We start from the raw sequence: 72,089 nt of genomic DNA, 5'->3' as shown, positions 1-72,089 counted from the left end.
TGATGAATAGAATGGGGCTGACTCTTCTTGGGCAGGACCACTGGCAGGTGAGGCTTGAGGAAGCAGAGATGAGAAAGCACTTCAGCAAATGTCCCAAGAAGCCATAATCTGAGCTGTAAAGAGTCTCCTCACACTCTTCCTGTGGTCCCATTCTCATCTTCCCTTATTTTCTTTGGTTCATGTTTCAATCAGCAGTTTCTGTTTTCTCCTGTGGTCACTGAACTTGATGCATTCCATATTTTGTAATAGTTATTTTCTTTTCAATTCCTATATAGTGCAACTCTAAGAAGAACTGTGTACTTCAATGGGTCTAAGAGGGTGTAATTCTGTTTAGGATTGCCCTGCGAATGTTCTCTCCTGTTTATAGAGCTCAGTCAAATTCTTGCCACAATTAAAACTGATTCCGACGTGAGGTAACAGCAACTTATCCTTCCGGTCTTGCTGCTGTTCCCTATTCTGAGTTCACAGTTTACCATTTTTTTTCCTTCATGTTTTATCATAAGTGTAACACTTTGGATTTGACTCCTCTGTTGTAGTGTGGGGTCAAGGGAGAGGAGAGGCGTGAAAGAAAAGAGAGGGTTGTGAGGAGAAAAGGTAGAGGGAAGCCCTCTGGGTCTGAGGAGAGAGAACAGAGAACAAAATGACCTGAGAAGAAGGCACATATGGACACACACAGAAACACCAAGGCATGCACAAAAATTACATACACACAAATATAGCCTGAAAAGCAGCAGCAGCTCACCACAGAGAACCAGACAAGCCGGAGCAGAGAATGGCAGATATTCAGAAGGCCTGAATGCTGATGGCCTCTTTGGTTTCAATTTTGAGTTGTGTTGTGTAATGTTAAGTTCCGTGTATCTGCATCCTGCTTTGATTCCTCAAATCTCTTTGCTGAATCAAACCCTACTTTTAATTTTAAATTCAATTTAAATATGATTGGAGTAGGAAATGGGTTTGACTTTTTCTCCCTTTTTGTCTTCGGCTACTAGCCATTCGTCCTGGTAGGAAGTGAAGGCCAGTATTCTGGAGGCATTTCTACTTTCCCTTTTGTCATTCCCCCCCCCATTAACCAAATCTGAACTCATAATTTCTTCCATCAGATTAGGCTACCAGGAGAAACTGGAGTTACATAAGCAAATATAGCAAATATAGTTACCTGTTGTAGAGAAAAGAAAATGTTTCTTAACACCAACAGACTTTTGGCAGTCTAGTAGACAGAACAGCCCACAATAGGCACAAGCAAATAAGTAAAGAGATCAATAGTGAATGAATACATCTAGTGAATGAATACTGAATGAATATAAGTTAACCCAAGATTCTTCATTTAAGGAATGGGCTGTCGAGGATCTAATGAATTGGGACCCAGTTGCTGCCTTTTCCAAACATTTCTCCTTTTCCTCCTTAGCTCCATGACTTCCTCAGAGGGATTGCATTTAACGACAGCACTGGCAACAAAGTTTCATTGAACGAGAATGGGGAATTGGTAGCTGGATATGACATTATGAATTGGGTAATTTCCTCAAACCGATCCTTTCATAGGGTGAAGGTAGGGAGAATGGATGCCCAGACTGCTCCAGAATGTGCATTCACCATCAATGAGGAAATTATAACATGGCCGAGCTGGTTCAACCAGGTAGGTGTGCTAAAGTTTGTGATGTCTTTTAGCTGCAGGCGAGCACTGAGTCTCACTTCTGGGGGCAAAAGAATTCCCGCAGACACTTGTAATCTTCCAATAGTCTGATTTTGCCACTGATATGCCTCTTTCTCCAAGTCAATGTCCCATAATGGGTTAAATTTCTTAATAATTTTTGGAAAGAATTTTTGCACATGTTCTTTCTTGTCTGCCATTTTCTCGATCAGGTGCAGCCCATTTCTGTGTGCAGTGCCAGCTGCCATCCTGGCTACAGCAAGCGAGTGAAGGAGGGAGAGCAATATTGCTGCTATGACTGCATCCCATGTCCAGAAGGAAAGATCTCTGACCAGAAGGGTAAGAAGTAGAGACAAAGCGGTCAGGCTATTTAGCTGTAGTCATAGGAATATACTTTTTAAACCAAGAGCACAGGATGAATAACTGGGTTCACATGTTGAACATGTGTTGGAAGGGTGGGGGGAGGTATGGGCTGAGAGGAAGCAGCTGATCAGGATATAATCTAATGTGTCGGTATATGCATAGATACCTTGTCCTGAATGAACAATGGTGGAAAGTTAACATGAGAACTAATTCCACCTTCCCATTTTGGAGGAGAGTTGTTCACTGTGATTGCAAAACTTGGCTCGGGCCTTGAAATTGACACTTCACCACCACTGTGTGGTTGGCTGCTTAGAGCCTTAAAAAGATGAAGGGTATGTGGGTCTTAATAATCGTTCTCATGGTTGTTCCTCTAAAGCCCTTATATTTTCAGATCTTACAAATGTGGAGAACACTGTGTAGCATCCTGAACTTTAATTCTCATTACCACCTCTTTGCCACACTTCGGAAGATCAGCAGTGAACAACTCCTCCAATTTTAAGGAGGGGGGAATGTTTGTGGGGGTCAGTTACAATGTGTTTGTTTTAAATCAGATTTTGAAAGAAACCTTCCATTTTCATTTTTCAGACTCGAATGACTGCTATCAATGCCCGGATGAAAAATTTCCAAGTGAAACCCAAGATTTTTGTATTTCCAAGTACATCACCTTCTTGTCTTATGAAGAACCTTTGGGACTTAGCTTAGCCGTTTTTGCGCTTTCTCTCTCTGTGATCACAGCTGTGGTGCTGGGAACATTCATAAAGCACCACAACACTCCAATTGTCAAAGCCAACAACCGGAGCCTCACCTACGCTCTCCTGGTCTCTCTTCTGCTGTGTTTCCTTTGTACGTTGCTATTCATTGGCCAGCCAGCGATGGTGACCTGCCTGCTGCGCCAGACAGCTTTTGGCACCATCTTCTCCGTGGCTATTTCTTGCATTCTGGCCAAGACCATCACTGTGGTTCTGGCTTTCATGGCTACCAAACCAGGAAGCAGGTTAAGGAAATGGGTGGGGAAAAGACTGGCCAGCTCCATTGTTCTTTCCTGCTCCCTTGTCCAAGGAGGACTTTGTGCTGTGTGGCTGGCAACCTCTCCTCCATTCCCAGATGTTGACATGCACTTAGTAACTGAAGAAATCATCCTGGAATGTAATGAAGGATCCTTGATTCTGTTTTACTTCACATTGGGTTACATGGGTTTCCTGGCCATTGCTAGTTTCATTGTGGCTTTCCTTGCCAGGAAGCTACCTGATACTTTCAATGAAACCAAATTTATAACCTTCAGCATGTTGGTCTTTTGTTCTGTTTGGTTATCCTTTGTTCCAACCTACTTGAGCACGAAGGGAAAATACATGGTAGCTGTTGAGATCTTCTCTATCTTAACTTCCAGTGCTGGTTTGCTTAGTTTAATTTTTACCCCTAAATGCTACATAATTTGGCTGAGGCCTGAGTTAAACAACAGGGAAGGATTAATGCGAGCAAAAAGTCAAAGTGCACAACTGTAATGTCCTTTGTCCGGTAATGATGAGTTATGTTTGGTCACCTGGGAATGTTTCTGAGGGTTTTCCTCTCAGTTGGTACCCATCAAAAACCTTCACAGAAGTTCTAGTTCCATTGCTATTGAATTAGAAGTAGTTTGAATGAGTGGGTAGGGATAGGGAGCGGATGCTATTTGCTGCTGTTATCCATGCAGTCATTTTGATTGCCTTATTTTCAATGATTGGTGTATTTCAAGATTTGCATTGGCTCCCAGTCGAGTTCCGAATCATCTTCAAGGTGTGGGTATTGACCTTCAAGGCTTTACGCGGCCTGGGACCCTCGTACCTTCGGGACCGCATTACCCCATATGTCCCTACTCGGCCTCTGTGCTCAGCAGAGGCCAATTTGCTGGTGGTTCCTGGCCCCTCCATGATGTGCGTATTTTGGTTCTCCACTCAGGCCAGGTGTCCTTCTTGGTCATGGAGCCTCGCCCGGCAGGGGAACACTCTCCCTCCAACTGTCCGGGCCCTGCGGGATCTTGGTGAGTTCCACAGGGCCTGTAAGAATGAGTTGTTCCACCAGGCTTTTTGAGTGTCCAGCCGCTGAAGTGCCCCCTCCCTTTTATTCCTCCAACTTGGAGTTCCTTTGCCATCTAGGGCACCCACTTTCCTGTTTTGTTTCCCCCCCCTCTGTCTGGGAGGGTTAAATTGGGGTTTATCGCCGACGCCATATTTGTTAATTACTGCTGTGTTTTAATCTAACTTAATCTAATTTTAATGGGGTTTTGTTTGTATATGTTGTATGAGGAAATTGTGCTGTGCACCACCCAGAGCCCTCCGGGGGTAGGGCGGTATACAAAACCCATAAATAAATAAATAAACGAACGAACGAATGAACGAATGAATGAATGAATAAATAAATAAATACCATATTGACATGCTTTTACTGCCTAAAACTGTACTGGATTGCAATGAGGTTCTGTACAACCCTTGCCCCTCCTGGCAGCTTAAACCTTCAGGCTGGAAGGTGCAGGAGATCTAAATCAATATGTATTCACATGATAGAAAGAAGAATTACTCCAAGGGGAGCTGTTTTGGGAAACAGTGCTCCACTAGTCTTTCAAATGGTACCATAAGCAGTACAGGGCAAGATGGAGGCCAAAACCTAGGTCTGAACTTTGGCACCAGGGGAAGAGCTTCTCCTGGACAAGTCTTTTCCCCCATATTAGTATTTGTGGCCAGATGTGCAGAGTTTCCACAGGTGAACATAAGAACATAAGAACAAGCCAGCTGGATCAGACCAGAGTCCATCTAGTCCAGCTCTCTGCTACTCGCAGTGGCCCACCAGGTGCCTTTGGGAGCCCACATGTAGGATGTGAACGCAATGGCCTTCATGCAAAGCTGTTGTCCCTAAGCACCCTGGTCTCCGGGGTACAAAGGGCGAAACTCTGCAAATCTGGAGATCAAGAGACGGGACTGGTGATTGCGGTAGCCATGCAAATCGACACTTTCTCCTCCAGCTAAATCTGTCCAAGCCCCTTTTAAAGCTATCCAGGTTAGTGGCTATCACCACCTCCTGTGGCAGCATATTCCAAATGTTCACCCAATCACACGTTGCATGAAGAAGTGTTTCCTTTATTAGTCCTAATTCTTCCCCCCAGCATTTTCAATGAATGCCCCCTGGTTCTAGTATTGTGAGAAAGAGAGAAAAATTTCTCTCTGTCAACATTTTCTACCCCATGCATAATTTTGTAGACTTCAATCATATCCCCCCCCTCAGTCGCCTCCTCTCCAAACTAAAGAGTCCCAAACGCTTCTGCAGCCTCTCCTCATAGGGAAGGTGGCTCCAGTCCCTCAATCATCCCTTGTTGCTCCTTTCTCTCTGCACTTCTTCTTTCTATCTCCTCAATATCCTTTTTTTGAGGATGCTGCGGTTCTCAAGAAACCTGGACATACAGTACCTCCCAAGTGCAGTCGCACTCCATCATGCTTTATAGAGTAAGGGCATGACAATCTTTGCAGTTTTTGATTATCAATTCCTTTTCTAATGATCCCTCTCAGCATAGAGTTTGCCTTTTTCACAGCTGCCATGCATTGGAGTTGATGCATTCCCATGGAACTATCAACTAAGACGCCTAAATCCTTTTCCTGGTTCAGTGATCCATAGTGCACTGACCCCTGTAGCGTAGTATGTGAAGTTTGGATTTTTGCCCCTATGTGCATCACTCTTTACATTTTGCTACACATTGAACTGTGCATTTTACGCCATTTCTGGAGCCCACTCCACCTAATTTAATTCAAGGTCCGCTTTGAGCATTTCTGCAAATCCTTTGTGGTTCTCACCAACCCTCTACTATAATTTGTATCATCTGCAAACTTGGCCACCACGCTTACCCACCTCCCCTACTTCCAGGTCATTTATGCTTAAATGAGGCTTAAAGAGCAATTAGTCATCCAAAACTGGATCCTTGGGGGACACCACTACAAGACATCTCACCATTGTGAGAACTTCCCATTTACACCCACTCTTTGTTTCCTGCTTCTCAACCAGTTTTTAATCCATAGGAGGACTTCCCCTCTTATTCCCTTGGATTGCTGGAGTTTTCTCAATAGTCCTTCTGTGAGGAACTTCTTTGTTTCAAAAAAAGCCTTTTGGAAATCCAAGCAGACCAATGTCCACTGGTTCCCCTTATCCACATACAGTCTGTTTACAATTCCCTCAAAGAACTCTAGTAAGTTTGTAAGACAGGATTTGCCTCTGCAAAAGCCATGCTGACTCTTTCTCAGCAGGTCTTGCTTTTCTACATGTTTTATAATTTTATCTTTAATGATAGATTCTACTAATTTTCCAGGAACAGATGTCAAACTGACTGGCCTGTAATTTCCCGAGTCCCCCCTAGATCCTTTCTTAAAGATTGGTGTGACATGGGCCATCTTCCAGTCTTCAGGGATGGAGCCTGATTTCAGGGTAACCGCAGGACACGTTCTGGATTAAATTGGGCCACAGCCCTTTATTAATGCTGAAGCTGCGTGAGCAAGAGGAACGTGTCGTAGCAGCCGATCAGCACCCCGGCTGACCCCGGCAACAACCCCAATCCCTATTGTGGAGGACAGAGAGGTTCCCGCCCTTTGCTGCCCCCTAACTGCTGGGGTGTTGGGCTTGATTGCAAAGGCCTCCGCAGCATGCGGCATGAACCCACCCCAAGCCTCTTACGGAGGCCCCAAACCGCAGGGAGGTCCGATGCGTAAGCTCGGCCTCTCCCCAAGGATGTGCTCCTCTGCCCAAACCTCCAGACTGTTAGCAATAAACAAAAAATCCCCATCCCTAAATTAGGTAGGGTGGGTGAGTCTGTTTGCTAAAGGCGCCAAAAGAGGCCAAAGCAACCGCCTGCTGCCTAATATATAGGAAGCGTGCTCCACCCATCTGTCCACATCATGCGCATTGCATGACATTGCCGGGTGGTCAGGCTCAGCCGCTCAGCCGCCGAGGGTCATGCATGCTCCCTCCTTCGGAGCTTACCATGTGCCCTGCCCCCTGTGGCAATTACGGGCCTCATTGATTCAAGTGCCGTGATTTATTGCAACCCATCACACCTTTCCTGAAACCTCGAGAGTGCCATTTGGACAGCAATGGTCAAAGCTCGACAAAGTGCAAACATGTCCTGCAGCTCATAAAGGGCAAGAAAAAGCCAGTCAGCAAAATGCCAATTAATGTCTCTGAAGTTGCCATCGAAGAGTCTTCTGAGTTCTAATCTGACCTCACTTAATCCTATCGCACCCTTTCTGCCCCAGTCCCAGGAGCAACTCAGCCTCACTTTGAACTAGAATACCACAAAATTGTGATTTCATCAATTCCAACCTGAATCTAATCAAAAGCTGAATGCTCTCTGGCTTAAACTTATCAAGATGTTTTGCTCTCACTCTGAAACCAAAGCTCTTCTTCGTGTAGGAACACTGAGTATCACTTGAGAGTAAAAAATTTCCTATATCTAGCTTGCCCACATGACCATCCCTTTGCCCAGTGTGACTGGTCTGCCCTTGGATCACTTGCACTGTATGTCAGACATCCCTTTCTTTGGGAATTCAACACAATTGTTGGATTCTGCTTCTTTGTATCTTATCCTCTTCAAGACAGGTGGCTATCACCCACAACAACCTACTCTTTCCCAAACATATCTCCTCATTTCTATGTAAATGCTAGGAATCTCCAAATTTCCTGTGTTCTTGTGTTTTTTTTACTATTTGTGCATGTGCAATTTTGTATTATTGTACTTTTTCCTAATGAAAATGGTCAAAAGTGGAATTTTAAAAGTTGATAACTGCTCTGAGCCTCCAAGTGTCAGGGAGGGATATAAAATGAAATAAACAAATAGATGTATCTGAAGCTGCCATTGAAGAGAATGAAAACATTGATCCATCCCCCTGATTAATTTCTCTGTGTTATGCAAACATACACTTCTCCAGATTGCTTGGTGTAAGTCAAAGACCTTGACACCAGGGGGCATTCATTGAAAATGCTGGGGGGGGGGGGGGAAGAATTAGGACTAATAAAAGGAAACACTTCTTCATGCAACGTGTGATTGGTGTTTGGAATATGCTGCCACAGCAGGTGGTGATGGCCACTAACCTGGATAGCTTTAAAAGGGGCTTGGACAGATTTATGGAGGAGAAGTGGATTTATGGCTACCAATCTTGAACTTTTTGATCTGAGATTGCAAATGCCTTAACAGACCAGGTGATCGGGAGCAACAGCCGCAGAAGGCCATTGCTTTCACCTCCCAAAGGCACCTGGTGGGCCACTGCGAGTAGCAGAGAACTGGACTAGATGGACTCTGGTCTGTTCCAGCTGGCTTGTTCTTATGTTCTTATGTTCTTATGACACCAGATGCCATTAGATTCCAGTTTCCCATACTCTATTACACCACATGTCACCCTAAACATTGTTCTATTTTCTAATAATTCCTATTTAAAGGGAGGATTGCAATATTGGGGAGGAGTTGAGTATGAATTCCATTCTTTTTCTCATGTAAATCCTTTGTGTAAATGATTAAAATTGGATGAGCAGATAAAAAGAGAAAAATTGTGTGCTGAATCAATGCGGAATGCTGCATCTGTAACTTTATTTTATTTTTATTTTTATTTATTTATCAGTCTTATATACTGCCCAATCCCCGAAGGGCTCTGGGCGGTTGACAACATAAAATTTCAGATACATAATAGACTGTAAATAATTTAAATTAGATTTAAAATGCAGCAAATAATGAACAATAAACAATGCCCGCAATTCCTATTAGACCCTCCCAGGAGGGGAGAAGAGCATGGGTCACATAGATGGTAACAGGCCCAAAGTTAGGAGGGTGGAGGGGGCACACAGTCAGATGGCTCAGGACACTCCAAAGGCTCCGAGGCGGAACAAACTCCGATTCTCTACTGCAGGTCCCTATGTGAACTCACTAAGGTCCCGCAGGGCCCGGACAGCTGGAGGAAGAGTGTTCCACCAGGCAGGGGCCAGGGCTGTAAAAGTCCTGGCCCGAGTGGAGGCCAGCCGCATCATTGAGGGGCCAGGGACTACCAGCAAATTGGCCTCTGCTGAGCGCAGAGGCCTAGTAGGGACATATGGGGTAATGCGGTCCCGGAGGTATGAGGGTCCCAGGCCACGTAAGGCATTAAAGGTAAGCACCCATACATAGTTTACATGACTGTTGATAATAGGTTTGGCAGATTGGATGGAGGGTCTGAAGTATGTTTCCGAGCACATTAGACCACCCTGTACAAAATTAGAAAGGAGGAGTGTGGACAGGGGGAATAAAGATGGTTGAGAAAATAAATTGGGGCTATGAGAAGAACAAAGGAGTGAAACATTTTGTTCTGAATCCTGAACTGTGTTGTTCATTGGCATATATTAAGATACAAAACTTGTTCATTTCTTAAATGCCAAAACATTTGTTCATATACAACACTTGAAAAGGCCAGTCAAAGAATCAAAATATTCTTCAACTCTGGCTTTAGAAGGTCATATTTTTGTACTTGAGATGGGCTTTTTGTATTGTCTGGAGTTTTACTTGGCATGTGGTCTGGAATACTGCCGACAGTAGAACTTCATTTCTGAGGTTTTTTTTCTTGAGTTCAGGGGAGCATTTCCAGTTTTACATATGTTATTACCTTCCTTTCAATTATCAGAAGGACCATAATCAGCTTGTCAAACTCTCTACAGATTTCCAGATGCCACAAGTAAAGTTAATATTACAGTCCTTGAAAAATGGTATAAATCTGCCCCATAGGTTTCAGAACTGGGGCCAGGGACTGGAAAGACACCTCTGTGTGATTTATGTGAATTTGTGTTCTAGATTTATGGCTGTAGGGGTAGCAAAGTGAAATCTGTTTCTAGACAGGAGATTTGAACTGAGGATGGTGGTCTTTGTGTTGTTGAAGCTTTTCCTTTCTAGTTGCAAGATATGCCAGGCTCATGTTGCTCAGTGCAAGATTAGAGATCCGCACCCGCTACTTCAACAGTATCAACAGTCAGGAGACCTCTTTGTTGGTGGGGTTGTTTCTCTTAGCTTCAACATCAATCCAATAGAATTCAAGCAATATTCTCAGGTGGCACAGTTTGAAGACCCTGTGTGAGCAGTTTTTTTTAACGTTGATTTTTCATTTTCTTTGTAATCAATGGAGTTTTCTGTCCTAACAGATATAGTCTAGTGTATTTTTCATAATTTGACCATATTTGTTTTCCCAGTATTTTATCACCATATTGTCAAAGGCTTTCCTGGCTGGAATCACTAGAGTGTGGTGTGTTTTCCGGGCTTTATGGCCATGTTCCAGCAGCATTTTCTCCTGACGTTTCACCTGCATCATTGGCTGGCAACTTCAGAGCATCCTCTAAAGATGCCAGCCACAGATGCAGGCAAAACATCTGGAGAAAATGCTGCTGGAACATGGCCATAATGCCCAGAAAACCCACAACACTCCTATTTTATCACCATTAGCCAGATTTCAGAGACTGTTAACAGATCACTAGTTCCTGTGAGTACTTCTTCATTCTACCACATGAAAACATACATTAAGTTAGACTTTGTCCAATGATCTTAGTATTATCTGCTCTATCTGGCAGTTGGGCTGTGTGGTTTCTGTCAGAAAAGGCACTTTCTCATGAGCAACTAATTGTAATTTTTTAAATTGTCCACATAGGGACTTCAGAATGCAAAATAAATATCCTCTACAATCCAGCAACACCAGTTCCCATTGCCTTTAGTCAACCTGCGGAATAGCAAAGATTTGGTTAAGGAATACAGAGTTGAAAATAGGCTCCCTGTTTGCAGCTGGTGAATTAGACTTGAGCTAGATTAAGGTTTTTTTAAATTTTTTTTTATAATTTTGCTTTATTATATTTACAAACTTCAGTGTACATAAATTTCTCCATATTAATTACGTAACCTATTTACAACTTCTTTACTATGTCATTCTATGTCATTCTACATTCCACATAACATACAGATAAATAAACTTCCGCGGTTACATACCAGGCTACATAACAACCTTTACAACCATAATCTACTACTTGTATTTATATTATATCTCAATTACTTTTTATACTTCTTAAATTATGTCTAATATCACATACTTTTGCTTTGACTTCTCTTCAATATGTTTAACCCATAATAACCATATATTTTTAAATTTTTCATTCATCTCCAACTTTTCATATCCTGATAGTCTGGCTATTTTAACTAGGTCCATTACTTTATGTCTCCACTCTAGTATCGAAGGGATTGTCTGCTGGCGCCAATATCTAGCTAGCATAATCCTAGCCGCCGTTGCCAGATATTGAAATAGCGTTTCATTCTCAGTTATTCGTCTATTATCACACATTCCTAGTAAATATAATTCAGGAGTGCATTTTATATTAACTTTTAAAATCTTTTGAATTCCTTTGTGGGAGACTAAGGTTTTTCAAGAATCCTTGTTCAGCATATGAAATGTATATCGTCATCATACATAATAAAACGCATGTGTTAATTTGAAGAAACCATAACTATCTATTCAAGGTATAACCGCTCACCCTCACCCAAACACAACGCAGTGGTCCCTCCCTTCAGCAATATGGGCCAGTGTTGAAAACATTTTTAGTATACCCATGAAGTACGATGCCATATCAACCATGGTGGCAAGCAATACATGATTTGGGTAGCCATTGAAGAGAAATGTGGGGTATGACATAAATCTACCATTGGCTAAATTCATTGAGAAGGATGACTGTTCCAGCTCCTGCTTCATCATTTTTAGCTGCTGCTCTATCAGCAGGAGACAGAACTGTTTATTTAGTGTTCAATATGTAGCAAGCACAAGCATGTATTTTTCTAGTAAATAACAAAAACGAAGGAGCTGCAGAATACAGTATGATTTATCAAAAGTGTCCCATGTCCCTCTTGATACAGCATGCAATTCTCATTCCAGAGTTATTCCTCAGAATTACCAACACATTGTTGCAATGGCCTTTGCAGTAAAGGAGATCAATGAAAACCCTCAGATATTACCCAATTTCTCCTTGGGCTTCCACATCTATGACAGCTATTTCAACGGAAGATGGACCTTTGGTGCCACAATGCGACTTACATCTTCACGAGACCCATTTGTCCCCACCTACAAATGTGACACCCGGGATAACCTGGTAGCGGTCATTGGAGGCCTGGACAGTGACACTTCACGTCATGTTGCAACTATACTGAGCACCTACAAGGTTCCTCAGGTAAGATATGTGTTTCTGGAGTGTAGGGATTTCATATTTCATTGATAAATAATATTTTCTTCCAGAATTGATTGTGGAGCTTAAAAAATAAATAATCAGTCTGGCCTTACTTTTTATGATTCCCTGCCCCCATCTTTGTGCTTCATTTTTTAATTGAGAAGAAAAAGTGGCCGGGTATACAGATGCAATTTATGTGTAGAGTGAAGGATACCTAGAGCTCTGTAATACGGGAAGATTGTTTAAACATTCCTCACAATAGTGTATAAGTGTCCAAAGTTTCAGGATTTTCCTAACCCAGAGCTGGCTACAATTAGTTTTAATGGACCAAAAACAAAGACCCTTCAATCTCCGTAAGATATCAAAGCAATAATGAGGGCTTGAGGGAGAACTTCCGATTCACGAAATAGCCTCCATCACTTGTTCTGGACATGTGTTTTCATGCTGGTTAGTTGGGTGGGTAAGCGGGTGGGCTCGTGTATCTACGAAGCCGTCTACAAATCCGCCTTTTTAACCCATAACGTTTTCTACAGAAATAAAGGACCTATAAGATACAGGGTGGCTTCCCTCTGCCCTTGTAGGGAAAATGTTACCAAAGTTTTATATGCAGAGGGTAATGCTGATTGACGTTTTTCGCAGCAGTAGATTGTTTGATGTAAATATGAGCTGAAAACATAAAACTGGATTGTACCCCAGCCAATAAGGAACAATGACACACCACATTTAAATGGGTAGCACCATACCAATATCTGTGAGCATGTGCACACTGTGTGGTCTCTGAGGCTGATTCCGATTGGGCCAAAAACAGCAGTCTGAAAATGGTGTGAAAATGGTGTAAAGAGGTTTAAAATGGTGTAAAAGGGTTTATACTGTTTTCCCACCATTTCCCCACCACTGTTTTTGGCCCATGCGGAATCAGCCAGACATCTTGAGCTTGGTGTAAAGGCAGAATCACGTTTTGAGGGATGTCAAGATGGTAGTCCAGTATCTACACATGTGAAACGTGCTCTACAACAACCGATTCCACCATTCCCAGATAGGCTGTCCTTTCTGTACCTAGCCAGGGACCCCAAACTTCAAAATGACAACTGTCACCCTCTGAACTGTGGAAACATAGGAATCCCATGTTAGTATAACCCAGCAGACCCATGGCTACTTATTGCAGCACTGGGGGCTTTAATATCACTTAAATTACAGCACCCTTGTGGCCTGGAATAACCATGTTCAAGGTAACGCAACAACTTTATGTCAAATTGTTTCAAGCTGGAATAAAAATGTTCAAGGAAACAAACATTCAATATGAACACACCTTTACATCATAATGGCTCCATCATAATGGCTATGAGCACAGCACAACTGAGGTAGACAGGAAAGATACTCAAAACAATGGCAAATAATAAACAGTGCATAATAGTACAAAGAAAAAATAAAGTTCAAAATGAAGATCCTCTGAAGATGCCAGCCACTGATGCAACCGAAACATCAGGAAAAAAATGCTACTGGAACACAGGCCGCAAACCCAATAACACTCCAGTGATTCTGGCCGTGAAAGCCTTTGACAAAACAGTGTTCAAAACTTTAGCTTGTAGGGCAGATCTACTTTCCCCCCTTTTGTAATTCAGAAGTTCTTGCTGCTCTGGCTACTGCTAGAGGAGAATGGGGCTGTTGCAGGCGATAACATATGAGCAAACTTACCAACTGTTCATGCTCAGTGAGCTTTTGCTCCCTGTGCCATAATTCCAATGGAAATCAAATGCTAACATTAAAACATCATGGGATACACTAGTCTCTTAGAACATCCAGAGCATGGCATTTTAAAAAGGTAGAAAGCAGAAGGTCTGCTTGAGTCTAACCTGTTAGTTGGATAAAGGTGACTCACCATTCTCTCCTTCTCATTCCCTTATGCAACACATCAGAAAGTGACCTGAAAGTGTTCTTGGGATGAGTGCTGAGATACATACGCAAACTGTTTTGATAACTCTCTTCCTTCCACATATCTATCTTTAGCTCACCTATGGCTCTGCTTCAGTGATGAGGAACATATCTCCGGGCTATTCCATTTACCAGATGGCACCAAATGAAACACTTCAGTATGTTGGGATCATGGCCTTGCTGCTGCATTTCAAGTGGACTTGGGTAGGGATCCTTGTTATGGATGATGACAATGGGGAAAGGATTGTGCAGACCATATGGTTTTCACGTCAATGTTTTCCCCACTACATGGTATTTTGCATTGCCCTTGATAGAAAGGATGTCCCAGGGTCAGGAAAGTTTCTTTGCGAGTAGAGAGGAGCATTCAAATGTGATGCACGAGGGAGCAAGAATATTTACTAAAGTCATGGAGAGCAAAAGCAATGTATTTGTGGTGTTTGGACAATCTTATTCTGTCATTGATTTGAGATGGTTGCCACAGCTGACAGAAGGACACTGGGGAACCAAAGGAAAAGTGTACATACTGTCAAGTCAAATGGACCTCATTTCAATGGTCTATCAAAGGACTTTGGATACAGACATAATCCATGGTGTTTTGTCCTTCACAGTTCTTTCCAGAGATCTTCCTAAGTTTCAGAACTATATTATGAACCGAAACCCTTCTAATGCAAAAGGAGATGGTTTCATAAAGGACTTCTGGCAACATGCTTTTAACTGTGTATTTCAAGATGAAGTTCTGGATGAGTTGGAAGGTGGTATCTGCACAGGGAAAGAGAAGCTGGAAAGTCTACCCGGGCTTTTCTTTGAGATAAACATGACTAGCCACAGCTACGGCATCTACAGGGCTGTCTATGCTGTGGCCCATGCGGTCCATGCCATGCATTCATTACACAGCAAGCATAGAACGATGATGAATAGAATGGGGCTGACTCTTCTTGGGCAGGACCACTGGCAGGTGAGGCTTGAGGAAGCAGAGATGAGAAAGCACTTCAGCAAATGTCCCAAGAAGCCATAATCTGAGCTGTAAAGAGACTCCTCACACTCTTCCTGTGCTCCCATTCTCAACTTCCCTTATTTTCTTTGGTTCATGTGTCCATCAGCAGTTTCTGTTTTCTCCTGTGACCACTGAACTTGATGCATTCATATTTTGTAATAGTTATTACCTTTTAAATTCCGATCTAGTGCAATTTTAAGAAGAATTATACATGTCAGTGGATCTAATAGGGTGTAATTCTGCTTAGAACTGCCCTGGAAATGATCTCTCCAGTTTATAAAGCCCAATGAAATTCTTGCCTCAGCAATTAAAACCGATTATGATGTGAGGTATTTGGATCTTCACCTTCTGGTCTTCTGAACTCTGAGTTCACCATTTATCAATTTATTCCTTCATGTTTTGTCATAAGTGTGACACTGTGGATTTGACTCCTTTGATGCAAAGTGGGGTCAAGGGAGTGGAGAGTCCTGAAAAAAGACGGCTATGAGAAGAAAAAGTAGAGAGAAGTCATCTGGGCTGAAGCACAGGCCCCTTCCGCACACGCAAAATAATGTGTTTTCAAACCACTTTCACAACTGTTTGCAAGTGGATTTTGCCATTCCGCACAGCTTCAAAAGAGCACTGAAAGCAGTTTGAAAGTGCATCATTCTGCATGTGCGGAATGAGCCGCAGAGAACAGAATGACCCGAGTAGGAGCCTAAAAGGATCTGCACCAACACACATGGACACACACAGACACACAAAGCCCTGCAAACAAATCACACACACTGAAATGTAGCCTGAAAAGCAGCAGCAGCCCACCACAGAGAGCCAGACAAGCCGCAGCAGAGTATGGGAGATATCCAGAAGGCTTCAGAAAGGCAGTATCGATGCTGATCACCTCTTTGGGTTCAATTTTGAGTTGTGTTGTATAATGTTTAGTTCTGTGTATCTGTGTCCTGCTTTGATTCCTCATCTCTCTTTGTTGAATCAAACCCTACTTTTAATTTTAAATTCAATTTAAGTATGATTGGAGTAGGAAATGGGTTTGAATTAACCAAACCTGGACTCATAATTTCTTCCATCGGATTAGGTTACCAGGAGATAAGCAAATATAGTTACCTATTATAGACAAAAGAAAATGTTTCTTAACACCAGCAGACTTTGGGCAGTCTAGTACACAGGACAGACCACCCTAGGGCAGCAGCAAAAGCTAGTCAGTATAGAGATCAATAGTAAGAACATAAGAACATAAGAAAAAACCTGCTGGATCAGACCAGAGTCCATCTAGTCCAGCACTCTGCTATTTGCAGGGCCCACCAGATGCCTTTGTGAGCTCACATGCAGGCTGTGAAAGCAATGGCCTGCTGCTGCTGCTGCTGCTGCTGCTGCTGAGCACCTGGTCTGCTAAGACATTTGCAATCTCAGATTAAGGATCAAGATTGGTAGCCATAGATCTACTTCTCCTCCATAAATCTGTCCAAGCCCCCTTTTAAAGCTATCCAGGTTATTGGCCATCACCACCTCCTGTGGCAGCATATTCCAAACACCAATCACGCGTGAAGAAATATTTCCTTTTATTAGTCCTAATTCTTCCCCCCAGCATTTTCAATGTACGCCCCCTGGTTCTAGTATTGTGAAAAAGAGAGAAAAAAATTCCCTCTGTTGACATTTTCTACCTCATGCATAATTTTATAGACTTCAATCATATCACCCCTCAGAAGTCTCCTCTCCAAACTAAAGAGTCCTAAACGCTGCAGCCTCTCCTTATAAGGAAGGCGCTCCAATCCCTCAATCATCCTCATTGCCCTTCTCTGCACTTTTTCTATCTCTTTGATATCCAACCACAACTGAACACAGTGCTCCAAGGGAGGTCGCACCACTGCTTTATATAAGGGCATGACAAGCTTTGCAGATTTATTATCAATGCCTTTCCTAATTATCCCCAACATAGAGTTTGCCTTTTCACAGCTGCCATGCAACTATCCATTCCCATGGAACTATCAACTAAGGCACCCAAATTCCTTTCCTGGTCTGTGAGTGATAGAACTGACCCTGTAGCGTGTATGTGAAGTTTGGATTTTTTGCCGCTATGTGCATCCCTTTACATTTTGCTACATTGAACTACATTTGCCATTTCTTAGCCCACTCACCTAATTTATAAAGGTCTGCTTTGAGCTCTTCACAATCCTTTGTGGTTAACACACCCCTCATAATTTGGTATCATCTGCAAACTTGGCCACCATGCTACCCACCCCTACTTCCAGGTCCTTTATGAACAGGTTAAAGAGCACTGGTCCCAAAACAGATCCTTGGGGGACACCCCCTGCATCTCTCTATTGTGAGAACTTCCCATTTACACCCACCCTTTGCTTCCTGTGAATGAATAAAACCAAATGAACACAAGTTTCTTCCTTTAAGGAATGGGCAGCTAAGAATCTAACACTCCGAGGCTCAGTTGCTGTCTTTTTGAAACATTTCTCCTTTTCCTCCTAGCTCCATGACTTTCTCAGAGGGATTGCATTTAACGACAGCACTGGCAACAAACTTTCATTGAACGAGAATGGGGAATTGGTAGCTGGATATGACATTATGAATTGGGTAATTTCCTCAAACCAATCCTTTAATAGAGTGAAGGTTGGGAGGATGGATGCCCAGACTGCTCCGGAACTTGCATTCACCATCAATGGGGAAATTATAACATGGCCAAGTTGGTTTAATCAGGTGGGTTTGCTAAAGTTTGTGGTGACTTTAAACTGTCGACGAACACCAAGGCTGATTCCGCATGGGCCAAAAAAAGCGGTGTGAAAACGGTGTGAAAACAGTTTAAACCCTTTTACACTGTTTTAAACCCTTTTACACCATTTTCACACCGTTTTCACACTGCTGTTTTTGACCCATGCGGAATCAGCCTAAGTGTCACTCCTGATGGCAAAAGAAATTCCCCGGACACTTGTAAGCTTTCAATAGTCTGATTTTGCCACTGATATGCTTCTTTAAGTCAATAAAAGGGTAAAAATCTTAGTGGTTTTTGTAGAGGGACCTGATCCAGGGAATCACTGAAGTGGGGAACTACAGAAATTGTTGTGCTGGCACAAACTATCAGCTGCAGGGGAGAATGTTGACTTCATCACAGTCAGATATGTGCTGAGGGCAAAAAAAACAATACCCAGATAACAAAATGGTAGATATTTTCCTTGAATGTGATGTCTGTTGTCTAACATATCAGCTACAAACTGTACCTTTTCCTGTTTGAAATATTAAAGGAGAATGATGCCTTCCTAAAGTTGCAGAACAGGTAAAAGTTACTCACTATTGAAGTGTGGATCAACTCCAACTAAACATTCGTTGTCATGTGTAACTGTATGTCTAAACTTGGGGTGTTGTGTCAAACACACTGTCTTCTACCACCACAGACAGAGATTTCTGGGTCAGTGTGGTGATATTTTATTACCCTCCCAAATTACATGCATGTTTTGCATAATGGATAATGGACACACCTCAAAACACATAAAAAGCAGCTTTCCAAAATTGTGTGAGAGTTTTGATATTCTCTATCACTTCTCTCAAGGGGTTTTAAGATGAATTTTGTCTGCATAATGATCGATTCTCGCCTGCCATTTTCTGATCATTGTGGTGCAGCCCATTTCTGTGTGCAGTGGCCAGCTGCCCTCCTGGCTACAGCAAGGCGAGAAGTGAAGGAGGGAGAGCAATTTTGCTGCTATGACTGCATCATCCCAGCATGTCCAGAAGAGGAAAGATTTCACAGTGACCAGAAGGTGTAAGAAGTATGGACAGAGTGATCCAGCTATTTAGCTGTAGCCATAGGAATATACTCTAAAAAACCAAAAGCACAGGATGATTTACTGGGGTTTTGCATATCTTTGAATATATGGATAGAAAAGGCTGGGGAGATAATGAGCTAAGAGGGAAGCAGCTGATCAGGTTATAATCTGATATATGAGTGTGCGCGAGATACTCTGGGTCCTGAAGGAATAATGGTGGAAAGTTCTGATGAGAACTAAATCCATCTTCCTATGCTGGAGGAGAGTTGTTCACAGTGATTGCAAAACTTGGCCCGTGCTTTGAAATTTACACTTAACCAAAATTTTGAAAGGAACCTTCCATTTTCATTTTTCAGACTCGAATGACTGCTATCAATGCCCAGATGAAAAATTTCCAAGTGAAACACGGGATTTTTGCATTCCCAAGACCATCCACCTTCTCTGTCTTATAGAAGAACCTTTACAGGACTCAACTTTGCTACCATTTTGGCGCTTTCTCTCTCTCTCTGTGATCACAGCTGTGGTGCTGGGAACATTTTATAAAGCACTGCACAACTTACTCCAATTGCTCAGTGCTTCAATAACCATGACTTGAGTCCTCACACCCTACCGGAAGTCTCCCTTGGTCTCTTCTGCTTTGTTTCCTTTGTACTTTGCTTTTCATTGGCCAGCCAGAGATGGTGACCCTGTTCGCTAAGCTGTTTCAGGACTGCTTTTGCCATCATCTTACTTCGGTGTGGCTTATTTCATTCCTGAAGCCAAGACCATCACTGTTGTTGTGGCCAAAACTTTCACTTAGCCAATTTCTAAACTTCAGGAAGTTTGGTGGTTAAGGAAATGGGTTAGGGAAAAGACTCGCCAACTGCATTGTTCTTTTCCTGCTCCCTTTGTCCAAGGAGGACTTTGTGCCGTGGTGGCTGGCAACCTCTCCCTCCATTCTCTCTAGATGTTGGAGCCATGCACTCAGTAAACTGGAAGAAACTTCATCCTGGAATGTAATGAAGGATCCCTTGATTCCTGTTTACTTTTACTGCATGTTGTTGGGCTATATGGGCTCATTTCCCTGGCCATTGTTAGTTTCCTTTGTGGCTTTCCTTGCCAGGGAAGCTACCTGATACTTTCAATGAAGTTGCCATAGTTCATCACCTTCAGTATGGTTTGGTAGTGTTTGCAGTTATATTGGTCATCCTTTGTGTTCCAACCTTACCTGAGCAATAAAAGGGGAAAATACATGGTAGCTAAGGCTGAGATTCTTCTCTATCTTAACTTCCAGTGCTGGTTTCGCTTTAGTTTAATTTTTTATCCCCTAAATGTGCCTATATCATTTGTCTCCTGGAGGGCCCTGGAGTTAAACAACAGGGAAGGATTAATGCGGGCAAAAAGCCAAAGTGCACAACTGTAATTTCCTTTCTCCAGTTTAGTAGAGTTATGTTTAGTCACCTGAGAATGTTTCTGAGGGTTTTCCTCTTTTGTTGGAAATTACTCCATCAAAAAAACTAGCCTTCACTTAGAGAGTTGTGGAGTTCCACTTGGCATTAAAGAGTAGAAGTAGTTTGAATAAATGGGTAGGGTTAGGGAGCGGATGCTCTTTGCTGCTGTCATCCATGAAGTCATTTCGATTGCCTTATTTTCAATGATTGATGTATTTCAAGATATTGACATGCTTTTACTCCCTAAAACTAACTATATTAATTTTTATTGCCGTCTATGTAGCATTATTCTGCTGTTCACCGCCCAAAGCCCTCAGGGGATGGGGCGGTAAACAAACAAACAAACAAACAAACAAACAAACAAACAAACAAACAAACAAACAAACAAACAAACAAACAAACAAACAAACAAACAAACAAACAAACAAATAAATAAATTTAAAAAACTGTACTGGACTGCAATGGGGTTCTGTCCAATCCTTGCCCCTCCTGGCAGCTTAAACCTTCAAGTTGGGAGCCCTCAGGGGATGGGGTGGCATATAAACAAACAAACAAACAAACAAATAAATAAATTTAAAAAACTGTACTGGACTGCAATGGGGTTCTGTGCAATCCTTGCCCCTCCTGGCAGCTTAAACCTTCAAGTTGGGAGCCCTCAGGGGATGGGGTGGCATATAAACAAACAAACAAACAAACAAACAAGCAAACAAGCAAACAAGCAAACAAGCAAACAAGCAAACAGGGCTGGACTGGACTGGACTGGACTGGACTGCAATGGGGTTCTGTGCAATCCTTGCCCCTCCTGGCAGCTTAAACCTTCAGGTTGGGAGGTGCAGGAGGTCTAACTCAATGTGTTTTCACGTGGTTGAAAGAACTACTTCAAGGGGTGCTGTTTTGTAGAAGAGTGTCCTCCTACTATTTGTAATGGTACCATAAGCAGTACAGGGCAAGATGGAGGCCAAATCCTAGGTCTGAACTTTGGTGCCAGGGGAAGAGCTTCTCCTGCACAAGTCTTTTTCCCCACGTTAGTATTTATCACAACCCATCCCACATCTTTCCTGGGAAATCTTCAAGAGTGTTATATTTGACATAAATGGTCACAAGCTTGATACAAAGTGCAAAACATGTCCATGTCCAGTAAAGGGACAAGAAAAGCCAATCAGCAAAATGCCAATTAATGTCTCTGAAGTTGCCATCGAAGAGTCTTCTGAGTTCTAATCTGACCTCACTTAATCCCTATGCCCGCACCTTTTCTGCCTCTCAGTCCTTATATAACCTCAGCCTCAACTCGCTTTTGGAACTATTAGAATACAAAACAAAAATTGTGATTTCATTAATTCCAACCTGAATCTAATCAAAAGCTGAATGCTCTCTGGCTTAAACTTCTGGCAAGATTGCTTTTGCTCTCTCACCTGTAAAACCAAAGCTCTCATGCCTTCGTTAGGAACACTGAGTATCAATACCGAGAGTAAAAAATTTCCTATCATCTCAGTTTGCCTCACATGAGCATCCCCTTTTCCTTAATTGTGACTGGTCTGTCTCTTGGATCACTACTTGCACAGTATGTCATCAGACATCCCCTTCTTTCTTTGGGAATTCAACACAATTGTTGGATTCTGCTCCCTTTGTATCTTTTATCCTCTCTCAAGAGACAGGGTGGCTATCATCCACAACAACCTACTCTTTCCCAAACATATCTCCTCATTTCTATGTACAACAACAACAACACAAGCCTTTATTGGCATATAAAACAGGACAAAATTTTAAAACAAAACAAGGTTAAGAAAATACAGTTAAAATTACTTCAATTTCCAGTATAAAATTCTGCAACAGTTTCACATGTGTGAAAGAGAGTACATCAAGAGCTGTTCAGGAGATTTGGGTATCTTATAGCACACCTATTGCCACCTGAGAACATTGCAAAATAAATGGAATCAATGTATTTCATGCATATCTTATTGTATTTAGGGCAAGAGAAACAACAAAGAATGGCTCAAGTGTTTTGCAACCAGATCGGCAGTCACATTATAATGAACAAGAGAAACTCTTTTTAGGAACGCTCCATGTTATTCTTAAACCTTCCTCTCCAGGCAGATCTTCCCTCATTTCCCTAAGTGTAAAATGCTAGAAATCTCCAAATTTTCAGGCGTTCGTGGTGTGTGGGTTTTTTTTTTTTTTTTACTATTTGTGCATGTGTAATTTTGTATTATTGTACTCTTTTCCAATGAAAATGGTCAAAAGTGGAATTTTAAATGTTGATAACTGCTCTGAGCCTCCAAGTGGCAGGGAGGGATATAAAACGAAATAAACAAATAGATGTATCTGAAGCTGCCATTGAAGAGATATGAAAACATTGATCCATCCCCTGATTAATTTCTCTTGTGTTATGCAAGCATACCACCCTTCTCCAGATTGCTTGGTGTAAGTCAAAGACCTTGACGCCAGGATGTCATTAGGGATTCCAGTTTCCCATACTCTATTACACCACGTCACCCTAAAAAAATTGTTCTATTTTCTAATAATTCCTATTTAAAGGGAGGATTGCAAGATGGGGGAGGAGTGGAGCATGAGTTCCATTTTCTTTCTCGTGTAGATCCTTTGTGTATATGATTAGAATGGATGAGTGAAGAGATAAATCATGTGTTGAAGTCAATGCAGAATGATGGATGCATCACTTTAGTTTACTTCACTGTTGATAGCAAGGTTGGCAGATTGAAGAGGCTGAACTATGATTTGGAGCACATTAGACCACCCTGTACAAAATTAGAAAGGAGGAGCAAATGAGGGAGAATAAAAATGGTGGAAATAATAAAAAGGGGCCACGAGAAGTGAAGACAAAAAAGGAAACATTTTGTTACTGAATCTTGAAAGAACTGTAGTTTTCTAGCTGGCATGTTTCTTTGAAAGAATACAAAAACGTGTTCATTTCTTAAATGCCAAAACATTCGTCCATATCCAACTCTAGAACAGACCAGCCAAAGAATCAAAATATCCTTTTCACTCTGGCTTTAGTAGGCCATGTTTTTGTACTTAAGATCGGCCTTTCTTATTGTCCAGAGAGTTTTGCTTGACATGCAGTTTGTAGTACTGCCTAGAGTAGCACTTCATTTTTGAGGTGATAACATGTTTTTTCTTGAGTTCAGAGGGACATTTCCAGTTTTACATGTGTTATTACCTTCCTTTCAATTATCAGAAGGACCATAATCAGCTTGCCAAAATCTCTACAGACCTTCAGAGGCCGCAAGTAAAGTTAATATTACAGTCCTTGATAAATGGCATAAATCTGCCCCATAGCTTTCAGAACGGGGGCCCGGGGACTAGAAAGACACATCTATGTGATTTATGTAAGTTTGTGTTCTAGATTTATGGCTGCACGGGTAGCAAAGTGGAATCCGTTTCTAGAGAGATGTATACATTTAGGATGGTGGTCTTTGAGTTGTTGACACTTTTGCTTTCTTGCAAGATATGCCAGGCTCATGTTGCTCAGTGCAAGATCAGAGATCCGCATCCTCAATTTCCAACAGGTATCGGCAGAATCAGGAGAGACCTCTTTGTTGCTAAGCTGCTTCTTCTTTAGCTGGCCAATCGCCAATCCGATAGAATTTGAGGAATATTCTCAGTTGGCACTGTTTGAAGACCTTATGTGAGTAGTTATCTTTTTTAAAGCAGCAGTGGCGTAGTAAGTTAAGAGCAGGTGCATTCTAATCTGGAGGAACTGGGTTTGATTCCCAGCTCTGTCAGCCCGGACCTGTGGAGGCTTATCTGGGGAATTCAGATTAGCCTGTGCACTCCCACACACGCCAGCTGGGTGACCTTGGGCTCGTCACAGCTTTTCGGAGCTCTCTCAGCCCCACCTAACCCAAAGGGTGTTTGTTGTGAGGGGGGAAGGGCAAGATTGCAAGCCCCTTTGAGTCTCCTATAGGAGAGAAAGGGGATATAAATCCAAACTCAACTTTTTCTTCTACTAAAGGCCATTGATTTTTCATTTTCTTTTATGATTACTGAGTTGTCTGTCCCTACTTGCAGTTATAAGTTTAGCATAGTTTCTGCATAATGTGACCATATTTCCTGGACCCAGTTTTTTTATCACTCATTAGCCAGACTCAGAGAGAATGTTTAACAGATCACTAGTTCCCTCTTACTTCCTCTTTCTAACACCATGTGAAAACATATAATTAGTTAGGCTTAGTCCAATGATCTTAGTATTAACTCCTGTATCTGGCAGTTGGTGGTCTTTGTGGTTTCTGTTGGAAAAAGGGTTTCCCATGACCAACTACCAGTAATTTTTAATTGTCCATATAGGGACTTCAGAATACAAAATAAATATGTTCTACAACTCAACCATACCAGTTCCCTTTGTCTTGAATGAACCTGTGGAATAGCAAAGATTTGGTCAATGAATACTGAGCTGAAAATCAGCTCCCTGTTTGCAGATGGTAAATAAGACTTGAAACAGACTTAGGTCTTTCAAGAATCCTTATTCAGCATATAAAATGTATATCCTAATCATAAATATTGAAATTAATGTGTTAATGCAAAGAAACCATAACTAGAAATTCAAGTTATAACCACTGGCCCTCCCGCAAACACAACTCCAGCCCCTCCCATCTACAATATGTTCTAGGTGTTGAAAACATTTTTAATATATCCGTAAAGTACCATGCCATATCAACCAGGGTGGTAAGCAACGCTTGATTATGGTAGCCATTGAAGAGAAATGTGGAGTATGACATAAATCTACCATTGGCTAAATTCACTGAAAAGATTATTGTTCCAGGTATTGCTTCATCATTTGTTGCTACAGCTCTTTCAGCAGGAGACAGAACTGTTTATTTAGTATTCAAAGTGTAATGATCACAAGCATGTATTCCTCTTGTTAATAACAAAAATGAAGGAGCTGCAGAATACGATATGATGATATTTCAAAAGTGTGCCATGTCCCTCTTGATACAGCATGCAATTCTCATTCCAGAATTGTTCCTCAGAATTACCAACACATTATGGCATTGGCCTTTGCAGTAAAGGAGATCAATGAAAACCCTCAGATATTACCCAATTGCTCCTTGGGCTTCCACATCTATGACAGCTATTTCAATGGAAGATGGACCTTTGGTGCCACAATGCGACTTACATCTTCACAAGACCCATTTGTCCCCAACTATAAATGTGACACCTGGGATAACCTGGTAGCGGTCATTGGAGGCCTGGATAGTGACATTTCACTTCACGTGGCAACTATATTGGGCACCTACAAGGTTCCTCAGGTAAGATGCACATGGCTGCAGTATGGGGATTTGAAATCTCATTGACGAATTATTTTTTCTTCAAAATCTGATTGCAGAGTTCAGAAAAGTAAATAATCTGACAGGCCTTACTTTTTGTCAATCCCCACCCCCATCTTTATGGTTCATTTGTAACAGAGAAGAATAAATGTAAGGGACTTCTGAACTGCAAAATGTGGGAAAAGCAGACCCGCACTTTATTATTTCTTTGTACCTTTTTCCAGAGTTTATTATTTGCCATTGTTTTGAGTGTCTTTCCTTCCTAAAGGGTATTGGAGAGCCTGTCAAGCACAGTTGTGCTGTGTTCATAGCCATTATGATGTGGTCATTATGATGTAAAGTTGTGTTCATATTAAATGTTCGTTACGTTGAACGTTGTGACTCCAGTTTGAAGCAATTTGACATAAAGTCATTGTGCTGCTGTGGCTACTGCTAGAGGGGAATGGGGCTCTTGTGGTTGATAACATAAGAGCAAACTTGCCAACTGCTCATGCTCAGTGAGCTCTTGCTCCTTGGGCCATGAAGTCCAGAAATTCCATTGGAAAGAAAATGCTAACATTGAAATGTCATGGGCTACACTAGTCCCTTAGAACATCCAGAGCATGGCATTTAAAAAAGGTAGAAAGGAGATGACCCTGACATAATTGCCTGATAACTTGAGAAAGACATATTTGTCTTAGCTCACCTATGGCTCTTCTCCAGTGATAAGGGACAAATCTCTGGGCTACTTCATCTACCAGATGACTCCGAATGAAAAACTTCAGTATGTTGGGATCCTGGCCTTGCTGTTACATTTCAAGTGGACTTGGGTAGGGATCCTTGTTATGGATGATGACAATGGGGAAAGGATTGTGCAGACATTGTCTTCAATGTTTTCCGACCATGGTATTTGTATTGCCCTGATAGAAAGATGCCCCAGGTCAAATTTTGCTGATGAGCTTTTAAATATGGGGCACCAGGGAGTAAGAATGATTACTAAAGTCATGGAGAGCAAAAGCAATGTATTTGTGCTGTTTGGACAATCTTATTCTGTCAATGATTTGAGATGGTTGCCGCGGCTGTCAGAAGGACACTGGGGCACCAAAGGAAAAGTGTACATACTGTCAAGTCAAATGGACTTCATTTCAACGGTCTATCAAAGAACTTGGGAAGCAGACATAATCCATGGTGTTTTGTCCTTCACGGTTCATTCCAGTGATCTTCCTAAGTTTCAGAACTATGTTATGAACCGAAACCCTTCTAACGCAAAAGGCAATGGTTTCATAAAGGACTTCTGGCAAAATACTTTTGCCTGTGTATTTCAAGATCAAATCTTGAATGACGTGAAAGATGATATCTGCACAGGGGAAGAGAAGCTGGAAAGTCTATCCGGGCTTATTTTTGAAATGACCATGACTAGGCACAGCTACAGTATCTACAGGGCTGTCTATGCTGTGGCCCATGCAGTCCATGCCATGCAGTCATTACACAGCAAGCATAGAATGATGATGAATAGAAAGGGGCTGACTCTTCCTGGGCAGGACCAATGGCAGGTGAGGCTTGAGGAAGTAGAGAAAAAGCGCTTCAGTAAATGACAGAAGAAGCCATAATCTGTTCTGTAAAGCGTCTCCTCACACTCTTCCTGTGGTCCCATTCCCACCTACCCTTATTTTCTTTGGTTCATGTTTCAATCAGCAGTTTCTGTTTCTTATAGGTCTCAAAAGCCGAGATGTTCAGGAACGACACCATCAGTTCTACCAGCATGGCCAATTGGCCATGCTGACAGAGGCTGATGGGAATTGTAGTTCCTGAACATCTGGAGAGCCGCAGGTTCCCTACCCCTGCCCTAAGGTCTCTGAACTTGATGCAGTCATATTTTGTATTAGTTATTATCTTTTTAATTCATATATAGTACTGTTCTAAGAAGAATTATACACTTCAATGGATCCAAGAAGGTGTAAGTCTGCTTAGGTCTTCCCTAGAAATATTCTGTCCTCTTTATAGAGCCCAGTCAAATTCTTCCCACAGCAATTAAGACTGATTATGATGTGAGTGAATAGCTTCTTCTTCTTCTTCTTCTTCTTCTTCTTCTTCTTCTTCTTCTTCTTCTTCTTCTTCTTCTTCTTCTTCTTCTTCTTCTTCTTCTTCTTCTTCTTCTTCTTCTTCTTCTTCTTCTTCTTCTTCTTCTTCTTCTTCTTCTTCTTCTTCTTCTTCTTCTTCTTGTCTAGTTGCTGTTCCCCACTCTGAGTTCACCATTTATCAATTTATTCTTTCATGTTTTGCAATGTGGGATCGGGGGAGAGGAGAGACGTTTAAGAAAATAAAGGGTTGTGAGGAGAAAAGGTAGAGGGAATCCATCTGGGTCTGAAGGAAGACAACAGAATGACCTGAGAAGAAGCCTAAAAAGATCTGCAGCAACACACATGGACACACACAGACACACAAAGGCATGCACACAAATCACACACACACAAACATAGCCTGAAAAGCAGCAGTAGCCCCACCACAGAGAGCCAGATAAGCTGCAGCAGAGTATGGGAGATATTTGGAAGACCTCAGAAAGGAAGTGTCGATCCTGATTGCTTTTTTGGTTTCAAATTTGAGTTGTGTTGTGTACTGTTAAGTTCTGTGTATCTGCCCTGCTTTGATTCCTCATCTCTCTTTGCTGAGTCAAACCCTACTTTTAATTTTAAATTCAATTTAAGTATGATTTAGATGATGGGAGTAGGAATTGTGTTTGAATTTTTCTCCTTTTTCATCTATGTCTACTGGCCATTTGTCCTGGTAGAAAGTGAAGGCCAGTATTCTGGAGGCATTTCTACTTTCCTTTTTGTCATTCCTCCCCACTAACCAAATCTGGAGCCATAATTTTTTCCATTGGCTGAAGTTTCCAAGAGAAACTGGGATTACATAAACAAATATGTCGTAGAGAAAAGAAAATGTCTCTTAACAGCAGCTGACCTTTGGCAGTTTAGTAGACAGAACAACCCACACTAGGCAAAAGCTAATAATTAAAGAGATTAATAGAGAAAGAATACATCCAAGTTAACCCAAGTTTCTTCCTTTAATGAATGGGCAGCCAAGGATCTAACACACCAGTGCGCAGTTGCTGTCTTTTCCAAACATTTCTCCTTTTCCTCCTAGCTCCATGACTTCCTCAGAGGGCTTGCATTTAACGACAGCACTGGCAACAAAGTTTCATTGAACGAGAATGGGGAATTGATAGCAGGATATGACATTATGAATTGGGTAATTTCCTCAAACCAATCCTTTAATAGGGTGAAGGTAGGGAGAATGGAAGCCCAGACTGCTCCAGAATGTGCCTTCACCATCAATGGGGAAATTATAACATGGCCGAGCTGGTTCAACCAGGTAGGTGTGCTAAAGTTTGTCATGTCTTTAAGCTGCAGGCGAGCACTGAGTCTCACTTCTGGGGGCAAAAGAATTTCACCAGACACTTGTAAACTTCCAATAGTCTGATTTTGCCACTGATATGCTTCTTTCTCCAAGTCAATGTCATATAATAGGGTAAAAGTCTTAGTGGTTTTTGCAAAGGGCAGAGGCATAGCTAGGGAAAATGGAGCCCAGTGCAAAATCTGAGTTTTGTGTGCCCTCCCCCCAACATGTTCGTTGGTGTTTTTTTGTATTTTTAGAGTTTTTTCAGTTTTTGGCCTGCAGGGGGCACAGTTTTTATGCCAGCAGCACCAAAATTTCAGGGTTTCTTTAGAAGACTCTCCTGATGATATCACCCAGGTTTGGTGAAGTTTGGTTTAGGGGGTCCAAAGTTATGGACCCCCATAGTGTAGCCCCCATCTCCGACTAGCTCCCTTTGCAAACAATGGGGGATGGGGCACCCCCTTTGGGAGTCCATAACTTTTGACCCCCTGAACCAAACCTCACCTAACTTAGGTGATATCATCAGGAGAGTCTCCCAAAAAATTCCTAAAAACTGCATCTCCTCTAGGCCAACAACTGGAAAAAAACATTTAAAATACAAAAAAAAAATTAAAATTTTGCGCCCCCAGGCATACGCCTGGTGCAACGCACACACACCCGGTCCCCTTGTAGCCCCACCTCTGGCAAAGGGATCTGATCCAGGGAATCACTGAAGGGGAGAACTATAGAAATTGTTACGCTGGTGCAAACAATGAGTCATGGTGGAGATTGTCAACCTCACCACAGCCAGATATGTGCTGAGGGTGAAAAAAACGTAATAACTCAAATAACAAACTGGTAGATATTTTCCTTGAATGTGATGTCTGTTGTCTAACATATCAGCTACAAACTGTACCTTTTCCTGTTTGAAATATTAAAGGAGAATGATGCCTTCCTAAAGTTGCAGAACAGGTAAAAGTTACTCACTATTGAAGTGTGGATCAACTCCAACTAAACATTCGTTGTCATGTGTAACTGTATGTCTAAACTTGGGGTGTTGTGTCAAACACACTGTCTTCTACCACCACAGACAGAGATTTCTGGGTCAGTGTGGTGATATTTTATTACCCCAAATTACATGCATGTTTTGCTATGGATAATGGACACACCTCAAAAACGCTTCAAAAATTGTGTGAGAGTTTTGATATTCTCTAATACTTTCAAGGGTTTTAGATAATTTGTCTGCATATGATCGTTCTCGTCTGCCATTTTCTCGATCAGGTGCAGCCCATTTCTGTGTGCAGTGCCAGCTGCCCTCCTGGCTACAGCAAGCGAGTGAAGGAGGGAGAGCAATTTTGCTGCTATGACTGCATCCCATGTCCAGAAGGAAAGATTTCTGACCAGAAGGGTAAGAAGTATGGACAGAGTGATCCGGCTATTTAGCTGTAGCCATAGGAATATACTTCCAAAACCAAAAGCACAGGATGATTACTGGGGTTTGCATTTTGAATATGGATAGAAAGGCTGGGGAGATATGAGCTAAGAGGAAGCAGCTGATCAGGTTATAATCTGATATATGAGTGTATGCGTAGATACTCTGTCCTGAAGGAATAATGGTGGAAAGTTCTGATGAGTATCTAATCCGTCATCCTATGTTGGAAGGGAATTGTTCACTATGATCACAAAACTTGGCTTGTGCCTTGAAATTTACACTTAACCACCCCTGTGTGGTTGTCTGCTTACAGTCTTGAAAGGATGTGTGTCTTAATAACCATGTTCAGTTAAAACAATAGATGTCACTGTGACTGCTCTGAACCTTTTATATTTTCAGACCTTAGCGATGTGGAGAACACTGCATAGCATCCTGAACTTTAATGCTCATAAACACCTCTCTGCCACATTTCAGAAGATCAGCAGTGAACAACTCCTCCAATATTGAAGAGGGGAAAATGTTTGTGGGGGTAAATTACAATGTGTTCATCTGTTTCAGATCAGATTTAGAAAGAAACCTTCCATTTTCATTTTTCAGACTCAAATGACTGCTATCAATGCCCAGATGAAAAATTTCCAAGTAAAACACGGGATTTTTGCATTTCCAAGTACATCACTTTCTTGTCTTATGAAGAACCTTTGGGACTCAGCTTAGCCATTTTTGCACTTTCTCTCTCTGTGATCACAGCTGTGGTGCTGGGGACATTTATAAAGCACCACAACACTCCAACTGTCAAAGCCAACAACCGAAGCCTCTCCTACACTCTTCTCATCTCCCTTCTCTTCTCCTTCCTTTGTGCTTTGCTATTTATTGGCCAGCCAGAGATGGTGACCTGCCTGCTGCGCCAGCCTGCTTTTGGCACGATCTTTTCGGTGGCTATTTCTTGCATTCTGGCCAAGACCATCACTGTGGTTCTGGCTTTCATGGCTACCAAACCAGGAAGCAGAATAAGGAAATGGGTGGGGAAAAGACTGGCCAACTGCATTGTCGTTTCCTGCTCCCTTGTCCAAGGAGGACTTTGTGCTGTGTGGCTGGCAACATGTCCACCATTCCCAGATTTTGACATGCACTCAATGACTGGAGAAATCATCCTGGAATGTAATGAAGGATCCTTGATTCTGTTTTACTTGACGTTGGGTTATATGGGTTTCCTGGCCATTGGTAGTTTCCTTGTGGCTTTCCTTGCCAGGAAGCTACCTGATACTTTCAATGAAGCCAAGTTCATCACCTTCAGCATGTTGGTCTTTTGTAGTGTTTGGCTATCATTTGTTCCAGTCTATCTGAGTATCAAAGGGAAATATGTGGTGGTCATGGAGATCTTCTCTATCTTAACTTCCAGCGCTGGTTTGCTTAGCTTAATTTTTACTCCTAAATGCTACATAATTTGGCTGAGACCTGAGTTAAATAAACAAGGAAGGATCAATGTGGGCAAAAAGTCAAAGTGCATCACTGTAATTTCTTTTCTCCAGTAACGTAGAGTTTAGTCACAGAATGTTTCTGAGGGTTTTCCTCTGAGGTGGTACCCAGAAAAAACCTTCACAGAAGTTCTAGTTTCATTGCTATTGAATCAGAAGTAGTGTGAGTGAGCGAGTTGGTGCAGGGAGAGAATGCACTTCGCTGCTGTAATCCATGCAGTCATTTCGATTGCCTGATTTTCAGTGTTTGATATTGACATGCATTTAGTATCTAAAATTGCACTGGATTGCAGTGAGGTTCTGGAGAACCCTTGCCCCTCCTGGCAGCTTAAACCTTCAGGTTGGGAGGTGCAGGAGGTCTTACTCAATGTTTTCACATAGTAGAAAGAAGAAATACTTAGAGCTGTTTTGTAGAATAGTGTCCCACTACTATTTGCAATGGTACCATAAGCAGTACAGGGCAAGATGGATGCCAAATCCTAGGTCTGAACTTTGGTGCCACGGGAAGAGCTTCTCCTGGACAAGTCTCTTTTCCCATATTGGTATTCATTGCAACTAATCACACCTTTCCTGAAACCTCGAGAATGACATTTGGGCAACAATTGTCAAAGCTCTGCAAAGTGCACACCTGTCCTGCAGCTCATAAAGGGCATGCAAATGCCAATCAGCAAATGCCAGTTAATGTCTCTGAAGTTGCAATTGAAGAGTCTTCTGAGTTCTAATTTTACCTCACTTGATCCTATATACCCTTCCTGTCCCACTCCCAGGTGCGACTCAGCCTCACTTTGCATTGGAATACCCTAGAATTGTAATGTCATCAATTCCAACCTAAATCTAATCAAAAGCTTAATGCTGCCTGGTTTAAACTCATGAAGCTGCAGGGGTTTACTGCCCAGTGGGACATATGGGGTCAAATGTCCCTGGACTGTGGCCATTTAGTCACATGGGGGGCAGAAAATTGCCCCCACACCTCTTCCTTCCTCCTCCTTGAGTCCATACACTGACTTCAAGATCTGGTGCAAAAAAAGTGTTTGGTTGTTGGGCGGGGGGGGGGGGCTGTCTCAGATTAATCACTGGGCTACATTTTCCCTAGATACGCTTCTGTCAAATGGTTTTGCTTTCCCCCTGAGAAGTGAAACTCTTCTTTGGGTTGGAAAGGAGGAAAAATTTGCTATATTTAGCCTGCCCATGTGACCATTCCTTGTCCAGTGTGACTGGTTTTCCCTTGGTTCAGTTGCACTGTGTATCAGACATCCTTTTCTTTTGGAATTCAACACTTGTTTGCACTCTGCTCCTTTGGAAATTTTCCTCTTCAAGACAAGGGCTATCACCCACAATAACCTACTCTTTCCCTAACCTATCCCCTCCACACTATCTAAATGCTAGCCATCTCCGAATTGTCTGTGTACTTGTATTTTTTTACTATTTGTGCGTGTGTAATTTTTATTATTGTACTTTTTCCTTATGAAAATTGTCAAAAGTGGAATGTTAAATGTTGATGACTGCTCTGAGCCTGCAAGGGGTGGGGAGGGATATAAAACAAAATAAATAAGTAAACAAATGTCTTTGAAGTTGCCATCAAAGAGAATGAAAACATTGATCCATCCCCCTGATGAACTTCTTATGCAAACATACCCTTCTCCACATTGCTTGGTGTGAGAAAGACCTTGGGCGTTTTCCCACTTACCAGTAGCTACTAGAGCGCAAGTAACGGGTCCCCAGGCACTCCCCACTACATGGGCAGTGACAACGCAGCCGCCCTGACGCTGCCGCTGCCGTCTTCAGCATCATTCTGGCACTTTTCCAAATGGCCTTTTGACGAGCTTCGCGCTGTCGGGGAAGCCTGCCCACATGCCAGAAATGATGCGCGCTGAGAGCAGTGTGCAGCATAGGGGGGTCGTGGCAAGTGGGGAAACGCCCCTTGACACCTGGATGCTAGCAGATGCCAGTTCGCTCTATCACTCAGTACCTCATCATATATATTGTTGTATTTTCTAATACTTTCCTGTTTAGAGGGAAGATGACCAGATAAGGGAGGAGTTGAGTATGAATTCTTCCTCCTATAATCCTTTGTGTAAATGATTAGAATGGGATAAGCACATATAAAGTGATAAGTCCTGTGTTGCAGTCAATGCAGAAGGATGGATCTGTAACTTCAGTATACTTCACTGTGGATAGCAGGTTTGGCAGATTGGAGGGTGTGAACTATGTTTCTGAGCACATTAGACCACCCTGTACAAAATTGGAAAGGAGGAAATCGGGTCCATAAGAAGAACAAAAGGGTGAAACATTTTGTCTTGAATTCTGAACTGTGTGTTCATTGGCATACTTAAAGATACAAAACTTGTTCATTTCCTAAAAGCCAAAACATTTGTCCATATCCAACACTTGAACAGACCAGCCAAAGAATCAAAATATTATTTACACTCTGGCTTCAGAAGGCCATGTTTGAGATGGCCTTTTCTTATAGTCTGGAGTTTTACTTGGCATATTGCCTGGAGTACTGCCGATAGTAGAACTTCATTTCTGAGGTGATGACATGTTTTTTCTTGAGTTCAAGGGAGCGTTTCCAGTTTTACATTTGTTATTACCTTCCTTTCAATTACCAGAAGGACCATAATCAGCTTGCCGAAATCTCTACAGACCTTCAGATGCCGCAAGTAAAGTTAATATTACAGTCCTTGAAAAATGCCATAAATCTGCCCCATAGCTTTCAGAACGGGGGCCAGGGGACTGGAAAGACACATCCATGTGATTTATGTGAGTTTGTGTTCTAGATTAATGGCTGCACAGTAGCAAAGTGGAATCTGTTTCTGGGGAGAGGTATAAATTGAGGATGGCGGTCTTTGTGTTGTTGAAGCTTTTCCTTTCTAGTTGCAAGATATGCCAGGCTCATGTTGTTCAGTGCAAGATCAGAGATCCACACCCTCCACTTCAACAGTATCGTCAGTCAGGAGACCTCTTTGTCGGTGCGGTTGCTTCTCTCAGCTTCAACATCAATCCGATAAAATTCGAGGAATATACTCAGCTGGCTCTGTTTGAAGACCTTATGTGAGCAGTTATTTGTTTTGAAATTGATTTTTCATTGTCTTTATGGTCACCGGAGTTGTCTGTCCTAGCAGTTGTAGTTTAGTATAGTTTGCATAATGTGACCATATTTGTGGGCCCAGTATTTTATCACCATCAGCCAGGTTCCAGAGAATGTTCAGATCACTAGTTCCTCTGAGTACTTCTTCTTTCTACCAGGTGAAAACATATGTTGAGTTAGACTTAATCCAGTGATCTTAGTATTAACTTCTCTATCTGGCCGTTGGTCTCTGTGGTTTCTATCAGAAAAAAGCTCATGAGCAACTACCTGTAATTTTTTAATTGTCTATACAGGGACTTCAGAATACAAGATAAATATCCTCTACAATTCAGTCGTACCAGTTCCCATTGACTTGAATGAACCTGTGGAATAGCAAAGATATGGTCAAGGAATACTCAGTTGAAAATCAGCTCCCTGTTGGCAGATGGCAAATAAGACTTGAACCAGACTTAGGTCTTTCAAGAATCCTTATTCAGCATATGAAATGTATATCCTAATCATAAATAATGAAATTTATGTGTTAATTTGAAGAAACAATAACTATCAATTCTGTAAAAGGAAGTTATCACACTGCTTCAGCAGTGGTAAAGTTTTTTCACACCAGGGGAAGGGAATATGTCCCAGCAGCTCAAAAGGTTTTCAACTCCAGGGTAGTTCAGCAACTTCTCCATGGAGTTCCCTTATGGATAACTGCATGGAACAATTCTGTTGAACGAATACAATCTGGCTTCCTCTATAAAATACTCGGATTGCCACACTCTGTACCATATGCCGTACTATGCTTAGAAACTGGTCAGAACCTACTTGAAACAAGAGCATGGCTGAATACATTCAAGTATTGGATCAAATGATGCTTTAACTCTGATGTGCACAGTTTAATATACACTGCGCGCCCAGACCTATTTGCCTCTGAATGGTATCAACTTCTCATCAATTCAAGTTATAACCACTTGCCGTACCCTCAACACAACCCAATTGTCTCTCCCATCTACAATATGGGCCAGGTGTTGAAAACATTTTTAAAATACCCCTAAAGTACCATGCCATATCAACCATGGTGGTAAGCAATACTTGATTATGGTAGCCATGGAAGAGAAGTGTGGGGTATGACATAAATCTACCATTGGCTAAGTTCACTAAGAAGGATGATTGTTCCAGTTATTGCTTCATCATTTGTTGCTGCAACTCTTTCAGCAGGAGACAGAACTGTTTATTTAGTATTCAATGTGTAATGATCACAAGCATGTATTCCTCTTGTTAACAAAAATGAAGGAGCTGCAGAATACAATGTGATGATATTTCAAAAGTTTGCCATGTCTCTCTAGATACAGCATGCAATTCTCATTCCAGAGTTGTTCCTCAGAATTACCAACACATTATGGCATTGGCCTTTGCAGTAAAGGAGATCAATGAAAACCCTCAGATATTACCCACTCTTACTTCCTTGGGCTTCCACATCTATGACAGCTATTTCAATGGAAGATGGACCTTTGGTGCCACAATGCGACTTACATCTTCACAAGACCCATTTGTCCCCAACTACAAATGTGACACCCAGGATAACCTGGTAGCAGTCATTGGAGGCCTGGACAGTGACATTTCACTTCACGTGGCAACTATATTGGGCACCTACAAGGTTCCTCAGGTAAGATGCGCATGTCTGCAGTATAGGGATTTGAAATCTCATTGACAAATTATTGTTTCTTCAAAATCTGATTGCAGAGTTCCGAAAAGGAAATAATCCGACAGGCCTTACTTTTTGTCAATCCCCATTTGCATCTTCATGGTTCATTTTCATCTGAGAAGAAAAAAAATGTAAAGGTATCCAGTTGCCCTACGGTGAAAGTGTGAGGTATAAATTTGAAAAAAATAATAATAAATAATGTGGAGAGTCAAGGATATGTAAAGCAAAAAAAACTGTCCTGTAATGTCATGTGGGAACATTGCATAAACATTCCTCACAAGGGTGTATAAGTGTACGGATTAGCAGGGGCATAGTGGTTAAGAGCAGCTGTACTCCAATCTGGAGTATGATTCCCCTCATTTGCAGCGGGCTTCAGAGCTGTGGGAGGCTTATCTGGGGGGATTCAAGATTCAGTTTTGCTACACTCCAACTTACATGACCTGCTAGGTGACCTTATGGGCTGAGTCACACTTCTTCTGGAGTTTCCTTTCTCAGTCCCACCTCTACCTCACAGGGTGTTACATTTGTTGTGAGGAGGAAGGAGAAAAGGAGTTTGTAAGTTCTTTTGAGTCTTCTTACAGGGAAGAAAGGGGGGATATAAATCCACCTCTTCTTCTTCTTCTTCTTCTTCTTCTTCTTCTTCTTCTTCTTCTTCTTCTTCTTCTTCTTCTTCTTCTTCTTCTTCTTCTTCTTCTTCTTCTTCTTCTTCTTCTTCCTCTTCTTTCTTTCTCTCCTCTTCCTCCTCTTCCCTTCCTTCTTTCTCTTCTTCATTCTTCTTCTTCCTTCCTTCTTCCTCCTCCTCCTCCTGCCTCCCTCCTCCTCCTCCTCCCTCCTCCTCCTCCTCCTCCCTCCTCCTCCTCCTCTTCTTCTTCTTTCTTCTTCTTTCTTCTTCTTCTTCTTCTTCTTCTTCTTCTTCTTCTTCTTCTTCTTCTTCTTCTTCTTCTTCTTCTTCTTCTTCTTCTTCTTCTTCTTCTTCTTCTTCTTCTTCTTCTTCTTCTTCTTCTTCTTCGTTTCAGGACTTTTGTAACCCAGAGCTGGCCACCCTTAGTTTTAAGAAGCAAAAACAAAGACTTCTCAATCTCATTGAGATATCAAGGCAATAATAAGGGCTTGAGGGAGAACTTCCCATTTGCTAAATAGCCTCCATCACTGGTTTCAGACCTGTGTTTTAATGGATGGGTAAGGCTTGTGTATCTATGAAGACCTCTGCAAATCTTCCTTTGTACCCATTGCGTTGTTTGTAATTCTCTCTGGTTTGAGATACCTTTGCATTGCAAGCAGAGTGCATGGAACCATAACACAGCAGAGCATCCCCAGGCATGCGTGTGTGCGCTGGCAACAAAGGAAACTCAGAGACAATTGATAGCTTCTAACTAATAAGAGGACTCTTCATCAGTGAAGTCCATTCTGGACAGAAAAGTGAAGAGATAGGTTCTCTATTCCAATCTATCTATGGTGGGAGATGCAGTCTGCATCCCTTGGCACACACAGTGCACGATGGAAGGTATTGTAAGAAGAATGGTGAGAAGAGAAGTAGCAGGAAGGAAGGAAGTTCCCTGACAGTAGCAATCTAAACATCAAAGGGATAATGTCAGTATGATAGAGAAAGGTGTCCAGTGCCTTGACCCTCTAGCTATTTGACTCACAGGTAAATCCTCCTATGTCACTGAGACACGAAATAGCGCACAGTCATTTACTTCCAACAAGTGTTTTGAACAGTAACAAAGGACCTATAAGACACACAGTGGCTTCCCACTGTCCTTATAGAGAAAAGGTTACCAAAGTTTTATATGAAGAAGGGAATGCTGATTGATGTGATGTCACAGCAATAGGTATTTTAAATGAAAATATGACCTGAAAACATAACATTGGATTGGGCCCCGGCTAATTAGGAACAGGGGCACACCACAGTTAAATGTGTAGCACTATACTAATATCTGTGACCATGTGCACACAGTCTGCTCTCTCACGTCTTGTGCATGGTGCAAAGGCAGAATCAAGTTTGAGGTATGTTATGATGGAGGCCCAGTCTCTACATATAGGAAGAAGTGATCTACAACTGAGTTCACGATTCCCAGATAGGCTGTTCTTTCTTTACCTAGCCGGGGATCTCAAACTTAAAAATTACAACTGTCACCCTCTGAACTTTGGAAACAGAGGACTCCCATCATGTCAGTGCAACCCAGTAGACATAGATCTGCATTGCAGAACTTGGGGGACGGAAGGGATTTAACATCCATCAAATGACAGCACCTTTGTGGCTTAGTAGAAAAATGTCAAATTGCTTCAAAAAGGAATAACCACGTTCAAGGTAATAAACATCTAATGTGAACACAACAACTTTATGTCAAATTGCTCAAACTGGAATAACAATGTTCAAGGTAACTAACATTTAATATGAACACAACTTTACATCTAGATGGACAAGTAAATCATAATGGCTATGATCACAGCACTATCGAGGTAGACAGAAGCTCCCATACCCTTTAGGAAGGAAGGACACTCAAAACAACGGCAAACAATTAATAGTGTATAGTAGTACAAAGAAAAAAAGAGTCCAGAATGTTAGCTAGTAGTGCAGGTCTGCTTCTTCCCCATTTTGCAATTCAGAAGTCAACAACAACAACAACAACAACAACAAGAAGCCTTCATTGGCATATAAAACAGGACAAAATTTCAAAGTAAAACAAGATGCAATTCAGAAGTCCCTGCTACTGTGGCTAGTGCTAGAGGGGAATGGGGCTCTTGTGGTTGATAACATATGTGCAGACTTGCCAACTGCTCATGCACAGTGAGCTCTTGCTCCCTGGACCATGAAGTCCAGAAATTCCAATGGAAATCAAATGCTAACATTGAAATCTCATGGGATACACCAGTCCCTTAGAACATCCAGAACATGGCACTTAAAAAGGTAGAAAGCAGAAGGTCTGCTTGAGTCCAGCCTATTAGTTGGATTGAGCTGAGTCACCATTCCCTCTTTCTCATTCCTTGATGCATCACACAAGAATGTGTCGTGAAAGAGTTTTTGTAATCAGTGCTTAGGTATATACGCAAAATGTTTTGATAACTTGAGAGAAATAAAGACATATTCTTCTTCTTTTCCCTTCCCTATATCTATCTTTAGCTCACCTATGGCTCTGCATCAGTGATGAGGGACAAATCTCTGGGCTATCCCATCTACCAGATGGCACCCGAGGTGAAACGCTTCAGTATCTTGGGATCATGGCTTTGTTGCTGCACTTCAAGTGGACTTGGGTCGGCATCGTTACGATGGATGATGACAATGGGGAAAGGATTGTGCAGACATTGTCTTCAATGTTTCCCCAACATGGTATTTGCATTGCCCTGATAGAAATTTGCCCCAGGTCAAATTTTTGCTGATGCACTTTCTCAAATATATGGGGCACCAGGAGCCAAAGTGTTTACTAAAAGAGTCATGGAGAGCCAAAAGCAAGTGTATTTTGTGCTGTTTGGACAATCTTATTCTGTCAATGATTTGAGATGGTTGCCACAGCTGACACAAGGACACTGGGAAACCAAAGGAAAAGTATACATACTGTCAAGTCAAATGGATCTCATTTCAATGGTCTATCAAAGAACTTGGGATGCAGACATAATCCATGGTGTTTTGTCCTTCATGGTTCATTCCAGTGATCTTCCTAAGTTTCAGAAATATGTTATGAACCGAAACCCTTCTAACTCAAAAGGTGATGGTTTCATAAAGGACTTCTGGCAACATGCTTTCAACTGTGTATTTCAAGATCAAGTCTTGGATGAATTGAAAGATGATATCTGCACAGGAGAAGAGAAGCTGGAAAGTCTACCCAGGCTTTTTTTTGAAATGACCATGACTAGGCACAGCTACAGCATCTACAGGGCTGTCTATGCCATAGCTGTGGCCATCGCTGGTCCATGCCATGCCAGTCATTACACAGCAAGTATAGAATGATGATGAATAGAAAGGAGGCTGACTCTTCCTGGACAGGACCAATGGCAGAGAATGAGGCTTGATGGTGGAAGTAGAGAAAAAGCACTTCAGTAAATGACAGAAGAAGCCATAATCTGTTCTGTAAAGAGTCTCCTCACACTCCTCCTGTGGTCCCATTCTCATCTTCCTTTTTTTTTCTTTGACTCATGCTCTAACTGAAGCAGTTTCTGTTTTTTTCCCTGGTAAGCAAGGTCTCTAGCAGACTTGATGCAGTCATATTTTGTAATAGTTATTATCTTTTTAATTCATATATAGTGCTATTCTAAGAAGAATTATACACTTCAGTGGATCTGTGTAATTCTGCTTAGGACTGCCTTGGAAATGTTCTCTCCTGTTTATAGAGCCCAGTCAAATTCTTCCCACAGCAATTCATACTGATTATGATGTGAGCTAACAGCATCTTCTTCTTCCGGTCTAGTTGCTATTCCCCACTCTGAGTTCACCATTTATCAATTTATTCCCTCATGTTTTGTCTTAAGTGTAACACTGTGTATTTGACTCTGTTGCAATTTGTGGTCAAGGGAGATGTGAAAGAAAAGAGAGGGTTGTGAGGGGAAAAGGTAGAGGGAAGCCATCTGGGTCTGAGGGCAGAGAACAGAATGACCTGAGAAGAAGCCTAAAAGGATCTGCAGCAACACACATGGACACACACTGGACACACATAATGCATGCACCACAAATCACACACACAGAAACATGGCTGAAAATTCTGTTTCCCATTACCACAGAGAGAGTCAGGATAAGCTGCAGCAGAGTATGGGAGATATTCAGAAGACCTAACAAAGGCAGTATCGATGCTGATCGCCTCTTTGGTTTCAATTTTGAGTTGTGTTGTGTACTGTTAAGTTCTGTGTATCTGTTTCCTGCTTTCATTCCTCATCTCTCTTTGCTGAATCAAACCCTACTTTTCATTTTAAATTCAATTTAAGTATGATTTAGATGATGGGAGTAGGAATTGTGTTTGAATTTTTCTCCTTTTTCATCTATGTCTACTGGCCATTTGTCCTGGTAGGAAGGCCAGTATTCTGGAGGCATTTCTACTTTCCTTTTTGTCATTCCTCCCCATTAACCAAATCATGACCTATCGTTTCTTCCTTTGGATGAAGTTACCAGGAGAAATTGGGGTTACATCAGCAAATATAGTTACTGATCGTAGACAAAAGAAAATGCCTCTTAACAGCAGCTGACCTTTGGCAGTCTAGTAGACAGAACAGCCCACACTAGGCAAAAGTGATTAAGTAAAAAAGATCAATAGTGAATGAATACATCCAAATTAACCCAAGATTCTTCATTTACGGAATGGACAGTCAAGGATCTAACACAGCGGTTCTCAACCTTCCTAATGTCACGACCCTTTAATACAGTTCCTCATGTTCTGGTGACCCCCAAACCTAACACTTATCCATTTTACAAATGGAGAACACTGAAGCAGAGAGTCTTAGGTGACCCCTGTGAAAGGGTCATTCGACCCCCAAAGGGGTTCCTTCCCCCAGGTTGAGAACCATTGATCTAACACATTGGGACCCAGTTGCTGCCTTTTCCAAACATTTCTCCTTTTCCTCCTAGCTCCATGACTTCCTCAGAGGGCTTGCATTTAACGACAGCACTGGCAACAAAGTTTCATTGAACGAGAATGGGGAATTGATAGCTGGATATGACATTATGAATTGGGTAATTTCCTCAAACCAATCCTTTAATAGGGTGAAGGTTGGGAGAATGGATGCTCAGACTGCTCCAGAACATGCATTCACCATCAATGGGGAAATTATAACATGGCCGAGCTGTTTCAACCAGGTAGGTGTGCTAAAGTTTGTCATGTCTTTAAGCTGCAGGCGAGCACTGAGTCTCACTTCTGGGGGCAAAAGAATTTCACCAGACACTTGTAAACTTCCAATAGTCTGATTTTGCCACTGATATGCTTCTTTCTCCAAGCTAATGTCCCATAACGGGTAAAAGTCTTAGTGGTTTTTGGAAAGGGACCAGATCCAGGGAATCACTGAAGTGGAGAACTACAGAAATTGTTACGCTGCTTCAAGCAGTGTGGGAGAATGTTGACTTCACCACAGTCAGATATGTGCTGAGGGTAAAAAAACCGATACCTGTAATAACAAACTGGTAGATATTTTCCTTCAAGGTGATGTCTGCTGTCTAACATATAAGCTACAAACGATACCTTTTTCTGTTTCAAAAATTAAAGAAGAATGATGCCTTCACAAAGTAATAGAACAGGCCAAAGTTACTCACTATTGAAGCACGGATCTACTCAAAGTAACATTCTGTGTCGTGTGCAACTGTATGTCTAAACTTGGGATGTTGTGACACACACACTGTCTTCTGTCACCACAGACAGAGATTTATTGGTCGGCGTGATGATATTTTATTACTCCAGATTACAAGCACGCTTTGCTATGGTTAGTGGACACACCTCACACATACTTGAAAAATTGTGTAAGAGTTTTAACATTCTCTGATAACTTCAAGTGGTTTAGATAATTTGTCTGCATATGATCGTTCTCGTCTGCCATTTTCTCGATCAGGTGCAACCCATTTCTGTGTGCAGTGCCAGCTGCCATCCTGGCTATAGCAAGCAAGTGAAGGAAGGAGAGCAGTTTTGCTGCTATGACTGCATCCCATGTCCAGAAGGAAAGATTTCTGACCAGAAGGGTAAGAAATATGTGATCTGGCTGCAGCTGTAGAACATGCTTTAAAAACCCAAACCCAAAGGATGATTTCCTGGGTTTACATTTTGAATATGGATAGAATTCCAGGGAGGTATGGGCTGAGAGGAAGCAGCTAATCAGGATATAATCTGATGTAGGTATATGCCTAGAAACCCTTTCCTGAAGGAATAATGGTGGAAAGTTCTGATGAGAACTCAATCCATCTTCCTCTGCTGGAGGAGAGTTGTTCACCGCGATTGCAAAACTTGGCTCGTGCTTTGAAATTGACACTTATCCACAATTGTGGGGTGCGTTGCTTAGAGTCTTAAACAGATGAAGGGTTTCTTAATAACCGTGTTCAGTTAAAACTATAGACATCATTGTGGGTCCTCTAAAGCTCTGATATTTTCAGATCTTATAGATGTGGAGAAGACTGCGTAGTATCCTGAACTTTAATTCTCGTTACCACCTCTGCCAGATTTCAGAAGGTCAGCGGTGAACAACTCCTAGAATTCTAAGGATGGGGAAAATGTTTGTGGGGGGTCAGTTACAGTGTTCGGGAATGTTTTAGATTAGATTTGGAAACAAACCTTCCATTTTCATTTTTTCAGACATGAAGGATTGCTATCAATGCCCAGATGAAAAATTTCCACGTAAAACCCGGGATTTTTGTATTCCCAAGTACATCATCTTCTTGTCTTATGCAGAACCTTTGGGACTCAGCTTAGCTGTTTCTGCACTTTCCCTCTCTGCGATCACAGCTGTGGTGCTGGGAACATTTATAAAGCACCACCACACTCCAATTGTCAAAGCCAACAACCGGAGCCTCTCCTACACTCTTCTCATCTCCCTTCTGCTCTGCTTCCTTTGTTCACTACTATTCATTGGTCAACCTGCAAAAATTACCTGTGTGCTCAGACAACCTGCTTTTGGCACCATCTTTTCCATGGCTATTTCTTGCGTTCTGGCCAAGACCATCACTGTGGTTCTGGCTTTCATGGCTACCAAACCAGGAAGCAGAATGAGGAAATGGGTGGGAAAAAGACTGACCAACTGCATTGTTTTTTCCTGCTCCCTTGTCCAAGGAGGACTTTGTGCTGTGTGGCTGGCAACATCTCCTCCATTCCCAGATGTTGACATGCACTCAGTGATTGAGGAAGTTATACTGGAATGTAATGAAGGATCCTTGATTCTGTTTTACTGCATGTTGGGCTATATGGGTTTCCTGGCCATTGTTAGCTTCATTGTGGCTTTCTTTTCCAGGAAGCTGCCTGACAGTTTCAACGAAGCCAAGTTCATCACCTTCAGCATGTTGGTGTTTTGCAGTGTTTGGTTATCTTTTGTTCCAACCTACTTGAGCACGAGGGGAAAATACATGGTAGCTGTTGAGATCTTCTCAATCTTAACTTCCAGCACTGGTTTGCTTAGCTTAATTTTTGCCCCTAAATGCTATATCATTTGGCTTAGACCTGAGTTAAACAACAGGGAAGGATTAATGCGGGCAAAAAGTCAAAGTGCATCACTGTAATTTCCTCTCTCGTTTAATGCAGAGTTATTTTTGCTCACATTGGAATGTTTCTGACCATTTTCTGACCAGTAAAAACTTTTATAGTAGTTGTGGTTTTATTGTTATTGAATTGGGTTGGTGACATGCACTGGGAAATGGGCAGGGGAAATGCAACTCTATTGATTCTCCTGGACCTCTCAGTGGCTTTCAGGATCGTGAATCATGGTATCTTGATGAATAACTTCAGAAACAAAGAATTGTAGGTACTGTCCAGCTTTGCTCCTATCTCACCACAAATGTAAATTTTAGAGTGTGGTATTAGGGAAGTGCTGCTCTGTCCCTTGACCTTTGGCTGACGAGGTTCCGTCTTGTATAGGCATGCTTTTTATTATTCATGTAAAGCCTCTGGGCAAGGTCACCTGGAGATTTGGACTGAGATGCCACCAATATGCAGATGACACTCAGGTCTATGACACACCACTGGCAGATCCCAGTGAGGGTGTGGAAACTGTGAAGTGCAGCATGGAGGGTGTTTTGGAATGGATGAGGGCTAAGAAGTTGAACCTTAATTTTGGAAAAACAACCACCACCACCACCTTTATTTGGTATTTAAAAATAGGTTCTAGAGCATTGCCAGACATTTTCGAAATACAAATCAAGAGTACATTCAAAACGCAGATAGGAAGACTGTATATAGCAGTATACATTACTTAGAAAGTTCTGTCACTTGTCAATTTTGCTACTTTTCCCAAGAGCATGGCATCTGTGTTGTTTAACAGAAACTCCACAACAGAACAGTCAGAATCACTTTCAGATTTTCTGGGGCCAGCCTGGGAGAGAAATTCCTAATGCCCACATATCTTGGACAGTCAAGAATAATGTGAGCAAGAGTCTCCACTTGATTTTTACAGTGTGGACAAACCCGATCCTGGAGAGGGATGGATAAGTAACAACCCTTTGTAACGGCCGATGGGAAGGTATTGGATCTGGCCCTTGTGATAATCCATCTCTGTTGGGGTTCAGTTAATAATTCAAGATATTTGGCTATGTGCCCCTGTTCCGGTATTATTCCGACAGAGAGGGGTGAGAATTTTGGAAAAACAAACGTGCTACTGGTGGGGAGTAGCCATGTTCTGGACAGCTTGAAGTCCCCAGATCATCTTCAAAGGCTGCCATACATAGAGCATATTTCAGTAGTCTAAGCAAGAGGTGTCACATGGATCACAGTGGCTAGGTCTTCCCCACACCCAGCCATCTTTATCAAGGAAAATTCATGCTGCAAATGGAATATCTATTCTAAAATGTTCATTGTCCCTCGGGAAACAGTCCCTGATCTTTAAAAAGCCAACACAAAGCTGCCTCCACATTACAATACTTTGTGCAATGGAGTGTCTTTCCCCTTCAGTAAATTTTGCTTTGTGGAATGTTATATCATTAATTGGTTGAGGTTAATGATTTCCAATAAATGTATATATCAATCACTGCCACATATTCAAGAGAGTCATAAGCAGAGGAACATTGTAAAATGTGAATTTTATCAAGCGTGGAACAATACACCCCAGACTGTTAAAATGCTGCCAAACAGGAAAACCTCAATGTAATGAGACCAAAGACAATTGGAGGAATGTTGGACTCAGGACACCTGGATTCAAATCCTCATCCAGTAAAACCAAAATAGTACATTTTAATGCCAGGTTCAAGAAGGAAAGATGGACAATCGAAGGGCATCCAATCGATCAGGTCAAATGCTTCAGATACTTGGGGGTAATTTTCCAGTATAATGGCAAACCTACAGCTCATATCCAATCCCTTGTCCAATCTGCTCAAAAGAGCGCCCAAGCAATACTGAGATTCTACCGTACCCAGGGGGGGAGGATACATTCCAGCTGCTGTTAAATTGTTTACAGCAAAATCCATTCCACAATTAACATATGGAGCCCAACTAGGCAACATATCCAACTTTACACCTCTGGAAAAAGTTACAACAACATTCCTTAGATCTCTATTCAATACACCAAAATGTACGCCCAACACTGTATTGAGACATGAAGCAGGAATAGCTAAAGTGGAAACTATAGTCTGGAAGAGAGCCATCAAATATTGGATTAAAGTCCACCTACACCCCCAGGGCCTATTACCAGCATTTCTGTCAACATCACCATACCCAATCTGGTCGGAGAAGATTATCCTGAAGCTTAAACAGATTGGGCTAGACCCTATGCTGATGCTTGAATGGGACTTGCCCTTAGCTCTTAAGATGGTATATCAACGATTGGACGACATTGACTACCAAAATGATAATGCCTCATTTCCTGCTCTATATAGACCATTGAAATCTGGTAGTGGTACAGTAATGGCCCCCTACATTCAACATATTACCATAGCCAAATACCGATGGGCCTTTTCTAGAGCACGGTTTGACGCATTTCCATCATCTATGCTTATAGGCAGATTTGGGAAAACCCCTTGGCATTTGAGGAAATGTGTTTGTAACTCTGGGGACGTTGATTCTATGATACATATCTTGTTACACTGCATGCTGCATAAGGCAGAAAGAGAGCTCTTTATTTTACCTCTGCTTGTGCAACACAGCTTGATAATTGCAAAGGATCCTGACCAAGAGATTAGGAAAATGCTGTTGGAAGACAAGGATGCAACCATCTCCCAGCAGGTAGCAAAGTTCTGTGCATTGGCGTATAAAAAACGCAAGGGCCTACTTAATCAGGGATGAGCTGAAAGCCAAACATTCATGTAAATGGTTAGCTGTAATAATTGTTGTAATTTGCTGTTGTGAATGTGTGCTGTTGTTTTGTTTTGTCTTTGCTGGCCTTTGGCCGTATTAAACTATCTATTAAAAAATCCTCATCCAGCCATTTCACGGTGATTGGCTGAACTGGCAGCCCTCTCTCTTCAAGCCAAACCTACTAGACAGGATTAATATGAGAATGAAAATGCACAATGGGATCACCCTATTTCCATTCTGAGGTCCATAGAAGGAGGGCCATGTAATACTCCATAGGTAAAGCTTTGGCTGGCAATGCTGTTTGCCCAATCAGCGGACTAAGATTTTCTATACCTATTTAAAGAAATAATTGGGCAGCCATCCAACAGGGGTTCTGGTTATAGCCACACCATCCTAACTCTCCCAATGTGACTTGTAGTCAGTGGAACGTGGCCTGTAGTATGGGGAAGCTTAAAATGAAAAAAAGAGCCTCTTTGGTCGAATCCCCACTTGAAATTTGAACGCAGATCCAAACCTGTTCGTTGTGAAACCGTGTCCTCTTCATCGGAGTTTCTCCCTCCCCACCACAGCAAGCACACAGCAAACACACCCCGATGCAGAACTCTTAGCAATCCCCACTACCAGGCGAGCTTGCTTCGCCGGTCTCCCCTGATTGGCTGGCGTGCCTTGATGGGGCGGGATCTTTTCCCACTGCGGAAACATACATTGTAGGGGCGTGATAAAAAAAACCAACGTGTGAAAGTTTAACGTTTGACTGTTTAACTGTGTAAACAGTCCATCGTTACCAGTGTAAACCATTAACAATTCAAAGTTACACGTTTGACTGTTTAACGTTTACTTCCCCTTCTTTCTGCTGGCCGATCGCAAAAGTGGAAACGAAACCAAGGAAAGCCTGCGTGCACATAGCAGCGCTGATTGGTTGCCCGAATTCCACGTCACACTCCAGGGCAGGAAACTAGTCAGGGTTTCAACCCTCATCTCTCCCCTCGGATCAGTTGTGAACCGTGTTAATGGGGTCTATGCCACTTGCAACCAGGTCCTGCCGGAACACGGATTAACGGGGAGAACGAGCGCCAGAAATGGAATCTGCCACGCAAGCAATGGGGAGGTTGTCCCTCAAACCTGGTTAGTTTGTGTTCTGAAACCTACCTAAGACGGTAGTGGGGATTCGACCTTTGTCACCGGAACCCCCCATTGCTAAGCCTGGGTCACCAACGCAATTTGGGCAACAGCTGGATGGGAACCAACTAGCATCAGCTCCTGCCCCTAGACATCTCCCACTACGCTGGTGGCTGAGGAGGTGCAGGGACGCTGGCACAGGCTTCAGCACCCTGTCCCACCCTGGGGAGTGGTGCGGTGGCTATGTACAAGCAGATTCAGTGTTCTGCCATGGTAAGTGTCCCATGGAGGGGAAATCTATTGGTGTGACCCCATCCAGCTCCCAATGGCAGATTCCCCCAACCCTTGGATGAGATCATTATAATCATACTGGTAATATCTTTGTTCCAAGAAAGAAGATTTTTTTTTAAATTATGAAGAAATATTATTCTGAAATTATGGCCTGTCATCCTTCAGTAATAACACAGGTCCATCTGAATTCAGATAACTGTGGTGTATTTTTGTCCCTTTTGTTCATGTCAGCCATTCTAAACCCCAGAGTGCCCTCAATGGAATATAAAACTTCTGTTCAACTTGAATTAATATGTTTTCTTTTGAAATTCCACTCGTGATCTCCAGTTGTTGTCATCAAAAGACCCATAATTAATTTTCTTGCTTGCTTGAATCCCTGGGGACATTGCATGTGCTAATTTATACCTAGTAACCCAGACTGTGGAAAATAGTAAAAATATACCTCTTCACGACTGCAATTTATAGACCCTTGAAACAGATGTAAGATCCATTAGTTTGTTCTCTGCAAACACAGGCTTCAAGCCTGTCTTCAGAGTGAATGTTCTTACTAATCAGCTGCTGCTATCTTGGGAAAGGTAATAATGCCACGCTAGGTATTAAAAGCAGAATCAGTGAATAGAGAAGATATTTCTGCTAGGATGTTGGTATTAATATCGTTGCAGCTGGTTTTGCTTTCTCTCAGGGTATCCAAGACCCTCAATGTTAGATGTAGGATTGGAGATCTACATCCTCCTGTGCAAGAGTACCACCAATTAGGAGACATCTTGGTTGGTGGGATTGCTTCTCTGAGCTTTGGCAACAATCCAACAGACTTCAAGAAATATCCCCAGCCATCCTCAGTTGGAGAGCTTAAGTAAGCCTTTATTTATTTCCTTCTTTCTGTTCTGTGTCTGGCTGCTTGAATCCTAGGAGCAGAGCTGGCATCCACATGCCCAATCTGTGCTATTTATTAGATCAGCTTCCTATTTATTAGATCTGCTTCCTATTTATTAGATTATTTATTAGATCCTATTTATTAGATCTGCTTTCCTTTCCGTTACCACAAAAATACATATGAAGCTACTGTATGTCAAGTCAGATTAGTAGAGCATCCAACTCAATATTGCCAACCTTGCCTGGCTCCATGATCTACAGCACTGAGGGATCTTTTCCAGCAGCGACTGGGTGTACTAGATATGGGACTTTCTGTATGCAGACCTAACGTTTTTCAGCTGAATTACAAGCCATCTGCAAGCCATCTGCAAGCCATTTTTCAGCTGAACTGCAAGCATACGATTTCCAATATGTAGGCTGTATGATCTTTCCCATCATTAGATGAATCTTTCTTTTGGATTCAACCCTAATACATTTGTTTTAAACTCTTTCTGAGTCTGCGTGAGGTTATTTCACAAGTGGCATAGATAAACACAGTCCAACTTTCTGAAGCCTTTGGACATAAGAACATAAGAACAAGCCAGCTGGATCAGACCAAAGTCCATCTAGTCCAGCATTCTGCTACTCACAGTGGCCCACCAGGTGCCTTTGGGAGCTCACATGTAGGATGTGAACGCAATGGCCTTCTGTGGCTGTTGCTCCCGAGCACCTGGTATGTTAAGGCATTTGCAATCTCAGATCAAGGAGGATCAAGATTGGTAGCCATAATCGAGCATAGTGGAGCTTTTGGGCATACCCTACAACTTTTATTCTTTGGATCCTTGTACTCTCATCTGGAAAGCATTGTTAAATCATTTTTAAAGCTGACACAGTACTAAATTGGGAGGGGTAATAAATATGTTACAAGACAGAACCTGGATACAAGATGATCTTGAGTGACTGGAAAACCATGCTAAAACGGATAAGATGGATTTCAGTTTTGGTAAGTGTATAGTTCTTCATTTAGGCAGGACAAATCAAATGCATCATTATAGGGAGGGACTTGTCCAGGTTGCAGTATGTGCAGAAAGGATCTAGAGCATACACTGAACACAAGACAGTGATGTGATGCAGTAGCTATAAAAATACCGTACATGCAATTTTGGGCTGTATCAAGAAAAGGTCACGCAAGGAGATGGTGTTGCTTTATTCTGCTCTGGTTAGACCTCAACTAGAATATTGCGTTCAGTTTGGGACACCAGAGTTTAAGAAGGATACAGACAAGCTGGACCATTTCCCGAAGAGGGCAATGACGATAGTGAAGGTTATGGAGAACAAAGTTCTATGAGGAAAAATTGAGCTAGATGGGCACTGAGAAGACAGAGAGGTGATACTGTAAGCATTTTCAAGTACTTGTAGGGTGTCATGTAGAGAATGATGCAGAGTTGTTGTTTTTTTGTTGCCCCAGAAGTTTGGACCAGAACCAATGGGTTGAAAGGCAATCGAAAGAGTTTTGGGCTAAACATTGGGACGAACTTCATGAAAGCTAGACTGGTTCCTCAGAGGAACCAGCTTCCTTGAGAGGTGGAGGACCTTCCTTCTTTAGAGGTTTTGAAGCAGAGGCTAGATGGTCATCTGACAGAAAAGCTGATTCTGTAAACATAGGCAGATCATGGAGGAAGAGCAGGAATGGTTTGGTCAGTGCTTCACTCTTGTGGATGCCACTTTGGGGTCAGGGACTAATTTTGCTCTGAGTCAGATTGACTAGGTATCCCGGAGGTTTTTCTACTATCTTTTGAGCATGGAACAGGGATCACTGTGTGTGTGGGGTGGGGAGAGGTGCATTTCCAAAACTGTGCAAAGGGTTGGTCCAGATGACCCTGGGGATCCCATCCAACTCTTGTGTCTCTATGGTTGTATGATATCACTTTTTTAGGGCCATTTTGGAATATATACAACAAATGTAAAGATGATACTAAATATGTTGTGATGACTTCTTCTTAAAAATGTAAATTATCCTTCTGCTAAAGTATGCAACTTTCATTTTAGCATGCTACCTAAGTATTACCAGCATATTCTGGCCTTGGCATTTGCTGCAAAAGAGATCAATGAAAACCCTTGGATCTTGCCCAATGTCTCCTTGGGCTTCCAAATCTATGACAGCTACTTCAATACAAAGCAAACCTATCATGCTACGTTGCAACTTACATCCTCCCAAAAGAAATTTGTTCCTAACTTCAAATGTGACACCCAGAAAAATCTGCTAGCCATCATTGGAGGACTTGATTCCGAAGTCTCGTTGAACGTGGCAACATTATTGAGCATATATAAGATTCCACAGGTAAGGTAGGTAAGTGTATTAGAAATTACCACTTCAGTTACCATACAGTTTGTTCTTCAGGTTGGAAAAAATGTGAATGTTTCTAAAGTATTCAGAGAGACCTTATCTTTATGTGTCTGAAAATGGCAGCTTTGACTCTTAAAACATTATATTCCATAAATCTTGTTGGTCTCTAAGGTGCTACCAGACTCACATCGAACTGTTCTACTACAGACCAACTCAGCTCTCCTCAGAAAATTGCCCTAGTGTGCATATCACACAGAGTGAAAGAAAAACAGGCTTTGTGGTTTATTTATAAATAAAATGTTCAAAGATTTAGTACATACCGAAAAGACAACAATCAAAGAAGCAAGAGTATCAGTATATTCAGTACAATGGAAGAACTTTTCATTCACTGTTATAAATTTGTCCCTAAATTGTAATTTGGCAAATCCTTTTTGTGGAAATGGTCCCATCAGCTAAAAAGATGGAACTGCAACCTTGAAAGCTACGGGGATGAAACTTAATCCAGTCAAAATGGTGGTTCTGTGAAGGTGAAGTCTATAGTTGGTTTTCAGCATAATTGGAGAGGCTAGTACATTTCTGAAAAATTGTATTTGCTTCTGGGAATACCTCTGGATTTCTCTTAGGCCCCTTCCGCACACGCAAAATAATGCGTTTTCAAACCATTTTCACAACTGTTTGCAAGTGGATTTTGCCATTCCGCACAGCTTCAAAGAGCACTGAAAGCAGTTTGAAAGTGCATTATTCTGCATGTGCAGAATGAGCCTTAGTCATACAAACACAGATCACAAAATCACTTGTGATGCTTGCTTGTTCAGCTGCTGAGGACAATCTTGGGGAAAGCTGCCCTGGTCACTGATCATACAATTTGGAGATCATACAGACTGCTCTACTCTAAAATTCTTCTTGTGGGGATTCTGAGAGTTGAGATTCTGAGATCACTCAGGAGACTTTATGGAGGAAACCCCTCTTCCCTTTAGTTTGCTTTGATCCATTAAAACTCTTCCTTGACTACCACCTGTAGATTACAGAGAGCTTTATCTTAGAAGGTGCATCTCTCTATTCCTATATTGAACAACGGGAAGAATCCAAGGAATAGTGCCTTCTGAAAGGCCGAGTTCGGATATTTTCACTCACATTAGATTTTATTGTGATTGTATTTATGCTCTTGGCCAATTGTTTAGCAGCTTCTACTATACACTGTGTCAGACGGAATATCTTCATACAGTTCCTCTCTCTTCCCTCTCTCAATCATCTTTAGCTTATATATGGGTCTAGTTCAGTGACAAACACAAATCTAGACCTTTCCTTCTACAAGATGTCCACTAATGAAGCATTTCAGAATGCGGGGATTCTGTCTTTACTGCTGCATTTCCATTGGATGTGGATTGGGGTCCTTTTTATGAATAATGACATTGGAGAAAGAAATGTGCAGAGTTTTCTTCCACAGTTTTCCAAGCATGGTATCTGCTTTGCCTTCACAAAATATCGCCCTGATCTCAAAGATGGTCCAGACTTTTTTGAAGAGGGGAAAAAATTGTATGACCAAATAATGGGCAGCAAAGCAAATGTATTTGTAGTGTTTGGAGTATCTTATTCTGTCAATGAGCTGCTGTGGTTGCCATTTTTCTCAGACGGAAACAGTGCTTCATGGAAAGCAAAAGGTAAATTGTGGATACTGACAGCACAGATGGAGTTATCTTCTTATGCTTTTCAAACAACTTGGGAGGCTGATGAAATCCATGGTATTCTGGCTTTCACCGATCATTCCAGCAGTCTTCCAGGATTTCAGAAATTTGTTGAGAGAAGAAACCCTTACAACACCGAAGGGGATGGCTTCATACAGAAGTTCTGGCATGATGTCTTCTATTGTAAATTCCCCAATCAAGTTGAGGGGCAGGAAGAGAGAGAAGAAGCAGAACTTTGCACAGGGCAAGAGAAGCTGGAGAGCCTCTCTGGATCTTTGTTTGAAATGAGAATGACTGGTCACTTAGCTACAGCATTCTATCCAATGCTGGTCTCATGCTAAGTTGCCCATGCCATACATGCCATGCTGTCATTCAAAACCAGGCATAGAGGATTGATAAATGGAGAGAACTTCAATATTCCAGGTCAAGACAAATGGCAGGTAAGCCTTTATGAAAGAAACCGAAAAGAGCATCAATTCTGCAGATGGACCAAGAGGCTCCATTTTGTGTATTACTCCACATTCTTTTTTTTTGCAAATGTTCTCTTCTTCCATCTTCCTCTAGTTCAAATTTCATTTAGCAGTTTCAATAGTCATCCTTGTGGCTTAGACATTTTTTGGTACACAAATTGGAAAGGGGTGGGTTCAGGGTTTTTTTCTTGGAAGTTCACTAGATTGTCTTCCTTTTCATTGTCCTCTGCTTCCTCACTTGTGTCTGATGGACAGTACAGCATCATCAGGGATGAATATTCTGTTACTAGACCATTTATTGGGCAGATAGACTTTTGTTGTTTTCATCTGTATGCCTAAAGACTCCAATACGGGATCGTTCGCTGGGTATGCAGAGACATGTACTTTGGCCAATATTTGGAGAAATATGAGAGAGAGAGAGAGAGAGAGAGAGAGAGAGAGAGAGAGAGAGAGAGACAGAGAGACAGAGAGAGAGAACTCTTTAATATAGAACCGAATTGATCTGTGTTGATTACAGCCAGAAAAGCATGGCGAGGGAGTAGATTTTTGAATGCAGTGGGAAAAAAACAGTTACACATCAGAGAATGTAGCCAAAAACAATCAAACCATTTCTAGAAAAAGTGGTCACATTGAACTTGATGTTTCCTCAGGTGATTTATCAAACTGGACCACACCCATGTGAATTATTTCCAAAATGCAGGGGTGGGAGGAGAACAGGGTGGAGACAGGGCCAGAGGGAAGAGAAGTTTGTAACTTCTTGATAAAAAGGCAATACAGTTTATCCCTTGAGGATTTCTTCTCATGAGATGGCATTCTGTTTCAGTGAATTCCTGTCATAATTGTGTGGTTTGATTCAAGATTGAGTCAGTCTGTACCTTTGGCTACATAGGCCCTCGTAGTCCAATGGAGCTTTGAGGCTGAAAATTCAGAATGTGACTTATCAAAGCAAACCTGAAACACCTCTAAAGGAATTAAATCACCTTTGACTTTCAAATATTCACAATGGCACCAAGCATGAGTGCTGTACTTTGAACTTGGTTTATCCAGGCCAGCAGATTCACCGTGTATAGAGATGCCAAAACTAGTTCCCCCGCATGATATACTGGCCAACCAACAAAGTGTTTGCTTACCGTTGTTCAGCAACAGAGGACTGTCCTCAGGGGCGTGACGAGGCAGCCCTGGGCAAACTGTAGCCTGGGCAAAACCTGAGTTGGATGCTCTCTCATGGGTGGCCACTCCAATTAATACCAATTTTTTTTTGCACCAGGACATTGGTATTCGTAGGTGCATTTTTTAGACATATCAGCACCACAATTTCAGCATATCATCTGGTGACTGTCCTTATGCTACTCCTCAGGTTTGGTGAGGTTTGGTTCAAAGAGTCCAAGGTTATGGCCTCCCAAAGGGGGTGCCCCATCCCCCATTGTTTCCAATGGGAGCTAACAGGAGATGGGGCCAAGCCAGCTTTTGAGGGTTCATAACTTTGGCCCCTGAACCAAACTGCACCAAACCTGGGTATCATCAGGGCAGTTCCTATGAGACTTCTGAGTTTTGAGACTGTGCATTCAGAACAGGCCCCTCAGCCTGCAACCCCATTGACAGCAATACAGAAAACCAATGCAGAACAAAGATTCTTGGCAAATTTCTGGGATGTTCCTGAAGGGGGCACATTTTTGATGTATTGGCACCAGAATTGCAGGGTAACATCTGGAAACTGTCCTGATGGGACCCCCCATTTGGTGCAGTTTGGTTTAGGGTCCAAAGCTATGGAGCCTCAAAGGGGTACCCCATCCCATTATCTTTGCTAAGGAGAAGGGGATACCATTTTGGAGGGTCCATAACTTCTGGACCCCTGAACCAAAATGCACTCAAACCTTGGGGTGCCATCATGACTTGATCTCCAGATGATACCCTGAAATTTTGGGCCTAATAAATCAAAGAATGCCCTCCCTGCAAGAACATCCTGCAATTTGCCCAAGAATCTTTGTTCTGCATTGAGTTTTCTGTATTGCTGTCAATGGGGGTTGCAGGCTCGAGGGGCACATTTCTGAAGGCACAGTCTGCAACTTCTGTGGTCCTAACATCAGAGACTGCCCTAATGATTCCCCTGTTTGGTGCAGTTTGGTTCTGGGGGGCCAAAGTTATGGACCCTCAAAACTGTAGCCCCCATCTCCTATTAGCTCCCATTGGAAACAATGGGGGATAGGGGCACCCCCTTTGGACTCCCTGAACCAAACTTGGGGGGTCGCATAAGGACAGTCTCTTGATGATACGCTGGAAATTTGGTGCTGCTAGCCTAAATACTCCGCCCCCTGCAGGCCAAAAATGGAAAACCACTGAAAATACCCAAAAACGAACCTAGCATTTTGATGCCCCCCACAAGGTGATGCCCTGGGCAGCTGCCCACCTTGCCCAATGGGCATTACGCCAGTGACTATCCTCTACAACTCAGCCTGCTGCTCATGAAAGTGATGGGCTTTTTCAGAAAAGGCGCTTCATTCCTAGGTGCCCTCAGGTGTTCATCAGTGTCCCCAACTTAAATAACTGTGATCCCTCATTATGGGTGAACCTTTCCTAGGGCCAAACATGCGTACTGGAGTACATCTAGATATGCCAGTTCTCTTGCTATAAGAGGAGGCCTCCCACTGGTGAGCTCTGTTGCCTGCTACCATTCCAAGCAGTGTTGGGAAATATTGAAAAACACATTACAGATGTTGCTGTGTCTCTTCCAGGTACAGCTTGGGAGTGACAAAGGTTACTTCTGGTTTCCAGTGATGTACTGAGGTTTGTAACGTCTGGGTTTCCATCATCTAGAGGTGATGTAGCAACAATTCCTGGAGTTTACTATGTATATGGAAAGAGGCTGGCAAGGGGGAGATATTTGGATCTCTAGTAAAAGGAAATGTGACTAAATTATCTTTTGAAATGGGAAAATAGCTTCTTTCCTGAACCATTTCTGTTCCGATTACAATGTGAGAAGGAAATCCACCAAATTGTGGTAATGGGAATACTGAAGTTAAAAGCAGGCTGCCTCCATTTTGTACAGATGTTCAGAAATGCCATTTGTAAACAACCAACTAACCATGGCAAAAGTGTAGCCTTCTATAAACTCTCCTCTCTTTCCCTTTGAGCTCCATCACTTCCTCAAAGGTGTTGAATTCAACAACAGTGCTGGAGACAAAATTTCATTCAACAAGAATGGGGAGCTGATCGCTGGATTGGATGTTATGAACTGGATGACTTCTTCAAATAACACTTTTTTAAGAGAGAGAGTTGGGATGATCGATCCCCAGGCTCCTCCAGAGGAAAGATTCACCCTCAATGAGGAAGTCATAAAATGGCCATACTGGTTCCAAGAGGTAGCGTCCGATATCATGAAATGTAGGAAGTCTTTCAATGGTGAATACTCCCTGAGTGTGAAAGGTGAAGTTCATGGGTTAGCAATGAGACACAGTGAAGTTCTGAGCTTGATTTGACAATAATATTTTGTTTGAAGTGATGTTACACATAACAATTCAAAGTTAAATGCAGGGAAGCAGCTAATAGTAGACTGGCTCATGGGTGTGTTACCTGAAGTGATGGTCATCTCCCCTTTTAGAGTGGGGAACGAGTGAGAGCAGACTCTTGACTTAGCAAAAGGTCGGGGAAGCTGGGAATTTTGATTGCCTGTGTATACTGAAGTCAGCTTTTGGAAGAAACTCAGAGGAGTGCAAGTAACGTATAACTATTTTATTAAGGGTTAAGGGGGTGCACAACCACAAAATAAACAAATCAGCAGAACACACACTAGTCTTAAAACTTAGTCCCTTTATCTTGAAGTGGAAGGGTCTGATGAGCAGAACTGAGTGACACACACTTAGCTCTGGAAGAACAACACACTGTGGGACAATATCACAGACAGAGTGGTCTCTAGAGATATTGAACAGGGGCTATTGGGCAAGGGGCTTCTTGTAGGGAAAAGGGATGCTCAGGGTTATGCAGAGTGACCCTTAATCTTCCAGGACAAAGAACAGTCCTGCCTTTTTGGGGACAGACAAGAGACAGACATCAACCTTAATAGTTGGTTTGTTAATCTGATAAGTTGAGGCAACAACTGAGGTTTGAAGTTCAGGAGGGCCTGGAAAGGAAAGGTAGCTGATGAATGTATTGTCGAAGGCTTTCATGGCCGGAATCACTGGGGTGCTGTGTGGTTTCCGTGCTGTATGGCCGTGTTCTAGCAGCATTCTCTCCTGACGTTTTGCCTGCATCTGTGGCTGGCATCTTCAGAGGATCTGATGGTCTGATCTGATGGTCCATCAGATCCTCTGAAGATGCCAGCCACAGATGCAGGCGAAACGTCAGGAGAGAATGCTGCAAGAACACGGCCATACAGCCCGGAAACCACACAGCACCCCAGTAGCTGATGAAGTTACAAGTAAAGAACTGTGAGAATGCAAATGATGTGGTCATTAAAGGTATTAGTCAGAGGAAGAAGTATTGGTTAGGAGAACACTGGGCAGGAAAGCACATTAACACATCCATTGTCTTCCCAGGGGTGTATGGTACATGGTAGCAATGGGGACGTTTTCCAGGGTAAGGGCATTGTGATCATCTTGTCAGGAAGGGTGTGAGAGCGGCATTATGCAAGGCTGATTTGGAGAAGCCAAGTGCAGACAACATTCTTATTTACTGTACGTTTTTGTTGATACTCTGAGCCAATACAGAGAATGGGCCCCACACATTTTGGCACTTGATAAACACCCGAAGGGTTGGCAGAGATGGGTAGAGACACAGCTGTCCTTAAAACAGGGTTCGGTTGGTCTGGCAACAGGTGAGAAAGAGAGAAAGAAGCAGGAAAGGAGGAGAGACTAAAGGGAGCTGCCAGGGATAGTTAAGAGGACATAGAGGGTGAAAGGATACAGGGGGGATGAGTTGCCCCTTGCAAACCCTTAAATTAAGATCCCATTAAAATCATTCTCATTTTTACATTTGTTGAACAGAAACAACCTGTTTCCGTTTGTAGTAACAGTTGCCAGCCTGGTTATTTCAAGCAAGTGAAGGAGGGAAAGCCATTTTGCTGTTATGATTGCATCCAATGTCCAGAGGGGAAGATTTCGGCTCAGAAGGGTAAGCAATTGTATCTCTTTATGAATTAGAGCAAAAGGCACTGGAAGTCACACCCATTGATCTCTTTTTTGATCGCAGGCTAAGATCTTTAAAAGGAAAAGATTGATATTCACTAAATACACTCCCAATTCACTACAGCACAAGAAATTTGAAAAGTATACCAAAACACCACAAGGTATTAAAGACTATACAACATGAACCAGAAAATCCTGAATCAGGAAGGAAAAAAACCCTCAAAAAAAACCTTCTTGGTATTTTCAGGGGGAGGGGGTTCACTCAAAAAAGGTGATCATTGAAAGCCCCCCCCCCCCCAAAAAAAAAATTTGGTGGTGAAAAATGCTGCTTTTTCCAAAATGATTCAGGGCCTATTTGGTGCTCTGCCTTAAACAACAACAACAACCACCCTTTCCTCTCTTCTCCACTGACCTCAGCTGACCAGGTCAAGTGTTGTAATCCATGTACTGCTGTCAAAGTCCATGTGAGGTTCAGAGGAGACCCCACACTACAACGGTGTACCCTGCATGGCCAAGGCAACAGTTCGATAAAGGTGACAGGCAGAGTCAGCAGTATGAAGCTGGAGCTGGCCTGAGGGCACAATTGAACACTGGGCACGGCCTGGCCAGGTCCCACCTGAAAATGTGGGCTTCATGCCTACACAGCAGATATTTACGCTGGGGGGCTGTGATCGTATTGACTTCACAAATATTCTTATTGGCCTAAAGAGTTGGTACTCTTCAGAACTGAAAATTAGACAAAGAGGTTAGGCCATAATAAAAAGGATACGTTTTAGGGCTTTTAAAAAAAGATTAAATTCATACCTTTTTTTTCAGATATGAACGAATGCTCTGAGTGCACAGATGAAAAGTATCCAAGCAAAACCCTGGATTTATGTATTCCCAAATATGCCACTTTCTTGGCTTATGCAGAACCTTTGGGACTCAGCTTAGCCATTTTTGCGCTTTCTCTCTCTGTGATCACAGCTGTGGTGCTGGGAACATTTATAAAGCACCACAACACTGCAATTGTCAAAGCAAACAACCGAAGCCTCTCGTACACTCTTCTCATCTCCCTTCTGCTCTGCTTCCTTTGTGCACTACTATTCATTGGTCAGCCTGCAAACATTACCTGTGTGCTCAGACAGCCTGCTTTTGGCACCATCTTTTCCGTGGCTATTTCTTGCGTTCTGGCCAAGACCATCACTGTGGTTCTGGCTTTCATGGCTACCAAACCAGGAAGCAGAATGAGGAAATGGGTGGGGAAAAGACTGGCCAGCTCCATTGTTCTTTCCTGCTCCCTTGTCCAAGGGGGAATTTGTGGTTTATGGCTGGCAACATCTCCTCCATTCCCAGATGTTGACACGCACTCAGTGATTGAGGAAGTTATACTGGAATGTGAATGAATGATCCTTGATTCTGTTTCTACTGCATGTTGGCGGGCTATATGGGTTTCCTGGCCATTGTTAGCTTCCATTGTGGCTTTCTTTCCATAAAGCTTTGCCTGATACTTTCAATGTAGGCCAAGTTCATCACCTTCAGCATGTTGGTGTTTTGCAGTGTTTGGTTATCTTTTGTTCCAACCTACTTGAGCACGAGGGGAAAATACATGGTAGCTGTTGAGATCTTCTCTATCTTAACTTCCAGCACTGGTTTGCTTAGCTTAATTTTTGCCCCTAAATGCTATATCATTTGGCTGAGGCCTGAGTTAAACAACAGGGAAGCATTAATGCGGGCAAAAGGTCGAAGTGAATAACTGTAATTTCCTCTCTCCTTTAATGCAGAGTTATGTTTACTCACCTTAGAATGTGTCTGAGGGATTCCCTCTCAGCACGTGCCCTATAAAAACTTTCATAGTAATGGTGGTTTTATTGTTATTGAATTGAATCCATGTTCTACATGATATATAACAATGATCCTGTTTTTGTATTTGGAATGTATGGTACTTCTGGTTTATGCCTAATAATAAATAATAATAAATAATAAATGTTTTTGGATTGGATTGGATTGAATTGGGAAATGAACTGGGAAATGGGCAGAGGAAATGCAGCTCTGTTCATTCTCCTGGACCTCTCAGTGGCTTTCAGGATCATGAATCATGTTATCTTTATGAATAACCTCACAAACAGAGAATGGGAAGCACTGTTCTGCATGGCTCCTATATCCCTTGAAGTGTAAATTTTAGAGTGTGGTATTAGGGAAGTGCTGCTTTGTCCCTTGACCTTTGGGTGACGGGGTTCCATCTTGTATATGCATGCTTTTTTCTCATTCATGTAAAGCCTGCCAGCCGGCCAGCCCAGAGACACGCATGCCCCTCCTCTGGAGCTCTTACCATGTGGTCTGCCCCCTGTTGCAATTACGGGCCTAGTTGATTCTAGTGCCGTGATCAACCAGCGGATCCCAGGAAGGGTGTGGAAACTGTGAGCAGGAGCCTGGAGGGTGTTTTGTTATGGATGAGGGCTAAGAAGCTGAACCTTAATTTTGGAAAAAACGCAGGTGCTACTAGTGGGCAGAGGCTGTGTCCTGGACATCCTGAAGTTCCCAGAGCATCTTCAAAGGCCGCCATACACAGAGCATATTTCAGTAGTCTAAGCAGGAGGTTTCACATGGATCACAGTGGCTAGGACTTCCCCACACTCAGCCATCTTTATCAAGGAAAATTCATGCTGTAAGTGGTATATCAATTCTAAACACAGAAGTGGTTCTGGTGGGTTTTCTGAGCCAAAAGGCTGTTATTATTACCTGCATGGTGCTGGTGGATTTTTGTTCCCTAACGCTTCGCCTAGCCGGTATCTGTGTGGCTGGCATCTTCAGAGGTGTATCACAGAGAAAAATCTGTTTCACGCTGTGTCTAAGTGGGAAGGGAAAGCTTAGTGTGGTATATTGTCCATGTCCCAGGGTGGGGAACCAATCATTAAGTGTTTGGGTGGAATTTGACAATACCCTAAACTCAGAAGTTAATGGTTGTAGTCCCAGACCAGCTCTGCCCTGTATTTTGTTTTATTGTCACTGATATGCCTAATAAAGGTTTGTTGAAGTTGAATACTCACTTGACTGTAAAAATGCTGTCAAACAAGAAAACCTTAATGAAATGAGAGCAAAAATAGTGGGAGGAATGTTGGACTAAGTCTCAGGACACCCGGATTCAAATCCTCATCCACCTATTTCACTGACTGGCTGAGTTAGCAGCCATCTCTCTCTAAGCCTAGGCTAATATACAGGATGAATATGAGAAAGAAAATGCATGAGGACATCCCCTTATTTGCATTCTGAGGTCCATAGAAGGAGTGCAGTATAATATTCCATACACACACACACACAAAGCCTTTATTGGCATCATACAGTAAAACCATTTGTAACCAGAAACGTTTTACAACCAGAATAACAGAGTTACAACTCAAATAACCATCATTTAATATAAAAATCTCCCTTAGCAGATGTGCCAATTATATCCAACAGAAACTTGGCAACTAATTCAGAAAAATCCTGATTTGATCCATCCAGGAAATACTTTATCCTTTGATCATCTGTCATATCTACATTAAAAGATGTAAACAATGGTCAATACTTATACCTTAAGCATTCCCTATTTGGACAGTGAAACATGATATGCTCTAGTGTTTCTACTTGTATGCTGTTGCAAGGGCATAATCTTTCGGTCTTTGGTATTTTTTGGAATCGACCCTCGAGTAGAGCAGATGGCAAAATATTGAATCTTGCTAAAGAGAATGCACGTCTCAATCTAAAATTAATCATATAAAGTAAATAATGAGACATACAACCCTTTGCTTCAACTAGTGATTGATGTAGAGGTGAGCAAGTTGAATTTGCTGCTATTAAAGATCTTTGATAATCCCATTCAAGGAATTTTTCTTTTAACAATTTTTTTGCCTCTAAATAAGATAACATTGATATTTCATCCATAGATATGCCAATTTCTGTAATCTTATCAACTATTTTATCATGCCAGTTTGAAGTGTTAAGTTCAGAGAGCAGTAAGCATGTGAAACTGCCTGGCTTGGAATGATGGTGGATTTTTAACCAGTATATAGTTGCTCTAATCCAAGCCAAGGTAGTTAAGGAACATAGGCCTAGTTCAATGCGTAAGGCTGCATAAGACACGCAATTGGGGAAACCCATAATCCTATGCAGAAATTTAGAGTGTAGAGTGTTTAGACTGGTGTTTTGGGCTAAGAAAAGGACTGGAAAGCCATAGAGTAGCTGCGGAACTACTTTGCATTGAATGCCTTGATTACTGCTGGAATGTATTGGTGTCCTTTGGTGTAAAAGAAATTCACTAAAGCGTTTACAGTTGGAGTAGCTTTTACTGATGCCGTTTTGACATGGGCTGTCCAAGAAAGATTATAAGTGAACAAAATACCTAAGTATTTGTATTTCTTGACTTGTTCAATTTCTTTTGTCGCTACTTTCCAGGGTTGTTTTCCATGATCTAGCAAACACCATAACTTTTGATTTATCAAAGTTAAGTTCCAGCTTGTTTAATTTACAGTAACTGTAGCATCTGTTCATTGAACGTAACAGGCCTACCCTAGTGTATGACATTATAATAGTATCATCTGCATAAAGAAGCGCCGGTAAATGTGTATTTCCCAGTTTGGGGCTGTGTCCATCAATATCCCCAAGTTCCAGTGGTAAGTCCCTTAAGTATATGTTAAACAAGGTCGGAGCAATTATACACCCCTGTTTCACCCCTTTGTTGCTTAAGATATTATTGGTCAATGCCCCCTCCTGAGTGCATTTTACCCGGCAAGAGGTGTTAGTGTGTAATTGCCTGATTATAATATTCCATAGATAAAGTTTTGTCTGGCAATGCTGTTTGCCCAATCAGGGGACTAAGATTTTCTACACCTATTTAAAGACATAATTGGGCAGCCCCATTCAGCATGTTGGGCGTCCGTCCATGGCCACGCCATCCCAACTCTCCCAAGGTAGCCTTCCTGTAGGGGGGGAGGATTGAATTGCAAAAAAAGGTCTCCTTGCCACCAGGAAACCCCCATTGCTAAACCTGGGCCACCAGTGCAATTTTGACAACAACTGGATTGGAGCCAACTAGCATCATCTCCTCCCCCCCAGACTTCTTCCACTACACTGGTTGCTGAGGAGGTGCAGGGATGCTGTCACAGGATTCAGCACCCAGTCCCACCCCTAGGAAGGGCCATGGAGGCTGTGCACAAGCAGATTCGCCAAATCCATTGGTGTGACCTCATCCAGCTCCCAATGGCAGATTCCACCTCCCCTCAGATGGGAACATCAGAATCATACTGGCAATATATTCGTACCAAGAAACAAAAAGATTTTTGTTCATGTCAACCATTCTAAATCCAAGAGTGCCCTCAATGGAATATAAAACTTTTGTTCAACTTTAATTAATATGTTTTCTTTTGAAATTCCAATTGGAATCTCCAGTTGTTGTTACCAAAAGACCCATAATTTGATTTCTTGCTTGCTTGAATCCCTGGGGACATGGCATGTGCTAATTTATACCTAGTAACCCAGACTGTGGAAAATAGTAAAAATATACCTCTTCACGTTTGCAATGTATAGACTCTAGAAATAGATGTAAGATACACTAGTTTGTTCTCTGCAAACACAGGCTTCAGCCTGTCTTCAGAGTGAACGTTCTTACTTATCAGCTGCTGCTATCTTGTGGAAAATAATAATGCCACTCTAGGTATTAAAAGCAGAATCAGTGAATAGAGAAGATATTTCTACGAAGATGTTGGTATTAGTGTTGTTGCAGCTAGTTTTGCTTTCTCTCAGGGTATCCAAGACCCTCGATGTTAGATGTAGGATTAGAGATCTACATCCTCCTGCGCAAGAGTACCACCAGTTAGGAGACATTTTAGTCGGCGGAATTGCTTCTCTGAGCTTTGGCAACAATCCAACAGAATTCAAGAAATATCCCCAGCCACCCTCGGTTGGAGAGCTTAAGTAAGCCTTTATTTATTTCCCTCTTTCTGTTCTGTTTGTGGCTGCTTGGATCCTTGGAGCAGAGCTGGCATCCACAAGCCCAATCTCTGCTATTTATTAGATCTGCTTCCTATTAATTAGATCTTCCTATTTATTAGATCCTATTTATTAGATCTGCTTTCCTTTCCGTTACCACAAAAATACATATGAAGCTGCTGTATGTCAAGTCAGATTAGTAGAGCATCCAGCTCAATCTTGCCATCCTTGCCTGGCCCCATGATCTACAGCACTGAGGGATCTTTCCCAGCAGTGACTGGGTGTACTAGATATGGGGCTGTCCGTATGCAGAAGAAGAAGAAGAAGAGTTTGGATTTATATCCCCCCTTTCTCTCCTATAGGAGACTCAAAGGGGCTTACAATCTCCTTGCCCTTCCCCCCCTCACAACAAACACCCTTTGAAGTAGGTGGGGTTGAGAGAGCTCCGAGAAGCTGTGACTAGCCCAAGGACACCCAGCTGGCATGTGTGAGAGTGTACAGGCTAATCTGAATTCCCCAGATAAGCCTCCACAGCTCAGGCGGCAGAGTGGAGAATCAAACCCAGTTCCTCCAGATTAGACACACAAGCTCTTAACCTTCTGCGCCACCGCTGCTTCTAACATTTTTCAGCTGAACTGCAAGCCATCCGCATACGATGTCCAATATGTAGGTTATATGATCTTTCCCACCATTATAAAATTCATTATGGTCAATCTTTCTGTTGGATTCGCTCCTAATACATTTGTTTTAAACTCTATCTGAACCTGCACAAGGTTATTTCATAAGTAACAAAGATAAACACAGTCCCACTTTCTGAAACCTTTGGGCTTAATCGAGCTTAGTACAGCTTTTGGGCACACCGTACAACTTTTATTCTTTGGATTTTTGTACTCTCATCTGGAAAGCATTGTTAAGTCATTTTTAAAGTTGACACAATACTAAATTGGGAGGGGTAATAAACATGTTACAAGACAGAATCTGGATGCAAGATGATCTTGAAAGACTGAAAAACCGTGCTAAAACTGATAAGGTGGATTTCAATTTTGGTAAGTGTATAGTTCTTCATTTAGGCAGGAAAAATCAAATGTATCATTATAGGATGGGGGAGACTTGTCTTGGTAGCAGTATGTGCAAAAATGAACTAGACCATATGTAACCTCTAACTGTGGGTTCTTTGGGCAGAACTTGGAATGAGTTTGCAACAACAATTTTTAAAAACAAAATGGGTTTACTTTCTTAACATATAACACCAAACATCAACATTTAACATCACACTTCAAGGTCCTGTTCAGGTTGCATTTCAAGTCCTTCTATTTACAGTCTACTGATATTGCCAAGTCCAAATTCTTCTTTGCAAGTGGGTTGGCTCCTGAAGACTCCAAGGGCTTGATGAACAGGATTCAACATGATGAAGGTTTCCAGGAGAACTCTCACCCATTACAACCACAAAAAAACCCTGAAACAATAAACTCCAACATTTACAACATAGCAAAAATAAACAACTACCTTCCCAGTAGTTCCCAACAATATTGCAGTTACCTTAACAAGGTGTTAAGGGCTTATACAACCAAGGTCCAAGTCTGGTAGCCTTGTCTCCTCCAACTACATGTGCTCTGCAGCCTTCTCCTGCTTTGGGTCTCCACCCCTTTCTGGGTCAACCCATTCTGAGCATGGGGGTTACACATACACTGAACATGACACAGTAATGTGATGCAGTAGCTAAAAAGACACATGTGATTTTGTGCTGTATGAAGAAAAGTACAGTGCTCAGATCACGCAAGATGGTGGTATTGCTTTACTCTGCTCCGGTTAGACCTCAACTAGAATACTGTGTTCAGTTTGGGACACCAGACTTTAAGAAGGATACAGACAAGCTGGACCATTTCCCGAAGAGGGCAATGAAAATAGTGAGGGTTGTGGAGAACAAAGTTCTATGAGGAAAAATTGAGAGAGGTGGGTACTGAGAGGACTGAGAGGTGATACTATAAATATTTTCAAGTACTTGAAGGGTGTCACAGAGAATGATGCAGAGTTGTTTTTTTGTTGCCCCAGAAGTTTGGACCAGAACCAATGGGCTGAAATGAAATCAAAAGAGTTTTGGGTGAAATGTTAGGAAGAACTTCATGAAAGCTAGATTGGTTCCTCAGAGGAACCAGCTTTCTTGAGAGGTGGAAGGCCTTCCTTCTTTAGAGCTTCTGAAGAAGAGACTAGATTGTCATTTGACTGAAAAGCTGCTTCTTTGAACATGGGCAGATCATGGAGGAAGGGCGGGAAGGGTTTGGTCAGTGCTTGGCTCTCATGGATGCCAAGTTGGGGTCAGGAACCAATTTTGCTCTGAGCCAGTTTGACCAGGGATCCTGGAGGTTTTTCTACTATCTTCTGAGCATGGAACAGGGATCGCTGTGTGTGGGTGGAGGGGGAGATGTGAATTTCCTGAATTGTGCAAAGGGATCCAGATGACTTTGGGGATCCCATCCAACTCTTGTGTCTTCATGGTTGTATGATATCAGTATTTTAGGGCCATTTTTGAATGTATACAACAATTGTAAATATGATACTATGTTGTGATTATTTTTTTAAAAAAATGTAAATTATCCTTCTGTTAACATACACAACTCTTATTTTAGCATGTTACCTAAGTATTACCAGCATATTATGGCCTTGGCATTTGCTGCAAAAGAGATCAATGAAAACCCTCTGATCTTGCCCAATGTCTCCGTGGGCTTCCAAATCTATGACAGCTACTTCAGTACAAAGCAAACCTATCATGCTACGTTGCAACTTACATCCTCCCAAAAGAAATTTGTTCCTAACTTCAAATGTGACATCCAGCACAATCTGCTAGCCATCATCGGAGGGCTGGATTCCGAAACCTCATTTAATGCGGCGACAATATTGAGCATCTATAAGATTCCACAGGTAAGGAATGTAAGCATATTACCACTTTAGATACCATATAGTTTGTTCTTCAAGTTGGAAAAAATGTGAATGTTTTTAAAGAATTCAGAGAGACCTTATCTTTATGTGTCTGAAAATGGCAGCTTTGACTCTTAAAACTGATACCCTCGAGAGCCCTAGAGCCCTTCTGGGGAGGGGCGGTATATAAAAACGATAATAAATAAATAAATAAATAAATAAATAAAACATTATATTCCATAAATCTTGTTGGTCTCTAAGGTGCAACCAGACTCAAATGGAACTGTTCCACGGCAGATCAACTCAGCTGTCCTCAGAAAATTGTCCTCGTGTGCATGTCACACAGAGGGAAAGGAAAACAAGCTTTATGGTTTATTTGTAAATAAAATGGTCAGGGATTTAATTCATGCAGAAAAGGCAACAATCAAAGAAGCAAGGGTATCAGTATTTTCAGTACAATAGAAGAACTTTTCATTCACTGTTATAAATATGTTCCTAAATTGTAATTTGGCAAATGTTTTGTGCGGAAATGGTCCCATCAACTAAAAATATGGAATTGCAACCTTGAAAGTTATGGGGATGAAACTTGAAACTTATCGGTAATCCAATCTGGGAAGATGAAGTCTATAGTTGCATGCAGATGTGTGGAGACTCGTTCCAATAATGACCAGGACACATCTTTTTGTTGGAAAAGAAATTGGCCGCAGCCCAATTTATTTAACATATACTATAACCTTGAAGCTGGGCGAGCATAACAGAGCACATCCTGACCCCCAGGCAGCAAGCCGCTGAACCTGGTTATAGGGCAGCCCCAGCTGACCCCTTAGGCCCTTCGGACAGCACCGCTGTCCGGCACATCCCCCAAGGGAACTGGAACAGGAAGTTACTAGGTGCCACGTGGACGCAAACCCATTTTGTGACACCCCTTCCTGCCGGGCAGCGAGCTCTCAGCGCGGCCCCAAGGCTTGCCCTCAGGAGCTCTATCGCCACCGCGGACCTCATATGGAGGCCCCCGATGTGGGAAGGTCCGGCATGCAAGCTACTGCCTTCCCAAATAGGATGTGCTCTTATGCCCAAACCGCCACCGAGGTGTTAAACAATAGCTCCCGCCCCAGCTTCAGCAGCCCAGAGTCACATGGCTCAGTGCGTGCCATAAAGCCACTGCAACCGAGCATATCAGACGTCATTTTTCTCAGTGCATGCCGTCATTTTGCTCAGTGCATGCCATGAAGCCACTGCAACAGAGCAGCTCAGTGCATGCCGTGAAGCCACTGCAACAGAGCATATCAGAGCATATCAGACATCATGTAGCCAGATGTCCTGACCAATCTGATAAGTATACTCTATCTGGCAAAGACAGCGCTTTGAGCGCATAGGATATATCACTATGGGGAATAACATCCCCTACTATATCCTGTACAACCCGGGCTGCAGACCGACAAGCCTTAACCCTGGCTTTGTTTTCAGGTGGGAGCAACTGCATCCCTCCAAGTCCTCCGTTCTAGTAAGCATGACCCAACAGCTTGGTCTTTGGCATCTTACAATGCAGCACGCTCAGGTCAATCTCCATGAGGATCTGCAAGGCCACTCCATGCAGTCAGGAATGCCATTTTCTCCCACTTGCAGCACAACTGCCTCCGGGAAGACGAAACCAGGGGAGTAGGGAATGCCACCTCATGGATTTCGCTGTTTAGCGACCAGCCCAGTACACAATGCTGTGGCCCACCAGCCAAACTCGGTAACTACACGCCACCGGAACTATAAAGAGAACAGAGTTACAATGAAAGGTGAGGCCAGACATACACAGAGTAGGCCAAAAACTTCCAAAAGCCTCTAGCCTGAGTCTTGGCTGCACATTGGCCCTCTTGAGAGGCTGAGGTTGCCACTCCAATCCGGAAGAAGTGGGAACCAAACTGTTCAGCAGGAAGGCCCAGAAATTGCAAGCAAAGCCACAGGGCAGCTGTGAATCTGGACACTGCTACTGCAGTCATGTGAGCCACTGGGCAAGGTACTGCTAATGCAGTCATGTGAGCCACCAGGCAAGATGCCCCTGGTGGGCAGGGGGACAGTGTCAATTGTGTTCCCTGATGCTGCTGGTCAGCTATGTGTCTATAAATCTAAGAAAATTATTATCAATTATTATTGTCAATTATTATTAATTACTAAGTTATTCAAAACCTTCCTGTCACCCGTACTGGGCTCAAGGCCTCTGACCAATGTGACAATATATCTAGTGCCAAAAGAACCTGATGGTAACATTAAATGCCTGTGTTCACATGCCTCTGCCCTTTGGCAGAAGCGGAAATCTTTTTCCCTCTGGCTGGGTGGAATCCCCCAAGACTCTTGCCCGACTTTAGATGGACACAGCTCTGGTAAAGAAAAGACAGTACTATGGTGCCCGGAAATGGTAGGCAATTCCTTTGCCATCACAACTACCATTTAGCAGTCACCAAGGGCCCTTCGGGTGAGCCCGGTTATCTTTTAAAACAGTTGTACTAATATGCTTTGCAAATTAAGTATCCCTGGCAGGGCTAAGACTAGAGAGCTTTTTCGTTGCATCAACCAGCAGACATGGGGGCAGCGGGTCTTACGTTAGTCTGCCCTGTCCTTGTTGTTCCTTCGGTTTTGAAGCAGTCTCACTCTTTTTGCTTTTTAAAAAAACTTGTTAACAGCCTAAGTTGTTACTAATAAGAAATAAAATTAAATAGAAGCAAGGCGGCAAATGCCTTGCGCCTGCACTCTTTTAATATTGAGGACTGTAACTACTCCGTAAATTTACTTTTGTGTAATATGATTCATTGCAAGCTCACTTTTTCCCTTCTGCAATTAATTACTATTATTATCAAATAGCCCCAGCAATGCCAAAGGACAAAACAACTCAGCTAGAAATTAAACCGACCACCATTCAGGTGGCAGGGAATAGACAATTAACTGTGCTATACAGGCACTGCTCATGCCTAATTTTTTGAACCAATTATCGGCTTGCCTGGAGTCCACCTGCTCTTAACCACTATGCAACGCTGGCTCGCTGCTCGAAGCTGATGTTTAAGAAGCTCCAGGGAAAAAACTTCAGGCCTGGCAAGCTCTGAAGTTGGGCGGGGGGGGGGCTGGGTGGCTGTAGGCAAAAATGGCCACTCAACCTACTTAAAAGGCAGTGTGTGCAAAATGGCCGCCACTCTTCTGATGAATGGCCCTGCGGTCTGCAGCCTGAGGGGGCCCTACTGCAGTCCACCTCGCCACCGTCCCAGCGCTGCGCAGGAGGAAGAAGGAGGTGTAACTGCGCGGCGAACTGACTGTAATGCTGAAAAGCTAAACTTCTAATGTACAAATCTAAACGCTAAAAGAAAAAACTGCAACTCTCCTCTTCCCAGGAGAGCAGCCAAGTGGGTGGCAGAAAAGGGGGAATAAAATGGCCACTCAAATGGAAGCGATTCTGCAGGGCTTAAAATGGCCGCCCTCCAGGGCCTATAGGCCGTGTGGCAAGTAAGCCTGCATGAAATGGCCGCCACAGGCCTCCAGAATGGCCGCACCGTGTCTTAGCTTGGCCTAGAAGCCCCAACCGGCTTCCACTGAAAAAAATGCTCTTCGAACGCAGCGAGTGAGGGGCCCGTCGCTTCCAAGTATTTTCTGGAGCAAGGCCACCTTTCAGCCGCGTCCCGCCCCAGCAACCCACCTAAAATCTTATGGGGGGGGGGAGAAGGCGCCGACGGAGCCAACAGCCGCCCAGACAAGCGCCCCGATGAACACCCAAGGGGCCGGACGGGACGATTGTTCGGAT

General features: G+C 42.4%; 3 protein-coding genes across 3 annotated transcripts in view; all 3 read left to right on the top strand.

Annotated features, from left to right (window-relative positions):
* The window catches only part of LOC125444268 (vomeronasal type-2 receptor 26-like), a 10,534-nt gene extending 6,927 nt beyond the window's left edge, over window positions 1–3,607 (top strand). Inside the window, exons 4-6 of the mRNA XM_048516696.1 lie at window positions 1,406–1,633; window positions 1,861–1,987; window positions 2,597–3,607. Of these exons, the coding sequence (XP_048372653.1) occupies window positions 1,406–1,633; window positions 1,861–1,987; window positions 2,597–3,513 (1,272 nt within the window). The 3' untranslated portion in view covers window positions 3,514–3,607. The remainder of the gene's footprint in view (window positions 1–1,405; window positions 1,634–1,860; window positions 1,988–2,596) is intronic.
* Window positions 3,608–11,977: 8,370 nt separating this feature from the next.
* On the top strand, window positions 11,978–31,952 carry LOC125444267 (vomeronasal type-2 receptor 26-like). The gene is made up of 11 exons (XM_048516695.1): window positions 11,978–12,235; window positions 14,240–14,432; window positions 14,773–15,119; window positions 17,634–17,738; window positions 18,797–18,918; window positions 23,816–23,995; window positions 25,325–25,616; window positions 26,315–27,166; window positions 28,758–28,985; window positions 30,270–30,396; window positions 31,018–31,952. The coding sequence occupies exons 1-11, from the start codon at window positions 11,978–11,980 to the stop codon at window positions 31,950–31,952; spliced, it is 3,639 nt and encodes a 1,212-aa protein (XP_048372652.1).
* A 2,779-nt stretch (window positions 31,953–34,731) lies between these two features.
* Window positions 34,732–69,974, top strand: LOC125444266 (vomeronasal type-2 receptor 26-like). The gene is made up of 10 exons (XM_048516694.1): window positions 34,732–34,946; window positions 36,334–36,628; window positions 42,222–42,449; window positions 43,193–43,319; window positions 43,927–44,839; window positions 49,658–49,828; window positions 51,877–52,168; window positions 67,649–67,710; window positions 68,023–68,314; window positions 69,861–69,974. Exons 1-10 carry the CDS (start codon window positions 34,732–34,734, stop codon window positions 69,972–69,974), a joined length of 2,709 nt encoding a protein of 902 aa, XP_048372651.1.
* Window positions 69,975–72,089: the final 2,115 nt, after the last annotated feature.

Source organism: Sphaerodactylus townsendi, linkage group LG15, assembly GCF_021028975.2.
Source record: "Sphaerodactylus townsendi isolate TG3544 linkage group LG15, MPM_Stown_v2.3, whole genome shotgun sequence".
In the NCBI taxonomy this organism is placed as follows: Eukaryota; Metazoa; Chordata; class Lepidosauria; order Squamata; family Sphaerodactylidae; genus Sphaerodactylus; species Sphaerodactylus townsendi.
This window is presented reverse-complemented; position numbering and strand designations above follow the sequence as displayed.

Coding starts and splice junctions, on each gene's coding strand:
- LOC125444267 (XM_048516695.1), top strand. CDS start 11,978: ATGGCCTTTGCAGTAAAGGAGATCAATGAAAACCCTCAGATATTACCC. Junction 15,120..17,633: donor TTGGGCAGGACCACTGGCAG/GTGAGGCTTGAG, acceptor TTTTCCTCCTAG/CTCCATGACTTTCTCAGAGG. Junction 17,739..18,796: donor GATATGACATTATGAATTGG/GTAATTTCCTCA, acceptor TTCTGTGTGCAG/TGGCCAGCTGCCCTCCTGGC.
- LOC125444266 (XM_048516694.1), top strand. CDS start 34,732: ATGGCGGTCTTTGTGTTGTTGAAGCTTTTCCTTTCTAGTTGCAAGATA. Junction 36,629..42,221: donor GCACCTACAAGGTTCCTCAG/GTAAGATGCGCA, acceptor TTTTCCTCCTAG/CTCCATGACTTCCTCAGAGG. Junction 49,829..51,876: donor TCCTCAGTTGGAGAGCTTAA/GTAAGCCTTTAT, acceptor CTTTCATTTTAG/CATGCTACCTAAGTATTACC.